A 72089-nucleotide genomic window follows, 5' to 3' on the forward strand; every position below is an offset into this window, starting at 1 on the left:
CATGCTTCGTACTCGGCGGCATTATTAGATGCTGGGAAATAAATCCTGAGGACGTAGCGGAGCTGCTCCTTGGATGATGACACAAAAAGGCCTCCTACTCCCCGCACCGTCAATGTTAAGAGAGCCATCGAAGTACATCTCCAATACTCGTCGAATCCCGGAGAGGCAGGCGTGCTTAAGTCTGTCCACTCGACGATGAAATCGATGAGTGCCTAAGACTTGATTGTAGTACGGCTTGCAATTCCAAGGAGAAGGGGCCTAGCTCCCATTGCCCATTTGATGATGTGCCCGTTCGCATCCTTGTTGCTAATGATGTCTCGTAGCGGGTACTCAGTATGACCACCACACGATATCCGTCGAAGTAATGTTCAACTTTTGGGATGTTATCAGTATGGCGTAGATCAACTTCTGAATCTGTGGATACCTGGTCTTGGACTTATTGAGTACCTCACTGATGAATAGATTGGTCGTTGTACCTTGTAGACATGGCTGGCTCGTCGCGCTCGACCACCATGGCCGTGGAGACTACTCGATTAGTAGCCGCAATGTAAAGCAGGAGTGTTTCGTCTTCTCTTAGAGCAGTGAGGACCGGAGGTGACGTAAGGTATTGTTTTAGCTGTGTAAAGGCAACGTCTTGCTCCTCCGACCACTCAAACTTTTCGGATGCTTTGAGTAGTTTGAAGAACGGTAATCCTTTTTTGCCTAATCTTGATATGAAATGGCTGAGGGCGGCCATGCATCCGGTAAGCTTCTGAACATCCTTCATCTTTTTGGGCGGCTTCATGTCCAAGACAGCTTTGACTTTCTCCGGGTTAGGGCGTATGCCGTCATGACTGACGACGTTGCCAGTAGTATGCCAGAAGGAACACCAAAGATGCACTTCTTTGGGTTTAATTTCCACTGGAATGTGTTAAGGGCTGCAAAGGTGCGTTCCAGGTGTCAACAAGGGTATGTGCTTCCTTGGTTTTGACAACTATATCATCAACATAAGCCTCGACGAGGTCGTCTTTTATCTCGTCTTTGAGGCAAGCTTGTATAGCGCGTTGGTAGGTAGCCTCGGCGTTCTTAAGCCCAAACGACATGGTCGTGTAGCAGTAGGCGCTGAAAGGCATGATAAAAGATGTCTTGATCTGGTCATCCTTTTTGAGAGCGATCTGGTGATAACCAGAGTAGCAATCGAGAAAGGAAAGGAGCTCGCAACCGGCGGTTGAATCTACGACCTCGTCTATGCGAGGTAAGCCGAAGGGGTCCTTAGGGCAGTGTTTGTTGAGATCAGTGTAATCAACGCACATTCTCCATTCATTATTCTTTTTGCGTACAAGAACCAGGGTTGGCTAACCACTCTGGATGATACACTTCTTTGATAAATCTGGCTGCCAAAAGCCGTGTAACTTCTACCCTAATCGCCTCCTTTTTGTCGTGAGCGAACCGTCGTTAGCTTCTGCTTGATAGGTTTGGCCTTGCCGTTGACATTCAAGGAGTGCTCGATCAAGTTTCGAGGTACACCGGGCATGTCAGCAGGTTTTCCATGCGAACACATCCACGTTGCTCCTCAGGAACCTAACGAGCGCGGTCTTCCTATTTGGGATCCTGGTTGGCCCCGATAACGGCCGTTCTGCTGGGATCACCGCCGACCAGCTGGATCACCTTGTGCTCCTTGGACTTGATGTTTTTGCGTGGAGCCTCGAGCTCTGGGATCTCCAGGTGGTGGCCGAGGTCTTCTTGGCATCGAGCATGGTTTCGGCCATGCGAAATAGAGAGGTCGTGAGCCTCTGCTATTTTGAAAACTATCGTCCTCGTAGGTATAAGCTGCGTACACGTTGCCCTCGGAGGGTTAGAAACTCCTTTCTCGGTAGGCATCTTGAGCACCAAATACCTGTAATGAGGTATGGCCATGAACTTGGTGAGCGACGGTCGACCAAGAATAGCATGGTAGGTGCCGTCGAAGTCAGTGACCACAAAGTTGACGTAGTCGGTGCAGAAGTGGTCTGGGGTCCCAAACTGCATAGGTAGCGTGATCTGCCCGAGAGGTGTGTAGAGCTCTGTCCAGGGAGAACACCCTAGAACTGTGCCTCGTACGGCTTGAGATCCGCCTGAGCTATCTTCAGGGCGGGCAGACTGTTCTTGAATAGTATATCGATGGAGCTGCCACCGGTCGATCAGTACTCTGTCGAACTAGACCTTGTTGATACAAGGATCGAGGACCAAGGGAAAACATCCTGGCTCAGGTATTGCGGCCCATTGGTCCTTTCTGCTGAAGGGAGATTTCGCGGTGAGACCACGGAGAGAGCCGCGGATCGGCGAGGAAGTTGTCGGCGTTGGCCATGTTCAAGCAAGCACGGGCGAGCAGCTTGCGTTCTCGCTTGGTCTCGATGGACACTTTGCCTCCGATGATGGTGTGCACGTGATCAGTTGGCTTGATGTACTTGTGACGAGGGTCTACATCGTCGTCGTCGTTATCCTCGTTGCGCTGTTCTCCTACGTCGTTAGGCTTATCGGATGTATCCAGAGCCTATTGACGCGTGTAGATAGACTTGAGAACGCTGCAATTCTCCATGGTATGGTTTGACTTAGGATGGAGCTGGCAGGGCCCCTTTCAATGCTTTGGCGTAGTCGTCTTCGTAATTACGACGTCCGCCACCCTTTTTAATGGTATTGACCTCGCCGTCGTCTTCCCGAGCACACTTGCTCCTGTAATCGTCATGGCGGCTGCGCCGCTGATTACGTTGGTCACGGTGGTCGCGAGAGTCGTTGCGCTGATTGCGGCGGTCAAAATTGTTGTTTTGACCACGGTTGCTGTGGTAGTCGTCGCGGTGTGGGTGGTGGTCGGAGCGTGGAACCCTTGCTGCTTCTTCAATAATTATCTTCTTAGCATCGTCGGCGTCCGCATATTTCTTAGCGGTGGCCAGGAGTGCTGTGACCGATTCAGGTCTCTTGCGGAGGAGCTTGTCCCTTAGGGCGTCGTGGAAGCAGAGGCCAGTGATGAAAGCCTCGATTGCCTCATTGTCGGAGATTGATGGGACCTTGATGCGCATCTCCGAGAAACGCCGGACGTACTCGCGCAGTGGCTCATCTTTCCGATCTCGAATCCATTGTAGATCATACTTGTTGCCCGGTTGTTCACAGGTAGCGATGAAGTTGTCGATGAAGGCTTGCTTGAGCTCCTGCCAAGAATCAAAGTAGTTCACCGGCAAGCTGACCGGCCATTGGTGACCTGTATGGCCAACAGCGACTGGGAAGTAGTTAGACATGACGTGCTCGTCAGCCATGGCTGATCTGCATGTAGTTTCGTAGAGCATGACCCATAATTCGGGGTTTTCCTTGCCGTCATACTTCTGAAGTTTCTCGAGCTTGAAATTCTTGGGCCATATGACTTGGCGAAGGTGTGGAGTAAACTGCTTCAAACCCGGCGGGCCGTGGGCGGTGTCATATTCCATACGACGATAACTTTCATGGGATGCTCGATCGTTGGCTCTCTAGTTGATGCGAGCACGCAGATCGCGTCCACCGAGGTAATGGCGGAGATCGTTATTGCCATCGCGGCGATCTCGATTGCCATCTGGATTAGCCCTGCGACCGTGGTTATCGCGGCGATTGTCGCGGTTGTCCCGGCGGTTATCATCCCGGACATCGCGGCGGTTGTCGTCCCGATGGTGGTTGTCATCCTGGCCACCATCATGGCCACCGTTTCCGCCTTGACGGTTGTCTGATGGGTCATTGTTGCGCGAGCCATGTTGGTTGAGTGGCTGTGAGCGACTTGGGTGCTGGCGGCTATGGCTTGACTCGACTGAGACGGATGGAGCCCGCGCTTGGTTTACAATCTCTACGGTCTGGGCCATGGCAGCCGTCAGATAGGCTTATATTTCATCACGAACCGCTTGGGTTTTCGGGGTGTTGGGTAGCCGTTGCATTGTCGCCATGGCGACGGCTACGTTGGCACTTGGAGTCCTGAAGACCTGTTTGTCCCCCACCCTACCGAAAGCATCGTTGAGGTCACGTGGCTGGACCCTTATGCGTCGTGCCTCCTGGTCTGCTTCGGCTTTGGTTTGTCGGTGATTAAACCGGTCGATATTACGTGCTTCGCGTGTAGTCCTTTCTTGTTCTGTTTCACCAACTGCTGGCGGTTTGTCATTGCTGACAACATGGATCAAATCCCCTCATCTTGGTGGGAAAGACGGGAATTGTGAGAACCCCGGGGCATGGTCTGGGATATCCAGATCATACTTGACACCTTCATCTTCGTGATGCTAAAGCTTGGTGTGGACAGATGCATTAGATGCGATGCCAGACGAGGAGCTAGAGTCGCCCTCTTGGACTGTGTGGATGGATCCTTCTTGATAATCTTCAATCCAGATCATGTTGACGAAGTTGCGTGGCTTTAGCCGAGGTCGGTGCATAAAACACAGATCCAAGCGGTGATGTAGGTTGTACGCGTAGCTGGAGGCAGCGTTTCACAGGCCGTAGGGCTGGACCTAGTGGTTCTCCATCGAGGCTTCATACTCGGAGAGCCGGAGACCCATCGCGAAGGCTGGCCGGCGACGAGCAGAGCGCCCTTCAGGAGTAGATGTGACCACGAGATCTGTACCAAGTCATGCAGGACGACTGGTCCGAGCCGATCGGATAGATCTGTTGTGGGAAGCGGTTACCTGCTCATTAGGTTGACTTTGAATCGTACTTACCAGAGCTAGGGTTTCAGCGAGTTTGGTGCCGACCCGATCGATGTAGTCGAGCAGGTCGGTGTTGTCGATCTACTTCCCTTTGTAGCGGGGAAGCGAATGATGAGTTGTCGGTGTGGCTGAAGGTGATGTAGGCGTGGTCGGAGCTAGATGTACCGTGCTTGGAGCCAGATCCATTGTGGTCGGAGCCATATCCACCGTGGTTGGAGCCGTATCCACCATGGTCGGAGCCGTATCCACCGTGGTCGGAGCCATGGCCGATGCAGGTGAAGCAGTGGTCGGCGCAGACTGAATCCACACCTCCTCCGGGGTCATGGCGATGAAGTCATTGGAGCCGGTGGTCCAGGTGATCTGGCCAACGGTGAACGTGAAGCCGTTCAGCGTAGCCATGGAGCCGGAGATGATGACCATCTTGTTTGCTTGGAGAGCAGTACACACACCCCCTACCTAGCGCGCCACTGTCGACGAAATATGGTCGGCAGTCTACCTAGGGGTATGCCCAAGGTAGTAGATTGTCGGCAGACAGATGCGCAAGCCACAAACAAGACGGTGACGCAAGACAGACACGAGGTTTTATCTAGGTTCGGCCGCCAAGAAGGCGTAATACCTACGTCCTGCGTCAGATTTGTATTGCTATATGTTAATGAGAGATAGATGTTTTTTAGAGGGGTCCCCTGCCCGCTTTATATAGTCCGAAGGGCAGGGTTACAGATCTAGAAACTAATCCTAGCCAGTTACAATTGCCATATGTGGCCGGATAAGGATTCCTATTCTAACCGACCAGGATCTTGCTTGGTCACCAAATCTGTCTTGACTCCTTACGTGGGACTCTGAACGGGTTGGCCAGGCCGCATGTCGTCTTTTGGTGGACCGAACCCCACTGATCCGGGCCGGCCCAAGCCTAGCCGTAAGGGTATATGGGTTAATACCCCCCACAGGGACTGTAAAAGGTCCAGGAATTTAGCTATTTCTTTACTTTAGGGGTATCATTATTATGACCGTCTTAATTCCTCAACGATCACATTCATCTTTTATAGATCACTTTTACCTTCAATGCATAGTATGATTGCATTATCTGAAGTATGGGGGAAGTATCTTTCTTAATTAATCTTAATTTCTCCCCCTCGAAATGTGGTATGAACTTTTCTACCATAATTTTGAAACATTCAGAACTCTTGTGAATGAGGAAACTTTGATTACTTACTTCATCCACATGATTACATCATGCAAACAAAATTCGTATGGGAGTACATTTTCCTCATTACACTTCAAAACTCAACATAGTCTATTATTATCAATACTTCTGCAAGTCACACTTGCATATCATTCTTATCTTTTTGTTCACATGCAACTTTCTTTTGTTCTTAAACTCATTGAGTACTTAATGACCATGACACAATCAGAGTGTACGGTCAATACTAGGATAGTATAAGAGCTATCACAAACTTCTCTCCATGTGCGGGATATTTCTTTAGAGCACATGAGTCATCACATCCTCCTCCCGCCATGCGGGATAAGTACTATGCCAAACTCTCCCGCCATGCAGGATTGGTTAACATATGTACTATGCCAACTTTACCCCGCCATGCGGATATTTTCTCAAACTTTTCCCGCCATGCGAGATAATTCTCTTGAACAGACATAATTGCTAGGATTGGCTCGTGTTCAATCATCAAATTCAGAAATAAATCTGAATATTCTTTAACACACATGTGTAATCCAATGTTAGTCAAATTAAACATGTATATGACTTTTACAACTCTCATAAGTGAAACTGAAAATAAGTTCTTCTTCACAGAGAGTACATAAAAGACATTTCTCAATGAAGACTCTCATTGATCTATCTCTTTTCTTGGATCAATATCCTAGAATTCTTTTCTTTTGAAGCCATTCTTTAAAGAGAACACAGTCCCTTAACCAATGGCATTCTTTCATACATAACTTGTCCTTAGGCATTTCATCATCTGAGTCACAAGTACCCAGCTCATTTCTCTTTCTGCCTTCAAGAATGAAATCATGGAGGTCTTTTGTCTGAAAAATATTCAACAATAATGCTCATTAAACTTTAAAAAACTTTATGTTCTATTCTATATCACCGTTGGACAGAAATAGAATAAAACACCATTCTTCTACATTAATTCCACATCACCGTTGGGCAGAAATGGAATTAATGTTTAGAAATTCAATAATCTTAAAAACATAGTACTGCTCCTCAAAATTAAATTCTCCCGTTGATTCGAATTTAATTAGAAGACAATCAACTTCATTGCAGCGGAAACATGAAAATACATTTCTCTAGTTTAAGAGCATTCCTTGATCTTTATCTTTTCTCTGAAAAATTGGTCACTTTGATGCAAAATTCATCAGAGATTTAAACTTTAAACATAAAACTCATAGAATTATAATATTGTTATCATCAACGTTGGTCAAAAAATAACAATACCATAATTTAACTTTAAACTTAACTCATAAATAAACTTATAATATGGTTATCATCAACGTTGGTCAGAAAATAACAATATTATAATTTATCTTAACTATCAACCAACTATTCCTCCAATTAAATTTTTTCAGTTGGTTCCAATTTTAACTGGAGGATAAACTTTTCATCATTTACCGAATAACTATAACTGCTCTTCAAATTAAATTCTCCCGTTGGTTCGAATTTAATAAGAAGACAACATCTTTAACTTTGCAGTGGAAACTTGACAAAATTTCTTTATATACTTTTCAGAAGCATTTTACTGTACTTTTCTACTCTCTGGAAAATCTAACACGTTGGTGCAATTTACCAGAAATTTAAACCTTCAAATTGATCAAAATTCATTCAAATATGCTTCTGAAAATAAATAAACTTCAAAACATCATTTACTATTCTTCTGGCCCGGCCTGCAACAGCAGTAATCCGGCCGGCCTGAAGCCTGCTCGGCCCGAAGGCCTGCCCGCGCGTGCGGCCCAGCAGCAGCAGCAGCGCGTGGCGTTTGCGGCTCACGCGCTCGGCCCATATGTTACAGCACCGCGCGGCCCGCAAGCAGCAGCAGCGCACGGCCCACCACTACGCGCGCGCCTTCCTCCCCGCGCCCAGGCCGCAACCTGGGCCTGGGCCGGGAAAGCTCAATCCCGCCTGGGCTACGAAACGGCCCATTCGATCTCCTCGCCGTCGGATCTTGATCGGACGGTCGTCCTTGCATTTCGCGCGAACAAAACCGGCACGAGTGGCCTCACCGTGAAAACCCTAACCTCATTTCCTCCCTCCCCTTCTCTCTCATCGCGCAGCGCAGCTCGGAGACGCAGCCGCAGCAGCAGCCACCGAGCGAGTGAGTGGGCGAAACAATGGAGCAGCGAGCCCCGGCGCCGTCGCCGGCCCCCTCGCCGGCGTGCGCGTTCCCCAGCGGGTGAGCGCGCCGCCGTCGAGCGGCCTGGCCGCGACGCCCCTATGGTCGGATCCCGGCGAGCAGTGCCCCCGGTCGGCCCTTTCTTTTCCCCCCGGCGCGCGCTGGCGTGCACGACGGCGAGGTAAGCCCTCTGGGTTTCCCTCTTCCCCTTTTCCCCTTCTGTATTTCTCTTTTCTACTCGGATCTGATCCGATTTGGGGACGGGGATTGGAATTAGGGTTAGGGTTTTGGCAAGTTAGGGTTTGGGCCGATTCGATTCACTGTTCTTCTTTCTTTCCCTAACCCAGTTAGGGTTAGAGTTCAGAAAAGCTTCTTTCTTTGTCTAGATCCGAACGGATCTAAACCGTTCTTATCTTTTCTGTTCTTTTATTCTCTTCCCGCGCGTCAGCAAGCCGGTGGTGGGTGCTCCATCCTGCGTGAGGCGGTAGTGACAGCGGCGGGGAAGCCCTGGTAAGACTTCCCCCGGACCGTCCAATTTCTTTAGGGTTAGGGTTCTTTAGGGTAATCCGAATCAAATCCGAATCCCCTTCTTTCTTTTCCTTTCTATCACCCGATTAGGGTTTAGGGTTTGATGAACCCTCTGTAATTCTTTTCTTTCGATCCGAACTGGATCTAACCTATCTTTTCTTTTCTAATCGTTTTCTCGCCCCTGACAAGATCCACGCCTAGGTAAACCGGCTCCGATACCATTGTTAGCTTCTTTGGATCATCTAGGTGTGGATCCAGTGGGTGATTTCTTTATCAGTTGAATCAAATACACCTAGAGCTTCCTTCGGGAGTAGGAGACAGAGAGAGTAGGAGCATCTGACCGTCGGAGGAGCTCCCTACCTTCGCTGGTTCGTCGATGAAGATCTGCACACGGCAGCGACGGTCGGAGTAGCAGTGAAGACCGTGGTGGCGTAGTGCAGTGGCGGCGGCGGTGCTTTCCGTCACTGGCTACGCCCCTCTGTTAGATCGGAGTAGGGTTTCTAGGTGGGGCGTACGGCTCAGGCGAACCTCGTACTGAGAGTCGCCGACCCCACCTCTATTTAATGCGCAGTGTGACGGGGGCCCGCCAGCCATAGATGGACTGGGCGCCCCCGATCAGGGCGCGAGGTCAAGGCCCAAGTGGCCGTTGGGCCACTGTGGTTGGGAGATCAAACCAACAGTTCCTCCCCCCCCCCCCCCTCCCGTTTTCTTATGTGTGTAGCAGTGTGGGGTGGGGTGGGGCCTGGGGTGACAGAGAGACGCGCGCAAATACTCTGAAAGGCTGAAACCTTAACTTAATAACTTAAGACCATTCAAAAGCTGGCTTGATCTGCATCCTGTTCATTTGGCTGTGGCTTATCGTAAACGATCGTAAATTTCTAGCCACAACAGTATTTTCTCTCCCACAAACCAACCAACAGTACTTCTTCACGAACCAACAACGATACGAACCAGCCAACCGAACAGGCTGCTGATTAACAAATCTCCTGTCTTGCTATAGTTTGGCAGTCACAAATCCCTAGGCCCTAATGTCAGGGGAGTCACAAATCTCCTGACTTGCTATAGTTTGCTTGGAAGGGGCCGGACATGCGTATCAGGTGTAGGTAACTACAGTAGGAGTTATGCAACACAAGTTAATAATTACCAAATCAAACAATGGGACATACATGATATAAAAGCAGGGTATCACCGTATCAAACTAACATCCGGCCATGGCCTGGCTTGTTTTTTGCACATTGTCTCCATCAACTCACTCCGGTTATATGCAGTAACATCCAGATTAATTACTTTGCCTTTGCTGGGGATATATCACACCGATTCTTCTCGCAATACCCAGCTCTCAGCTGCTTTCTGGCGTAACCGTAGTACATGTTCCATTTCCTTGGATGCATGCATGCCTAACCTAGTTCAATTGAAGGACAACGATGGCTTGGAATTACGGGTCGCCTCTGCTACCGTAACTCAAGATTCCCTACCTGCTTGACTGCAGTTTTTCCACTGATACCCAGCCCTCTTTAGGGCCTGTTTGAAATAAAGGAATGTAAAACAAAGGAATGATAAGAAACGCAGGAATAGAGGAAAGTGGGGGTTGAAAACCATATGAATGAAAAATTTGGACCGTTTGGATTGCAGGAAATAAATTTGAATCTTCACAGTTTTCAATGAACAAAGTAGCCGTTGGTATACACTAGTAGTCATTGCTTTCTTTCCTGGTCTGATATTGTTCATGCATTCTAGCCGTTGCTTGGTTCTCGTCGCTATATAAGCATGCTGCTGCATACCTTGGAGAGTTGCACCTCCCATCCAAACTAGCAAGACAAGTAGTACACACAAGCACACGTACGTGTTCATTCTTTGCACTTGCATAGCTGCACATCTCTCATCCCTCGTAGTGATAGGAGGTGCTTTTCTTTCTGTGGATCCAAACTATCGCCGACGATCACAAAATGAAGATGAATTCATTTTCCTCATCCACCCAACACTAGAAGAAGGAGCCTCATCCCAATCATCCGAAAAGAAAGCAATACATGATTATATCCGAAATGGAGCCATGAAACTCTAACAGGGCATGAGGCCCTATGCAGAAGGTGGTTCCATATGGAAAGAGAGATTTTTCAAGCTCTTGTTCAAAGATTGCGTGAAAATAACCTTCTTGTTGATTCAAGGTATGTATATGTGGAAGAGCAGTTAGGCATATTCCTTTATGCCATATCAAAAAAATGTACGCAATCGAACATTGCAAGATCAATTTCAACATAGCGGAGAAACGATTAGCCGCCACTTCAAATCAGTGCTCAACGCACTTACACAACTCACATGCAACTACATACGGCTACCTTCTCTGCACCAGCATCGGATCTTAAGACAACCTAAATTTGCATCATACTTCCAAGTAATGTATTTTTTATTAGTATATCAAGACAAAATTAATTTTATTTATGGTTTTAGTATTAGTCAACATACAAATACATGCAAAATTGTATTGGTGCTATTGATGGCACTCACATTCCTATGACTATTCCTCTCAGACAACAAGAGCCATATAGAACTAGAAAACAAGATCTATCATAAAACATGATGGTCACATGTGACTTTGATCTAAAGTTTGTGCATGTGCATGCTGGTTGGGAGGTGGTCTGCTTCTGATGCAAGAGTTCTCCAAGATGCACTTAACCATGGATTTAGTGTCCCTCCCGGTAAATTCTATCTAGTAGATGCAGACTATGCTAACACACCAGAATTCCTTGCTCCATATCGTGGAACTACATACTATCTACAATAACAGGGAAGGGCCGGACAAAAACCACAAAATCACAAGGAATTATTCAATCTACAACATGCTTAACTCTGAAATCATATAGAGAGAATTATTGGTATATTGAAGATGAAGTACCCCATACTGAAGGCTGCATCATTATATGATATTGACACACAAGTTGATATCTCTGTAGCTTGTTGTGTAACTCATAATTTTATATGGCTATACAATGGAGATATGTCATTGGCGCATGGTGCCACTGAAGATATCAATCAAAGTAACATGCAGGTTGTACCAGAAGGAGACGACCACTACAGTGTCTTGGGGAAGATGATATTAGGAAAGATGAATGCCACGGACTAAAAAAAATGCAAAGGAGGAAAGGCAATGTCTTGTATGATAAACAAACTTCACGAGTTTAACCATGCATTGGAATTACCAAACTAGCGGATGCAATCTTGAATTGGGGGAAAATAAAATAAATCATACATAAATTTTTCGTTTCAAAATAAATTTTCAGTTTCAAAATAATATTGGGAAAGATGAATGCCACGGACTAAAAAAATGCAAAGGAGGAAAGGCAATGTCTTGTATGATAAACAAACTTCATGAGTTTAACCATGCATTGGAATTACCAAACTAGCAGATGCAATCTTGAATTGGGGGAAAATAAAATAAATTAGTATTTTTAGATCTAATCTAGGACTCCACCTATGAACAAGATCCCAACCAAACTATAACAAAGCACGAAAGAAATTCCAGCAAGGGGTTACTGAGTTCTTAAATTGATTACCTTTTTCTTGTGAGATCTCGCCATCCCCTCCAGATTGGGGAACGCCAAGACCTTGTCCTGGTGCTGTAGACAGAAGGGGTGGAGTTAGTTTTTGTCCCCCGGATGCACTTTGAAGTCGCGGATTCGTCATCTGTCCGAGGTGGAGGGCGGCGAGCGCGTCCACATGCTCTCGTGTGGCTAGGGATTAGGCCATGGCGGGAGGGAGAAAGGCAGCGGCGGGAGGAAGAAAGGCTGTGGTGGGAGAGTTGAGAGAGCGAGCGCAGCGTTCCCTCCATTCTCTTGGGTCGGAGTGGATTTTCTGGTTCCTGCGTTTTGTGTGCATATGCAGTTTCCTTTCCTCAGGAACGGTAGGGAACGTTCCTTTGTTCCAAATGTCATGTCTCCTTTCCTTTCCTCTGGAATTGGCTTCCTCCAAAATTCCCTTGACTTTCCTTCGATCCAAACGGCTCCTTAGGTTTAGGAGCGCCTCCTCCCCACTGATACCATGACCATGATACAAGAAGATCAATGAAGATTGGTCATGGGAGGACTTTGCTTATTTGGGGTAGGAGGGATCATAGATTTGGATCCATCTGACTTTTGATCCGATGAAGCTTGGTGATTAGATGATGACTTGATCTCTAATTTGGAAGGGGGTTATAGAATAGATATGAGTTTGGCATCAAACATTGTGTTTGGTGTTTGTTTATGTTTTGCCCTAATAACGACTGATGAATTCTTTCAGGTCGCCGATGGAGCTACAAAGTGGCTGAAAGCCAATGTGTATAGGTTATGAATAGTTATTACAGGATAAATTATCTTCAATTACCATGGTGTTGTAGTTCCGTCTTCAATTGTTTGGTTTGTTAGCATACACATGAGCTCTTCCATTCGTTTTGTTGGAGAGCTTAGCTAAGGAAAGAATTGTCCACTCGATGCATTTATATATTATCATTATTGTAAATCAAAGATTTATATAGTTTATTTTAATTGTCCAATGCATGTATCGGTCTGTTGAAGTTGTGGGTTTCTCTGATCTAAACCCTAGGATTCAACAACGACGTAAATGTATGTTTAGTACATGAACTATAGTATTATAAAAATTCAGAATTTGTACATGAGGTTTTTTTAATTAAATCCAGGATGAAAAGTTCATATGTTCTAATTTTTGAAGCTATAGATCTTGTAACGATGCAAGTGAAAAGTGAGGCACATGTAGGTCTGGTCAAATGTGCAAACTGTAAATTGAGTAAAAAATGACTACACCTTGCAAGTGGGACGCAGAAAGGTACACATGAGGGCATATGCCCCTAGGGCCTTGGGGCAAAAACAACATTACCCTTGCAAGGCTGTTACATGTGTATGTCATGGGCAATTGAAGGCAAATCTTGCCTTGGTTAGCTGATTGGATTAGTTTGGAAGGTCGAGGGAATAAAGAGATGAATTATAGAGGTGATAGCCAGAGAGACTATTTGCATGTAACCCGTACAAGGATTAGAGGCAAGCAAGATTTATAAGGAAAAGCCTTCTCTAAATGTTTTGTCGTAGATCATGAGCATCCAAACTAACCCTTCAAGCAAAACCAGCCAAGCACCGACCTCCCGTGCCATGTACGTACGTGTATATATACTCCTACTTCATCTCTCCATGCACAGACCAATATAATCACCCTCTTGTAAGAGAAAAACACTATACCATAGTTGATAAGTCGTGTTGTGGCTGTTTTATTGTGAGAGAAAAACACTGTATTATGACTGATAAGTCATGCTTCTAAGTTCAAGCGAACGGTTCTCCCAGAATATAAGTCTCTCCTACTTTCAGAAAGCGATCGAGTTGCATGTTGAGTCAAATGAGAACCTTTAGATTCTGGTGTAATCGCAGGGAAACTAGGCTTATCACACTCATTTTCCTCACTACAGGATGACAGGAAATAACTGAAACCGGCCGGGCGGCTGGCCTGGCGTGTACGTAGCTTGGAAGTTCGCAACTTGCAAGTCGGTCGGCCGGCTGGAGGGGCCCACCATTTCTTCCCCTTGCATTGTGAACGAGCGAGCTCCCAACTTGCAGCAAAAGGAGGGGAATCGTTGATGATGTTTATATTGTATTGCTTAAAGGCTAAGAGACTAAAGTGAGGAATATATATACGTATCCGATTCTCTTGGTTCTTCAAAAAGGATATTGACATGGAAATTGCTGACGCCCGTAAGTTCCATGTGATAGGATTTTATCGAACGGTACCGAATGGCCCAGCAGAAACACGGCACACTCTTACTGTATTGCTGTAGTCCTTCCTCGTCTGCCTCATCCCGTCATGCACGGTACCCGCCCTCATTCGTCTCGCCTCGCCCCGCACCCACCGCTCCTTCCCCTGACCCCCTCCTCTCTCTCTCTGCGCAGGTAAGACCCAGGAGCTGGGATGAGCGAGGACGAGCACGCTCCGTCCGTAGGACATCAGGCGCGCCGCACACCCCATCCGCCGGCCCTCGGCTCGCTGCGCCCCTTCCCCTGACGCCCGGGTCGTGCCCCATCACTCTCTAAACGTACTTCCAAAACACGAAACACTTACAACATGAAAAACTTGAATGCAACATATGTCTGAAACAGATGAATCATTTGGAACATACACTTGCAATATGTGTGTGAAACATATGAAACATCTAGATAAAACACTTGCAACTTGCAACATGAAAACACTTATTGCAACATAAGACCGAAACAGCTGAAATATTTGGAACATACTTTTACAACATATGTATGAAATATATGATGCATCTAAGCATACTTACAACATACATCTCAAAAACACAGATAAAATATTTTTTAAGAAACAGCAAATAAAACATTTGAAACGAACGATTACAAGTATACAACATCACAAAGAAGGGACCCTGCGGGGCCCGTTAACCCGTCCGAATGGGCGGTCCGGGAGCCTAGAGAAGAACTCGAACTACTGGATACGCGAACCTGAACTCAACCGAACGCGCACCTTACCGGCGGTGGCGGAGGCGGCTGCGGCCGCGGCCGCGGCCGTTGTCCGATTATCTATCCAATCCCACCGATTACTAGCGATCTCGAGTTCCTCATTCAATTCTGTAACAGCGTCTTGCAGCAATGCAGCCCCAGCGGAGACGCCGGCGGCGGAATTGCTACAGCAGTTGTTCAAGCCCCCGGCTGAGTCGGCGCCCGCGGCGGATCGATTCGAGTCCACGGCGTGGTCCGTGTTGGTTGTCGACTTGTAGGCACCTTCGGATCCATCGGCAGCGAGCTTTGCGGCTCCATGTCCTGGAATCGTCTCGCCACTTGTGGAGCTGGATGCCCTCCTGACGGAGGCCAATGGCCTGGTCACGCCTGCTAAAGGTATGGATTCCAATTCCATTATTTTTACATGCGTTGTTAGCGCCCTAAATAAGTTGTGTTCTCGACGTCGTCAGATCAGGTTGTCCTGGAATACTGGAAAATATTATGAAATGCTCAGTACATACATACTCTGAAATGTTATTGCCAAATGCTTCGTATACAGACTGAAACATTCTCAGTTCGAAATGGTTCCGAATAATTACCGAAACAACATTATTACAGATAAATACATAACATTGTATTGCAACAACGTTGAGTTCTGCTATTTCATCTTATTAACCGGGCCTGATGTTGCTTGGCGCCTGCTGTTCCTCTTTCTTGGTGCCAGTGCCTGTGCTGCTTTCTGCTCAAAGTTTGGATCCTAGGTACCTGGATGACATGCCATGCCCTAACAACGTCAATGCAACAGCTTCTAGTTCTAGTGCTGCATTTCCTCTCCACAGTAATGCCCAAGCTCAATACACCCATCATGAACCGTTCGCCAATGCACCCACCCTACTTCCTGCCAATTGGCGGCGGCCATAAGGTAACCGTAGACCCACCGACAAATCATATATCATCCATGTTACCAATTGTCAATGCTTTGATATGGTGCTGATTTATCATTTTTGCCTAGTGATTAGTGACCAATTTGCTTATACTTTATCAATCATGTTTCCAATCAGCAATGCCAAAAACCATTTTTTTAGTGAATGGTAGTGAATATTCTACTCCTTCTGAGTCGATCTGCAATTATGTGTTAATAATACTGAATTAGAATGATAGTTTGACTTGGATATTGTACTTCAGATGACTATGCATACAAAGCCTTTTTTTTTTCTTTATTACATTGTCTTGCACCTACGGGCATGACTTTTTCATGTCAAGTATTATGCACGTTAGCCACAGGTTGTGATTCCTATTTATGAGGGTTAATTACTCCCATATCACATTTTCAAGGTTTCCAAGATGGCTGGGTTTCACTACGAGACTTTTTAGGAAACGTTTAATAAGATGCAGCCTTCAATCTAGGTGAATGATACCATCCTCCTAAGGGCGAGTACCCTGTAGGCATACAATCATCAAGACGTCAACCAAAGGCAGGCTGAGCATCATTCTTAAAACCTAGAACCCCCCTCTAGTGTATTGTAAGCTGCTATCAAATTAGACAAACTCAAGTAATTAGTTAACACCAGATCCATAGTCTTGTGGTTGCACAGTATATCCTAAGTGGCCACTCCACGAACCGGTCATTACGGCAGGCAGATATAAGCATCTCTAACGAAGACCTAGATGCTAACAAAGCCACATTTTAGTTACCACAGTTGCATACACCATTAGTTACAAATCTGCACATATATCATCCATGTCGCCAAACAAAAAGACTTAAAAGTTATCGATGTTTGTAGTTTTTAAGGTTTGTCCAAATCTTATCGGAAACATATTTTTGTGACTGGAGGGAGTATTTAGTGAGGGGAATCTTCATTAATTGCAACGAGACTTTACACTTGTAGCTCTACACAAGAAAACATCCAAATTAAAAAAAAAACAAGTAAGTGGTGTTAAAAGCCATCTAACGCCAAATAATAAAGCTTACAAACCTTAGAAAAGACATGAAGAAAGTTTAATCTGTAGGTTGAGAAGCTTTCACTTGCCTTATGCCGTTGTCCCGTATGTGTATGGTTGAATGCTGCTTGCAAAATCAGGATGCATATCAACAAAAGTTACTGTATTTAGGGACTCGAGATATCTGACGCCAACTGGAACCTCTCGTAGTTCCGGGAGGCAATGCATTGTTAGACGTTCAAGGCTGGCCAAACCTCCCTTCTGTATGCCTATTTGATTGAGATGGGGCAAATTCTTCAAGTAAAGTTCCTTTAAATTCAGGAACCAGTCTGCTTGGAAGTATAATTCTTGGCCGGTGTATGCCCGTACAAGAGATAACTTAGTCAAGTTTGACAATTTAGAGAGGTGTGGTACTGAACTTTCTGAAAGCTGACTGTAATGTAGCATTAGCCTAAGAAGCCCATTTCCGTGATTTAAGAAAAAGGGCGATGTCAAAGTTCCTTCTGAAAGTCGTCCAACCAATATAAGGTTTTGAAGGGGATTTGGAAATGTCAAATCATCCAGCTGTAGCAGTTCATCTTCGTTGCATGCTTCTATCATTAATGATGACAGCTGGCGCATCTTTGACAAAGAGCCACACAATTGTGCACAGTAATTACTCCTTACATCACAAATTGCAAGGCTTCTCAGCTGGGATAAATTTCCAAGTTTTGCAACAAATACTTCACTTGCTTTAATGGCCCACAGAGTTTGCAGTTCGATCAAACTCCACAAGCCCTTAAATGGTTCGATAGCTTCCCAAAGTTTGAAACTGTTGAAAGTTACATCATGCAACCGTGAAACCAGAAGATGTCGCAATTTCTTCAGTTTTGAAAACCCTTCTGGGAACTTCACTAACTGCGCATTCTCAATACTCAATGTTTGTAAGTTTTGAAGCTTTGTAATAGATTTAGGGAGTTCTTTCACTTTGGTGTCATCGAGGCACAAAAGCCTAAGGTTGAATAGCTCCCCAATTGAACTAGGAATGGTCTCAATAGGCAAGCCTGATAAGTCTAATACTGTGAGGTACTTCGGTTTGGAGGAAATAGAAGAATACCACAAAGATGATGCCCTGCTGGTGTCAAAGGTTATGAAGGTGCGAAGCCTGGATGCATCAATGTTTGATGGAATGCCCTTGCTGCATTGGAGCACAGCCACTCGTCGAGAATCTGATCCCACTAGCATTGCTTCATTATTTCCATCATAAGTTGTACTGAAACCCTCTCTTTTAGATTGGAAAATGGCTAGTTCAGGCACAAGATCATGCATACGAATACATTTAATCCTACCAAAGCTGTTTCTCTGCGCAACGTGAAGCATGCTCCGTCGTACAAGTTCTCTAAGATAACTTTCAGCAATGTCTTCTAAGCTGCATGTCCCTTTTTGTTCAATAAATCCTTCAGCTATCCACAATCTAATCAATCTCTTTCTGTGTATCAGATAATCTTCTGGAAACATAGCACAATACAGGAAGCAGTTCTTCAAATAGTCTGGTAGGTATTTATAGCTTAGATTTATGATTTTCTCCACGTGATTAAGGTTCTCATTGCTGTGTAGCTCCCAAATAAGCTGATCATAAAATAGCTTCCACTCATCAACATTCTTCGGTCTTAGCGACAATATGCTTCCTATTGCCACAAGGGCTAATGGCAAACCATCACATTTCTCCACAATGTTTTTACCACACTGAAGTAACTCTGGAGGGCAGATATAATTTTCAACTTTCGGAAATGCCTTCCTACAAAATACATGCCAGGAATCATGGTCACCAAGAGGTTCTACTTTAATCTTACAACTATCCTCAGCTATTGAAGCTACCTCCTCAATTCTTGTTGTGATTATTACTCTACTTCCAAGGCCATTATCTACAAGAACCTCTTTAATTCTGAAAAGAACATCAGCCGTCCAGACATCATCCAGTATGGTCAAGTACCATTTTTTATCTAGAGTTTTTATCAATTGCACTCTTAGTTCTGCACTATCCATTGTTCCAGGATCAAATGCTTTCTTATCTTTCCCGACGAGATCTGTCAGCATTTTCTTCCATACATCTTCTAGTTTATATGACTGAGAGATAGAAACCCATGCACGGCAATCAAAGTTGGACCCTTCATTTTTGTACACATTGTTGACAAGAGTGCTTTTTCCAATGCCACCCATACCCCAGACAGCAATGATCCGAAGTGATGGATCTTCAATTGATAATGAACTAATCAAGGTTTGCTTATTTTTATCAATTCCCGCAAGCTCCTCGTCACTGATTGAGTAATCATGTCCAGGAAGATATATTTCTTTTTCAGTTTCATAGCTTCCTGCAGGTATATCAGTCCCACCATCTAAGGGTTTAGTCCAGCGGTCCCTACTTTCAGATAGTTGTTTAAGCTCTTGCTTTATTCTCTTAATTTCACTAGCAATTTCATCTAGTGAAAACAGACGTTGAGGTTTCTCGGCTATTTTCTTCATGTAATCCCACCATCATCCTATCTGATTGTGTTTACCAACTACATAAATAAAATGATCCACAGTGTCTTCCATATCATAAGCCAGTCTTCGGACTTGTCCTATCCATGTTTCTATTACTTCACCTTTCCATCCCTTACGGCCAATTTCCTTAAGAAATGCCCGAATAAGCTCAAGCTCATTACTAATCAGTTTCATGTCATCTGGGAGTGCTGCTACCAACTCAGATTTCTTAGCAAGCAAAGGTTTAGCAAAACTTAGGGTCTCTCCTGCCAGAGCTATGGCAATCTTTTTCAGGACAAGAAGAACAGCAATCTCTGCCATCTCTTCTTATGTGATCGACCTGGATATTTTAGCGGAAGTCAAAGTTCACTCTTTAGCACCAATACTATTACTTGCGCATCAAATCTACATGAATAAAACAAATCTCGTACTGAATAACAAATTGTAACTATTTTGCAAGATGTAAAGCAGAAGAGAGCCAGTCCTTTTTATTCGCAGAGAGAGAGAGAGAGAGAGAGAGAGAGAGAGAGAGAGAGAGAGAGAGTCCTTTTGAAGTCTAATCTGCTAAAACCATTTGAAATACTTTGAGGCTTGCTGGAAAAAGTCAATGTTCGGTCATACTCCGTAACTCATAGGTACCAGTTTCTTGTACATTGAATCTATGTTTTTTTAGAGCAGCAAGCCAGCAAGTAGTAACAAATTTGCAAGATGTAATGAAAGTAGAGCTAGTCCTTCGAGGTCAGATCTGCTAATACCTTAAGGCTTGGAGATCTGTGGATACTTTTGGAGTAGTTGCGGTAGTTGAATGCACGCTTGTTGGAGAAAGAAGATGAATAGGAAGAGGCAGAAGGATGAATCAGTGACACTCTCTCTGTCATTCCGATGTCAGGAGGAAGAGAAGAATCATGTAAGTTGCCAAAGATCCATGCTATTTTTCTTAAAATGGAAAAACAGTGTAGGTAAGAATAGTACCAGTTTCTTCCCTTGGAACAGAGCAGCAGATTCAGCTTTTGAGAAATTCTCTGTCTGAGCCTGAATAAGCATCACATGTTTGCTTGCTGCAAAAATGGGTAGCAAGCCATTATTTATCTGTTACGAAAACCAGAAGTGAAGTGGAAGCAGAATGGAGAGGCGATGAGAAACGAACCTTCAATGTCTAGTCAAAATGTTAGCCACCAGCAATAACAAGTAAAAGCAAGCACTGATTACTTGTCCTGATACGGAGGGGCGAGCGGGCTGCCACGTACGCGGTTCGGATAGCGCGGGCCCACGATGTGATGTTGGCGCGAGGCAGCCGGTGGGCAGGAGAAGAAAAGGCCCCCCAACGGCCCACGGACTGCCCCGCAGCCGTTCCTGCTCGCTCTCGCCAAGCACGTTGAACTCGAAATTCAAAATCGACTCTTCACTACAAAATCTTTGTGCAAATATTCGTACTACTACGTTGGTGTTTGGCTCTACACAAAGTACAAATATACGACTTAGTACTGGATTTATAATATTATACACTGGCGGACCCAGGGCCCAGCGACCCCGGGCTTAGATATTCGTTGCATCATGCTCTACTGCAAGCTTAAATAAATTATTACCTGTTCTCATCACCACCTTAAGCTTCGCCCAGGCTCCGTCTAAGCGCTGTGTGTTATTATTATATATAATAACACGTCTTTTCCAAATGACAAATTTGTTTGGAGGTTTTATACATGTATATAATATAATATAGTACTGCACTCGTCCCATCCAGAAAAAAAAAGCACGGATGCTCCAGTAAACCTATGTGTTTTATATGTAGTGTACTTATTTCAACAAAGTTAGTTGATTATCGCCCTGTTTTCGGCCATACTTTTCAGCGAACGAATATTATTTTTCTCTCATAATAAATCAGCATCAGCAGCCGTCAAATTTCAGCGAAACGAGCTGGGCTAGATCGATCCTTAATTAACCAGGACATAAGATTCACTACGAAGCTAGCTGAGATCGGAAAGATATTTCAGCACTCGGCCTACCCATCCAAATTATTTATGAGAGCTCTCGATCGCAAACGCTACGTTGGGCATTAATGATTTCGGCCAACACCTGAGACGATCTAACTTGCTACACAAGCGAAGCTAACTTGCAAATTAATTAAGAACGTATGTTTGGGAGTAGCTAACTAGCTAGCTAGACTACGATTGAAGGGTGAGAATTTTAAACCCTATTTGGTGGGGCTTCGATTGATTCTTGTTTAGTTTTTTATTATACACTATAGTAATAAGGAATTGTTTTTTTATCTCTACTCTTAAAATAAACTAGAAGCTAATGAAGCTATTTTTTTATCAGCTCTGGCTTCTCCGTGCACTGTAGTATGAGCCAGAGCTGTTTGAAGCAGTGTCAAATGAGACCTTAATAAGATGGAATTCTAGGTACGAATATGCACAAACACTTGTCTACATTCGTACGTAGAATTACATTCATTTTGGGAAATATTTATTTTAGCGAGAGGCCAGTCTCCATCTATCAACATTTGGCATAGGACTTGACTAGGATAATCAAATCAACGGAGTGCGTGCTACTTGGGATGATTGATGGACAACATCTTGATGAGTCGATTGAGATGGACGGGTGAAAGCAACATGCCACTGTCTGTTTGTGAGACGACGATGACTCAACTGTGGCCACTACTACTAACCATATGCATGATTATGTGCAAACACATCGCGCTGGAATTTAGATTCTCCATTAATTTCATACAAAATATCTTAAGATTTCTGTCTTAATCAATGTTTTTTAATTCAAATAAATTTATAGAAAAAGACCGCTATTTTTTTATAACATCAAACTAGTATCATTAGAGATGTGCTATGGAATATATTTTTATAGAAATATTGATACTCTCTTCCCTGTGTAAAGTTATAATTAAATTTAGAACATCTCAAGAATTTAATTTATCTGAGATAGAGAGGTACGTAGTAGCACTGACACTTATGTTTGTTTATATTCATATTGACAAAGATAAAGGCTATATTACTTGAGATCCCGATGGCTCCCTTAAAAGTAGTCAAAATTTTCTGAATTAATATGGATGTGGCATTATATTTAGTGTGCCAAAGGTACGACCTTCTTCTTTTAAAATCATTAGCTAGGAGTATTTCTTTTAAAATGGCTATGATGCATGCTTGCCCTTGGTTTACGTTCGAGGCTTATGTCACTAAGATGCCGATTTACATATGTCATGGCCTGCCTAATGTATGCCTCTGTGGCTGCTTGACTTTCTAGAATCCAGGTAAGCATGTATTATTAATGAACATCGAAAGCAGGTTTTTTTTCAATATAGATGTGCATGAGCATGTATTTTTTTTATTATACTAGGTAAATGCCCGTGCGTTGCAACGGAAAAAAATAGCGCCCTAATAATTTGAGAATGAATGTGTTATATTGCTACCAAAAAACGATATTGCGAGTGTGATGTCCGGAATGTCTATATTACAAAATGGCTAAATTCTCATCAGTGACTTCCAATCATCAAGGTGTGCATTTATAGTACTGTACATTTGTGCATACATACATAAAAGTTCATATCACCATCCTTGAACATGGAATCCACAAAATCGCAGAAAAAATGTGTTGCACCTTGTGTGAAGATAACATTGGTTGTGTGGCATCCTCACTAACTTGAATCCAGACTTGAGTCTTGGAGTGGTAAAAACCTTTCACGATTGGTTGCCATGTAAATAATATGAAAGTCGGATCCTTCATACTAATCCAATGAACTTGATGTTCATCGGTCCATGGCCCATGGTAAAAGACGATAAGGCTAAGAAGGGCAAACAAAGAACGATAGAGGAACAAGATAACAAGATAACTAATATTATCAACTAGATCTTTTCTCTATATAAGCTAGGAGTTCGACATTCCTTTGAAATATTTTATTTTTTATGATTTGGCAATGCGGAGATCATTAGTCTTACCAAGTAAAACAGTAAGCAACTGAATGTGTTGCTTGATTGAGCCCTGATATTCCATTTACAAGAGTCTTGGCCCCTAACCTCACATGTTGGTAATGTCATTTTCTCGAGGTGCCCACTGCTTTGGAGCTCACCAACCTAGGACAATGCAGTCCAAGACAAGAAATATATTTAAGCCCATAGTGTTGCAACATGCACACTTGGAGGGAAACCCCCATTTGCTTAGGACTACATACATACAACATTACAATAAACTTGGAAACATGTAACAACAGACTGGAGCTACATGTATCAGCAATTCATCACAAAAAATATTGTAATAGAGACAATTTGGCTTCAAGCTCACCACAGGTTTGATAGGACTGGCAGGAAGCGACATAATGCATGTTTGGATCTCCTGATCACCAGGCTTTGAGCACGATTCTAGGAACTTCTGTGTCAGATTCAAAGTGATCAAGCATTGTTTCTGTCTCATCGAGAAGCTACAAATGCGAAACGACAAAGTGAAAATAAGACGATTATGAAAACAACGAAGCTGTTACAAAAATGGTTAAATAAGTAGCACCATCTTGACAAATATTAGAAAAGTACGTGCAGGCAGCAGCTTGACAAACTTAAGAAAAATACATGCACAACTATGTGCATTCACTGCCAAAACAAGTTCATTTTAGTTACTTATCAGTCCTAGCAGTGTTGGAATTAAAGATGCAAGAAAAGTGGCTTACCCTTTAGCTGCTCTATTTGCCATCACACCGCCACAAATGAAAATTTACACAAAATTAACCCTACTCCTATGCAAGAAAACTGTGCAAGAAAATTTACATGGACAACAATGAAAATGAGATCCTGACACTTCCACAGGTCTTCAGAACATTGTGCAGTGATCGAGTTCACCAGTTGATTAGCAAGGTCTACATATTTATAGTTTCCTGAGCATTGAAAAATAAAACTAACAATATATTTCATAAAAACATGTCAAAGAATCGACCTTAACACATGAGAACCGTCCAAGCAGTAAGAATGGCTCGGAGAAACAAAAACCACCCTTCAATAACATTGCCTTGTGAACAGAAAGTCTACGGTTAAAAGTTCAAGAAAAATAATCGGCAATTATTTCTTTACAAAGAGGGTATTTAAACTGACCACGTAAAAGCCGTTTACTCTACCAAATTGTATGGCTCACATACTGAGTTGTTCATCAGTTAATCATTAGTTACCACAAAGCTACCCAATGAACGCAATGACATGCTCACATCCTAAGCTGAACCCTGATCTTATCTAGTGTTTCGTGCACCAGATGTGAAAAGCCAAGCTTGTGCTTTCTGCTATTCATCAGTGAGTCATCTAAACCAGAAGGTACTACTTCCTTTGTTTAAAAAGTGGATAACTGCTGTCACTATGCTGCATGTAATTGACAGTATCCCAAAAAAATATCACTACTAACTGCCACTGTGCCGCATGTAATTGACAGTATACCAAAAAATATCACTACTAACTGCCACTGTGCTGCATGTAATTGACAGTATAAAAAAAATATCACTACTAACTTGCTTTTTAGGTGGCCCCACATAATTTCAATAGTATTGATGATGATTTTCTACGGAGTAAGAGTATATATAGGCCACAACTCTAAATCAAGTGCCTAAACAACTTTGAAACCATTTGAATAATTTGTTCAAGTACGTACCACATAATTCACGTAATTGAATGCAAAATTAAATTGCTTATTACTCAGTTAAATGCTCCAACTCAAATGTATTGAGAAAAAAACATTTTGCTACAGTTGAAGCAACCCAAATACTGTACTGGATTAGACGTACCAATGAGCACATGATCCTTCGAAGAAGGCAAAATTCATAACTAACAGCAAACCTGCAGTTAGTGTCAATCAGCATTGTAGACAGATACCATGAAACATCAACCTTAGATGAGGTGAAGGCGACGAAGTTACCCTCAAGTGAGCATGGCGGCAGCCTCAGTAACCTTAGCACAGATGTAAGCCTATGAGCACATAAATATACAAGATCTCTAGATAAGCACCTGTAACTTTGTCGGTCTTTCAGTAAGCGTCCCAGACAATTCAAAGGATGGTTTTGCTGCAAAATAAGGAGGAGAATATTTCAATAAGCCATTGACAGGACTCGTTTACTGGTTTGGCTAACTTCAGAATAATCAAAGGAAATCACAATTACAAAAAAACAAAACAAAACAAAACAAAGGAAAGCATGAAATGCAGTTCAGCACTGACTTGCTACCACTGTTTTTTTAAATGACTCTTTGCTCCATCGGAACATGAAACACAAGCTAGGGGATTCTAGTATTCAGAAGTTCATATATGCATCTACAACAATTGCTATCCAAATCTTAAGCTTAATAGTAAGACAAATATTTAGTTTGTACCCTTACTCTGCTATGCCAAAGAAGTAGATAAATTCAGTATTGCTGTTGTAGGAACCCCAGTCGAGCAAAGTTCAGTAGAACTAACAAATAGCAAAACAGAGCAAGGAAGTGAACAGAGATAATAAGCCGCTAACGAATCATAATCAATAACTCTGTACTGACCAACATACTTTGCCTGCTTCCGTACACAAAATTTAATAGAGCAAAGCCTATGCTTCCATACACTTTGAGTTTGAAAGCATTTAGAATGATTGTCAGGATACATGCTCATCAGTATCGTTCTATAGATTCCAAAAAACCATTAAGTTGATGACGCATAGTAATATGGTTGAGCAGCTAATGGGTGATTTTTTTAATATAGATCGGGTTCCACAGACTCCAAAAATTGCAAAAATAAAAAAGATCTGAGAATACGGCAACAAGCTGCTCCTCCCCAGGGAGGAAGCCACCAAGACTCATCGAGTCCTCGTTGGTGATGGGGAGCACCTTGGAGGCGTCGCGAGGAGCTGCAGCGGCCGGGATGTACGAGCGGGTGGAGGCGACGTGGCCAGAGGAGCAGCGCCTAGAGGCGATGTGTGATCTCGAGATCTGCGAAGCTCCGGCGCTGCCATACGCTTAGATATTCGTTGCATCATGCTCTACTTCAAGCTTAAATAAATTACATGTTCTCATCACCACCTTAAGCTTCTCCCAGGCTCCGTCTAAGCGCTGTGTGTGTCCGCTACTGTTATTATTATATATAATAACACGTCTTTTCCAAATGACAAATTTGTTTGGAGGTTTTATACATGTATATAATATAATATAATATAGTACTGCACTCGTCCCATGCAGGAAAAAAAGCACGGATGCTCCAGTAAACCTATGTGTTTTATATGTAGTGTACTTATTTCAACAAAGTTAGTTGATTATCGCCCTGTTTTCAGCGATACTTTTCAGCGAACGACTAGTGTTTTTCTCTCACAATAAATCAGTGTCAGCAGTAGCCAAATTTCAGCGAAACGAGCTGGGCAGTATATCCAGATCGATCCTTAATTAACCTGGACATAAGATTCACTACGAAGCTAGCTGAGATCAGAAAGATATTTAAGCACTCGGCCTACCCATCCAAATTATTTATGAGAGCTCTCGATCGCAAACGCTACGTTGGGCATTAATGATTTCGGCCAACAGCTGAGACGATCTAACTTGCTACACAAGCCAAGCTAACTTGCAAATTAATTAAGAACGTATGTTTGGGAGTATCTAGCTAGCTATCTAGACTACGATTGAAGGGTGAGAATTTTAAACCCTATTTGGTGGGGCTTCGATTGATTCTTGTTTAGTTTTTTATTATACACTATAGTAATAAGAAATTGTTTTTTATCTCTACTCTTAAAATAAACTAGAAGCTAATGAAGCTATTTTTTTTTCATCAGCTCTGGCTTCTCTGTGCACTGAAGTATGAGCCAGAGCTGTTTGAAGCCGTGTCTAATGAGACCTTAATAAGATGGAATTCTAGGTACGAATATGCACAAATGCTTGTCTACATTCGTACGTAGAATTACATTCATTTTGGGATTTTTTTTAGCGAGAGGCCTGTCAACATCTATCAACATTTGGCGTAGGACTTGACTAGGATAATTAAATCAACGGAGTGCGTGCTACTTGGGATGATTGATGGACAACATCTTGATGAGTCGATTGAGATGGACGGGTGAAAGCAATATGCCACTGTCTGTTTGTGAGACGACGACGACTCAAGTGTGGCCACTACTACGCATGATTCTGTGCAAACACATCGCGCTGGAATTTAGATCCTCCATTAATTTCATACAAAATATCTTAAGATTTCTGTCTTAATCAATGTTTTTTAATTCAAATAAATTTATAGAAAAAGACCGCTATTTTTTATAACATCAAACTAGTATCATTAGAGATGTGCTATGGAATATATTTTTATAGAAATATTGATACTCTCTTCCCTGTGTAAAGTTATAATTAAATTTAGAACATCTCAAGAATTTAATTTATCTGAGATAGAGAGGTACGTAGTAGCACTGACACTTATGTTTGTTTATATTCATATTGACAAAGATAAAGGCTATATAACTTGAGATCCCGATGGCTCCCTTAAAAGTAGTCAAAATTTTCTGAATTAATATGGATGTGGCATTATATTTAGTGTGCCAAAGGTACGACCTTCTTCTTTTAAAATCATTAGCTAGGAGTATTTCTTTTAAAATGGCTATGATGCATGCTTGCCCTTGGTTTACGTTCGAGGCTTACGTCACTAAGATGACGATTTACATATGTCATGGCCTGCCTAATGTATGCCTCTGTGGCTGCTTGACTTTCTAGAATCCAGGTAAGCATGTATTATTAATGAACATCGAAAGCAGTTTTTTTTTTCAATATAGATGTGCATGAGCACGTATTTTTTAGCTTAGTCCCAAAGTTTTGCGGTTGACGTCCTTGGTTTCCTTCCAGCTCCATCGTCTCCTCCTTTTCTTTTCTGACTAACGAACGTTTGGTTGGGAGCATGCTTGACCTTTTTAAACCCATCTTTAGCTAGGACAATGCTATTGATATGAAAATCATTTTTATAGGCAGATGGTAACGCATTTCCACGTTCACTTACCCAACCGTATGTAAAAATATCTATCCCACAACATTCAATTCATTAAGTGAACCACCATAGAGCTGGGAGAGTAGCTTTTTTTTTAGTTTTTATTATGATTGATCGTGTGCCACAATTAGAGATGAAAACTGACGGCAAATTTAATCCACATAACCATTTTCGTTTCTATTACATATTTGATCACAAAGAACCGAACGGGAACGAGAACGAAAATGGAATACAAATAATACAAGAATATGAAAATGAACAAATACAGACGAGAACTGGAAATTTAAGGTAAGATAGATCATGACATGGCTTCGTGTTCCTATTTGACAGGTTAGGAGCTAGCCTCGTTGAAGTGCGTCACAGGTTTCTTGATGCCTCTCAGAACTTTTTTAAGTTCTTAAACTAAGACTAGCCACAGTGTGTCAATGCTCCATCAGTCAACACCGGTGCTCCATTTTCATAAAGAGCTGCAGCCCGTGGCGAGGCTAGAGCAAATTAGAGGATGGTGCACTTACCTTGTGGATGCATAGACTTGCTATAGGTTGTGCATATATGGTAAAATTTTAGAAAAAAAATCATTATTTTCACAAGTTTTGGGTGGTGCAACACCGGCTTGCTGTGTGTTGACACATTTTCGTGTCGACAATTCTCAAGAGCACGCAGCCGATGGCTACTCAAGTCCTCTAAGTCGTCTATCATAAGATTTTTGTAGACTTCGGCTAACAAATCATTTTACAATGTGACACGCCTCGATCCAGTTTGAATTTTCTAAGGAAGGACTGCATTATGACCATACACAAGTTCATAAGGTGATGTTTTAATCGATCCATAATAGGCCATCCTATATGCCCATAATGTCTCATTAAGCGTTGAATGCCACTTCCTTGACTGCTCCTCAATCTTTTTCTTGATCAGCTTAATCATAATTTGATTGGACGCCTTTGCCTGGCCATTAGCCTGAGCATAGTAAGGAAAAGAATTTAGCAGCTTAATTTCCATACTGGCAGCAAAATCTCCAAACTCTTCCGATGTGAACATTGTCCCTTGATCAGTGGTGATAGTTTGAGGAATCCCAAAACGATACACAATATGCTCCTTGACAAAATCAACCATATTCTTTGAGGTTACCATCTTCAAAGGAATTGCCTCAACCCACTTAGTGAAGTAATCCATTGCTACCAATATGAACTTATGTCTTTTACTTGAAGGCGAAAAAATCTGGCCAATTAGATCAATTCCCCAACCTCGAAACGTCCATGGTTTGATTATTGGATTCATAGACGATGCGGGTGATTTCTAAATATTACCAAAACGTTGACAATCTTGGCACCCCTTATAATATTCAAAACAGCCTTCCAGTATTGTTGGCCAGAAATATCCAGTCCTGCGAATAATCCATTTTATCTTATAAGCCGATTGATGAGCTCCACATATCTCTTCATGTACTTCATCCATCAACACCTTAGCTTCTTCTTGATTTAAGCAATACTCCATCGACTGTTTTGTAATATAGTTGATCATCTAATAAAACATACTTAGTTGATTTATACCTTAGCTTCCTAGTAACTTTCTGTGATGGATTTCTAAGGTAGTCGGCTATTTCAACTCTCCAATCATTATTCGAGGTTTCACTACTTAAGACCTCTTGAAACACTCGATAACCTAACGCACTTTGAGCTAAATGATTAGCTTCTTGATTTTGTGCTCTTGGAATATGTTGAATAGAGACATAAGGAAATTCCTTGACAACCCTTGCCACTCATCATAATATCCCCTCAGAGTATCTTCTTTGCATTCATATAGGCTGATCAACTGATTAATAATTAACTATGAATCTCCAAATACTTCAATTGCCTCGGCTTTTACTTCACGAAGAAGTTGAAGCCTCTTAAAAATACCTTCATATTCTACTTGGTTGTTGGTAATCATTGGTTCAGCTGAAAAAGTAAATTCAAAACTTGCCCCTCGAGGTGAAATAATAACAACACCAATGCCACCACCTTGCTTGCATGATAACCCATCAAAGAACAACGTCTAGGGTACCGGCTCCACATAGCCAACACTTGGCTTATGATGTTGGGTGACAAAATCAGCTATTACTTGCCCTTTGACTACTTTAGCCGATTCGTACCTCAAGTCAAATTCTGACAATGCAAGAATCCACTTTCCCATTCTTCCATTTAACATTGGCATTGATAGCATGTACTTGATCACATCAGTCTTGGAGACAATTGTACACTCAACCGATAACAAGTAATGTCGTACCTTAGTGCAAGAGAAATATAAGCATAAGCATAACTTTTCAACGGGAGAATATCTTGTCTCTAGATCCAGAAGCCTCCTACTGAGATAGAAAATAACTCGCTCTTTCCCTTCGAACTTTTGCATCAGGGCTGATCCAATTGTCTGGTTATCGACTGATATGTACAACTTAAAAGGCTTACCTTGCTGAGGAGGGACCAACACAGGTGGATATTTCATATATTCTTTTATTTCCTCGAACGTCTTTTGTTGTACGTCACTCCACTTAAACTCTTGATCATTTTCAACTTCAACAAGGGAGAAAACAGTAGAACTTTTTCTGATAAATTTGAAATAAACCTCCTGATAAAATTAATCTTACCAAGCAAAGATTGTAACTCTGTTTTAGTAGCCAGGGGTACTGCCTCATCAATCGCTTTCATACTCTTTTGACCAATTTCGATTCCTCTCTCATGGACCATGAAACCCAAGAATTATCCAGCTGATACTCCAAAAGCACACTTATTAGGATTCATCTTTAGACTATGTTTTCTTGTGCACTCCAAAGTCTCCCACAAATCAGCTAGATGTTCCTTGTACCCTTTGGATTTTACCATCACATCGTCAATGTAAATTTCAACAATCCTACCGATCAACTTATAAAAAATATAATTCATTGCCATCTGATAAGTTCCACTGGCATTTTTCGAACCAAAGGTCATCACAACCCATTCAAATAAACCGATTGCGCCAGGGCATCTGAAAGTTGTTTTTGCTATGTCTTCCTCAGCCATAAAAATTTGGTTATATCCTACATTGCCATCCATGAAACTAATAACCTTGTGCCCGCCGCTGCATCTACCAACATATCAGCTATCGATATCGGATAACCATCCATGGGTGTAGCTTTGTTCAGATCTCTAAAATTGATGCAAACTCTTAACTTCCCATTTTTCTTATATATAGGAACAACATTCGATATCCATTCTGCATATCGGCACAGTCGAATAAATTTTGCTTCTAGCAACCTCTCAGTCTCCTTTTTGATATCATCAAGAATGTTTGGGTTGAATCTCCTTGGAGCTTGTTTAAACGGCCGATATCCAAGTTTGATTGGCAACCGATGTTCAACAATTGATCAGTCTAGATCAGGCATCTCATAGTATTCCCAAGCAAAACAATCTTTAAATTCCTTTAATAACTCAACTAACTCTTGCTTATACTCAGGATCCAACTTGGCACTTACATATGTCAGCCTAGGCCTATCTCTAGAACCAATATCTACCTCTTCTAATTCATCGACCGACGTAAAGCCATGTCCTAGTTTGCCATCTGTACCATCTATTGGATTATCCATTAAAACAAATTTTCAAAGCCGACTGCTTGGATCGGCTGTTGGCTTTCATTATTGACTCTAATGAAGCCTCCTTCCCATAGCTTGCCAGAAAAACACTCGAAGTCTTCTAGCTCCCAATATATTGGATCGGCTGTTGCGATACTCATAGATTCATCAGCGTGAACCAGCTCGACATTATCTCCATGCCATTGAATCAAACACTGATGCATGGTCGATAGCAAACAATAGTTTACATGAATCCAGTCATGACCGAGGAGTAGACTTTAGGAACCTTTTTCATCGATGATGAAGAATGTGGTGAGCAGAGTCTTACTCTCGATTGTTAGTTCGACGTTCATTGCCCCTAGGGTCTTAGACGCATTACCCCCAAAATCCTTAAGCATCACGTCGGTCTCAATCAAATCTTCTGGTCCCTTGCCAAGTTTACGAAAAGTGGTGTAAGGCATAAGATTGACAGAAACACCTCCGTCCACCAATATCTTGTTCATCGGCTTCCCATCAACAAAACATTTTACATATAAAGCCTTTAAGTGCCGATGCTTGACTGGCTTATTGAATATAGCCTGTTGTATAACTGTCAACTTGGTAACTATTTCCTCATACTCTGATTCATCAAAATCTGAATAAACTTCTTGATCTGCTGGAGCCCTGAATTCTGATGACAATAGAAAAGCCATTTGAATATTAGCCGATGGTTACTCTCTATCGGTTGTTCGTTTAGCACACCACACTTGAGGTCTACCAGATGCTTGAGCATGTTCCAGTTCTCTATTCCTTAGGTGTTGCACCCTTCTTTTCTAGCTTCTTATTAAACCTCCTGGACACCATTGGCCTTCCTGTCAAATATATTTTTCTTCATTATTTTCTTCTTCATAATCAGCCCAGTTTTGATCTAGAACTCGCTTCTCTAGCCGATTATGAATACTTCTATTTTTTAAGCACCGATCCATATTATTATGATGATACTCATCTCGAGCATGGATAGACCGGCGGTTGGCTTGAGATTGCCTGAACTCTCAATATTGCTCGCTGCATTCTGAAGGGTGTTGTAATCCGTGCCATAATGATATCCTTGTGGAATCTCTATCTACTGGGTTCTTTGCTGGTTTGCTGCTTGAAGTCTCTGGTTATAGACGTTAGGATCTATATCTCTACGAATCCTTTGAACTGATGGCGCTATCTTTTGAGCTGATGATGATATTTGGCCTGATGTGCCAAAATTAAATATCTAGTTCTAACCTTATCCCGTCGGCTGTTGCACATGCTGCACTGACGATCTAGGATTATACTGTATCTAATTATTAGTAGCACCTTGAACTTGCTCAGATGGGCTCTAAACTACCTGGACATCATTATTACCAGCTGGTGCCGCTTCTTGATGGCTAGTACCGGCTAGATTAGTCTCCTGAGTCGATAGATGTAGAATGTTGTAATAAGTCGGCCCAACCTGATCAATTGGATATCCATGAAACACCTCTTTTATGGTGTTGTGGAATGTGTTCAAGAAAACTTCATTATGGCTCGATATGGCATCATGAACATATTTGTTTATAGCTTCCACGAAGAAATGCATGTCTTTAGCTTCATCTGCATCTGTCCGCCCATGTAATAGAACTCTTGGTAGTAGATATTTCTGAACAATTGTATTGTCACGTGTCTTGGTGTAGGACAACAAATACTTATTCTGAAATTCTTCTATATCTTTACTGATGATATCTTTATCTCCATCAGGTAGATCTTCGTAAGGCACCATAAGGATGTCGCTGTTGTTGTAAGCCACCATGACGATTGTGGGGTCCCACTGAGCATGCCAAAATGTGTGTCGGTGCAAAGATGTGTTGACACATGGCAAGCCAAAAGGATCTGCTTAGGATGAGCCTAGAGATCCGCTTAGCTTCAATGCAGGGTTAGTCGATCCTGCGTATTCCTCCCAAGACGTGCCAGTCAATTTGACCATGCAATTAACAAGGAGATAAAGTTTATCAGTAATTTAAGGTGGAACATATCGATCTTTGCCCAGATAGTTTCAAGGGTGCCGCTTCGGGAGCAGACAGATGGGAAAATCGACTAAATAGCCGATATGCATAGAAATCGACTATGACGGACTGTAAAGCTCATGGGTAGCGATTGATTTCATATTGATAGGTAGATGTGAGTGAGATCATCAACTAGATAGATATTACTAGTATAAAGCATTAAGCCGATGAATCTAATCGAGAAAAGATATAGCATGCGAACAGATCGACTGTCTAATACAAATGGACCTACAAACACTCTGGATCTAATCTGTTACCATCATCAGTGAGGTTCGATCGAATCGATGGCAGCTATGATGATAATAACAAACTAAAACCTTAGAATCTATAAAAACATCTATACATCGACAGGCTTTCCGAAAGACATGCTATACGTGAAGGCTCAGGCAGGTGAAAAGGGTCTACAACGTGTTAACAATCGACTACTTCACATGGACAGACCTATCAACTCATCAGACCTAACCTGCTATCTTTAACAGTGGGGTTCGACTGGATCGATGCAGACGTGATAAAGATAACAAATCAAACCTTTAAAGTAAACAGATCTATTTACATTTAACAGAATCATATAAATACACTATAGGCGTTAACGCATAAGCGATCGCCTATTTAGCCGATGTAGGCATAGCAAACAGTTAAAGTCATGCCTAATCAAGAACAGATCTACTAACTAGCATCCTCCAATCTACAGTGCTATCAGTGGGGATCGACCGGATCGTTACAGTCATAATAGTGGACCATAGACCAGATTTAACTAGCCAGCAAACCTCTTTAAGATCATATATGCCTTAACCGCGTACTATGTAGATCAAGATCAAAGTAAAAACAGCCGATGAAACATAAACCATCGCTCAAGGTAAACAATATTGTGTTGTAGCAAGGCAAACAATAGACTAAAGGATATGATGCTGATCTAAATCGATCTCGACCGGGCAGGTTGATATTGCTGAAAACTAATGACAATAAGAATATCAGCAAGATCGGTAACTTAATGAATCTACCCGAAGGACGCCACCCTTAGGTAGAGCCGATAACTTGATCTTAATCTAATTCGAGCAGTGTAGGTCAACTAGATCGATGCAGCCATACTTGAACTAGATAAGAGTCGATAACTAGCTTATACTAGAGTTCACAGTGGAGGTCGACCAGATCGATTTAGCCGTACAAACAGAAGTATAAGCCATGACGGTACTTACAGACAAGCCGGAGGTCGGCTGAACCGATGCAGCCCTGCTTGTTGAAGAACTCGTCGAAATCTACTCTACTCCTACTCCTAAGGGTTGGCACAGAGCCAAAAAGAAAGTTACTTGTATTTGATTGATTGGATGTCTTTTTACAATAGCCGGGGTCCAATATTTATACCCATAATCTAAGCATGAATCCTACTTAAGCACGACTCGTTATAATTTTTGGTATAGAATAAAACATTTCTAATTTAAGATAACTTGGATCCTAATCTTTCCCTTTTTGTAGAGTCCGACATGTTCTCCTCGACGCCAATTGTAGCTCATTGTCGTTATCTGCTGATGTCATTCGAAGAGAGCCGATTCTGGTGTATCTAAATCAGCTGATATCGATCCTTACGCAATTGATTCCTCGATTGACATGATCTTGGAAGCTTCGAGTTCCCATATTCCTCTTCCCAAATTTTGATGTAAACAGTGTCATTTGCTTGGTAGATCACTAGTGTCTTGGTCCTCTAAGAAGCAAAATAGTGTGGCTTTGTTCACCGCTGAAGCGGAATACATTGCCGCAGGTGCTTGTTGTGCACAAATACTTTACATGAAGCAAACTTTGCAAGACTATGGTGTAGTTCTAGAAAAGGTACCTCTTTTGTGTGATAATGAGAGTGCGGTAAAGCTTGCTAATAATTTGGTTCAACACTCTCGCACCAATCACATAGATATCTGCCATCACTTTCTTAGAGATCATGTTGCTAAAAATGATATATCACTAGAAGGTGTAAGGACCGAGGATCAATTGACAGATATCTTCACTAAACCGCTAGATGAGGCTATTTTTGTCAGTTAAGGAATGAGCTCAATGTGCTTGATTTTAGTAACTTCATTAGAAAATGAGCTTGTGTTGTCCCTTGCATTGCATTGTAATATACAACATGTTTAATTTTTAATAATGCATATAGGGCTTGTCTAACATGGTTAAGATAACCGTCGAAAAGCGTGTGAAGAAGCTTAACCTTGGATCAAACTTGACAAGCAACTAGAATCACTTTCAAGTATTACATTTCATATGCATGTGTGTTGTTTTGTCGTTTCCTTTCAATTACCCTTTTATTGCCTATTTTCTTAAAAAGAATTATAGCCTAAGGCAAAATATTTTAAAAAATTTGAGGGTTTGAGAGAGGTCACTCACATCAGTTCTAATTGGTGTTTATTTGGGTCTTACTGAAGTTGGGACTTGATTGGAAACAGGCAGCGCGAAGGAACATTGAAGATTCGTTGAAAAAGGGCGACCGGACGCTGCACCGGACTCTGGATTCCAGCGTCTGGTCAGTTCACAGGAGGTGAACAGAATCGCACAGGAGTGATCGGACGCTAAAATAGAACTTATACTGCATCCGGTCAGATGATGTCCCTACGTCCGATCAGGCGAAGAAGACGAACATAGGACCAACTGGACTTTGGCTGTGTCCGGTCAAGGGTAACCAGACGCGTTTGGTCATGACTTGAGGGGTTTTGGACCTCTCTGTTGTCGACCGGACTCTAGGTGGTAGCGTCCGGTTGTTGCCACCTGAGTGTCCGATCAATGGAAATCGAGTGGATGTAATTCTCCTTATCCGTCAAGGGGGGCCACCATATATACCTTTTCCTCGGTATGTCACGGCACTTATGCAAACCTAATCTCGCCGTCGTGCTGCTCCACCCACATTGCATCGTCGTGCCCTAACTCCACCACCGTGTCCGCTGCAACCACGCTGCCTGCCCGTGCCGCCTGCCCATAGCCACACCACTGCGCACTACTCACGACGTGCCCATACTCATGCCAATCTCACCGCAACAAGCTCGCCGCGCTTGTGCCTCCTCAGTCGTGCTTGCGCCGCGCCCATGTGCTGACCTCTGCTACGCCAATTTGACCCATCCGCCATGCCTACATTGCATTGCTCGGCCGTAGCATCACTCCACATCACAAACCCTAACCCTAGGCGTATTCTAGTGGTGCCCTGTGGTTCGTTCCTCTGCTGATCGGTCACCGGTTCATCAGGTAGCAAACCATCGTTTTCAATTTCATATCTACTGCTTGCTTCTTAGAGTTTCGCATCTCTAGATGTATATTGTGATTATTTATATATCATATCTATTCTATCATGTAGCGAGTCGGTGCTTTTGTGGTTGTCTTTGTAGTTGTTAGTAAACTCGGGGACAAGCATGTGAGTACGAATCGAGGCCAAGCCTCACGAGTGTCAGTTGGCAGTTAATTCTTGTTTGTGGTAGTAATTCTCTTCAGATTCAGCAATGGCACAAGTCAAGAATGCTGGAGGTGGTCCCGGTGATGAGGATCCTAGACCTCCACCTTGCCTGACTAATCAAGAGAAGGGGAAGGCGAAAAAGACCACAACAAAGAAGCAGAAACTTGTTGATGTGGAGGCTAAGAGAGCTACAGCAGTAGCAGCCGCCGCTGAGCGAGTAGAGAGAGGTGGAGCTAGGAGTGGTGTTCGTATTACAGATCAGCTATCACCAGCTCAGAGGGCCACCGTTGAGAGGGTTGAGAGTCTTCATGGTGGTTCAGCTAGGACTGTCATGCTTGGAGGACGGTGTGTCGCTTTAGAGGAGAGTCAGCCTCAAGGGGAGCCAGAGCAGCAGACACAGCCAGTAGAGCAGTCAGAGGATACTTAGCAGGAAGAGCAGACCGAGGAGATAGAGCAGACACCTCAGCCACAGCTTCGATGCTCTGGTCATACACGTATGCAAGTGTCACCGAGGCCTGAGACACAAAGGAGGGGTTCTCGTTTGCCTCCTAGACCACAGGGTCCACCTTCGGTGACTCACCTTGACCTAAGGGTAGCCACAGCCAAGCAGGTGCAGTAGCTCCATTTCATGTAGTTTGATGACTGGTTTCCACCGAGGCAGGATGAGTGTGTTTTAGAGCACTTCTATACACCACTGCAGGAGGATTTCTATAATGCTTATTTGAACAGTGGAGTTGCATTCAGATCTCAAAGAGTTTGCTCCATTAAGTCACTTGTTGCAGCTGTAGGTGAGTAGATTCGTCCCCATCTATCATATCTGCCAGGTTTGACAGACCTTCTTGGATGGACTGGCCGCTATGTTCCATCATGGGTCCATGAGTTCTACTCTTCACTTTGGATTGACCTGAGGCATAGATTCATATACTTTGCATTTAGAGGTTGTGACTACAGGCTCCAAAGCTCGAGGGTCAGAGAGATTCTTAGGATTCTAGAGTCACTCATTTGCCTTCACGAGGTTTGCTATGGTCAGACAGAGCCTCCTAGACGCCCACACGGTGGGGCTTATGCCACCCACAGATCTTGTCTGACCATGTTTCTCAGATCCATTCAGCGAGGGGGCGAGCAGGACACCATGTGACCTTACTCCTATAGATCGACTTCTTAATGCTATCATGAGGACTCTGCTCCCGAGGATGGGTTACCACGAGGGATTGACTCGCATCTAGTTGTGGTTAGTGAATTCTCTGGTGCAGCAGACCGTATTTGATATTTGGGATGTCATTCTTTTAGAGATGGAGGACACACTTGCTGAGGGTTTCAGAGGTCACCGACAGCTGCCTTATGCAAACTAGATTACCTTCTTGATTAGAAAGGCAGTTACACAGAAGTCCCCAGAGACGATGGTTGAGTACACAGGTGCTACTACAGAGTTCTCTCCTTATAACATGACTTAGATGCTTCGCCATAGTAGTGTGAGGACACCTTGCCAGTCGAGTCATTGCCCAGAGGTCCCGAAGACAGCAGCCCAGCAGGATGAGATCATTAGGGGCATTGCAGTGATAGAGAAGGAGCAGCTAGATGCTCAGCAGGAGGGTGTGGTTGAGAGCGGCCCTAGTGACAGTTCTGATGATGATTACTAGGCTATTCCTTAGATGCCTCCTCGACCACACGACAGAGAGACCAGTGGCTCCAGCTCCGCTCCATAGCCACCGCAAATAGATCCAACTCTTCTAGTAGTACTTGAGCGGATAAGGCAGGACCAGGCATGCTGAGTGAAAAGTGACTAGACGATGGGTGCCTGCGTCCGGTCAACTCTAGAGAGATTCTAGAGAGGGAGATTCTTGATTGGACACGTCCGGTCAGTGCTGACCGAACGCTGGTCAGGATCCAGTAACTGATCGGACGCTGAACAGCGAAGTGACCGGACTCTGGGTGCCAGCATCCGGTCAACATCAGTAAGGTTCCAGAGAGCGTTTTTCATGACCGAACGCGCCCGGTCAGTGCTGACCGGACGCAGGACAGAGTCCGGTCAGAACTTAATGGCTCTTTCTAACACAATAGCGGGGATAACTGATCGGAGCGTCCGATCACCCTGACCGGAGCGTCCGGTCACCCCATAGAGTGATGACTCAGCCTCCAAATGTTATGTTTTGAATGAGAGGGTATAAATACTTACTCTACTCGACCAAAGGAGGTCTCTTGCCTATTTATTCAGCTGAGAAACACCCTTGAGAGTGAAAAAGGAGAGCAAGAGCCTAGTGAGGTGATTGGGATTTGAGAATCCAAGATTAAGGCCTCATTAGTGCAAGGAGAGTAGCAAGTATGCACCCACCCTTCTCATTAGGCTTGTTGTGGTCAAGTGAGAGTTTGTGCTTTGTTACTCTTGGTGATCGCCATCACCTAGACGGCTTGGTGGTGATCAGGAGTTTGGTGATCATCCGACAGAGCTTGTGGATGCCCCAACTCAAGTTATGAGCGGTTGTGGGCGATTCACCGCGATGGAGTATCGAAGAATCAACCCGTAGAGAGCACTTGATCCTTGCGCGGATCAAGGGGGAGCTACACCCTTGCGCGGGTGCTCTAACGAGGACTAGTGGGGAGTGGCGACTCTCCAATACCTCGGCAAAACATCTCCGTGTTTCTTCTCCTCTCTTTACTTTAAGCATTTATATTCGAGCAATTCATTTCTTGTCTTTACATTCTTAGAATTACCATGCTAGAGTAGGATTGGAATCTAGGGTGCAAAACTTTTATACGGTAGAACAATAGGAACACATTCTAGGCACAAGGGGTGAAGTAGGCTAAATATAGGGTTTAATTATTGCAAAGAATTTTAGAATTAGTCCAATTCTCTCTCCCTCTTGGGCATCTTGATCCTTTCAGTATTGCTTAAAGGCTAAGAGACTAAAGTTAGGAATATATATGTATCCGATTCTCTTAGTTCTTCAAAAAGATATTGACACGGAAATTTCTAACGCCCATACGTTCAATGGGATATGATTTCATCGAACGGTACCGAACGGCTCAGCAGAAACACGCCACACTTCCACTGTATTGCTGCAGTTCTTCCTCGTCTGCCTCATCCCGCCACGCATGGTACCCCGCTCCCATTCGTCTCACCTCGCCCCGCGCCTGCCGCTCCTCCCCCTGACACCCTCCTCTCTCTCTGCGCGGGTAAGACCCAGGAGCTGGGATGAGTGAGGATGAGCACGCTCCGTCCGCAGGACATCAAACGCGCCACACGCCCCATCCGTCGGCCCCCGGCTCGCGTGCCCCATCATTCTCTGAACATACCTCCAAAACACGAAACACTTACGACATGAAAAACATGAATGCAACATATGTCTAAAACGAATGAAACATTTGCAACATACACTTACAACGTATGTGTGAAATATATGAAACATCTAGATAAAATACTTACAACATGCAACATGAAAACACTTATTGCAACATAAGACCGAAACAACTAAAATATTTGGAACATACTTTTGCGACATATGTGTAAAACATATGCTACATCTAAATAAACATACTTACAACGTACGTCTGAAAAAGCAGATAAAACATTTTTTTTTGAGAAACAACAAATGAAACATTTGGAATGAACGATCGCAACATCTGCAACATTCGAGAGTGGATCAAGTAATTAGAAGGGACCTGTGGGGCCGTTAACCTGTCCGAATGGGCGGTCCGGGAGCTGAGAGAAGAACTCGAACTACTGGATACGCGAACCTGACGATTTACAAAAATGAGACTCGAAATATCAGTCATCTGCAGATTTGACATGAGACCCACGTTCGTAGAAGCCATGTCATCCACCGAGTGTCGTAGTGAGCGTCATTTTTACAATTTTTTCGAACTCAACCGACCGCGCACCTTACCGGCGGTGGCGGAGGCGGCTGCGGCCGCGGCCGTTGTCCGATTATCTATCCAATCCCACCGATTACTAGTGATCTCGAGTTCCTCATTCAGTTCTGTAACAGCGTCTTGCAGCAATGCAGCCCCAGCGGAGACGCCGACGGCGGAATTGCTACAGCAGTTGTTCAAGCCCCCGGCTGAGTCGACGCCCGCGGCGGATCGATTCGAGTCCACGGCGTGGTCCGTGTTGGTTGTCGACTTGTAGGCACCTTCGGATCCATCGGCAGCGAGCTTTGCGGCTCCATGTCCTGGAATCGTCTCGCCACTTGTGGAGCTGGATGCCCTCCTGACGGAGGCCAATGGCCTGGTCACGCCTGCTAAAGGTATGGATTCCAATTCCATTATTTTTACATGCGTTGTTAGCGCCCTAAATAAGTTGTGTTCTCGATGTCGTCAGATCAGGTTGTCCTGGAATACTGGAAAATATTATGAAATGCTCAGTACATACATACTCTGAAATGTTATTGCCAAATGCTTCGTATACAGACTGAAACATTCTCAGTTCGAAATGGTTCCGAATAATTACCGAAACAACATTATTACAGATAAATACATAACATTGTATTGCAACAACGTTGAGTTCTGCTATTTCATCTTATTAACCGGGCCTGATGTTGCTTGGCGCCTGCTGTTCCTCTTTCTTGGTGCCAGTGCCTGTGCTGCTTTCTGCTCAAAGTTTGGATCCTAGGTACCTGGATGACATGCCATGCCCTAACAACGTCAATGCAACAGCTTCTAGTTCTAGTGCTGCATTTCCTCTCCACAGTAATGCCCAAGCTCAATACACCCATCATGAACCGTTCGCCAATGCACCCATCCTACTTCCTGCCAATTGGCGGCGGCCATAAGGTAACCGTAGACCCACAGACAAATCATATATCATCCATGTTACCAATTGTCAATGCTTTGATATGGTGCTGATTTATCATTTTTGCCTAGTGATTAGTGACCAATTTGCTTATACTTTATCAATCATGTTTCCAATCAGCAATGCCAAAAACCATTTTTTTAGTGAATGGTAGTGAATATTCTACTCCTTCTGAGTCGATCTGCAATTATGTGTTAATAATACTGAATTAGAATGATAGTTTGACTTGGATATTGTACTTCAGATGACTATGCATACAAAGCCTTTTTTTTTTCTTTATTACATTGTCTTGCACCTACGGGCATGACTTTTTCATGTCAAGTATTATGCACGTTACCCACAGGTTGTGATTCCTATTTATGAGGGTTAATTACTCCCATATCACATTTTCAAGGTTTCCAAGATGGCTGGGTTTCACTACGAGACTTTTTAGGAAACGTTTAATAAGATACTGCCTTCAATCTAGGTGAATGATACCATCCTCCTAAGGGCGAGTACCCTGTAGGCATACAATCATCAAGACGTCAACCAAAGGCAGGCTGAGCATCATTCTTAAAACCTAGAACCCCCCTCTATTGTATTGTAAGCTGCTATCAAATTAGACAAACTCAAGTAATTAGTTAAGACCAGATCCATAGTCTTGTGGTTGCACAGTATATCCTAAGTGGCCACTCCACGAACCGGTCATTACGGCAGGCAGATATAAGCATCTCTAACGAAGACCTAGATGCTAACAAAGCCACATTTTAGTTACCACAGTTGCATACACCATTAGTTACAAACCTGCACATATATCATCCATGTTGCCAAACAAAAAGACTTAAAAGTTATCGATGTTTGTAGTTTTTAAGGTTTGGCCAAATCTTATCGAAACATATTTTTGTGACTGGAGGGAGTATTTAGTGAGGGGAATCTTCATTAATTGCAACGAGACTTTACACTTGTAGCTCTACACAAGAAAACATCCAAATTAAAAAAAAAACAAGTAAGTGGTGTTAAAAGCCATCTAACGCCAAATAATAAAGCTTACGAACCTTAGAAAAGACATGAAGAAAGTTTAATCTGTAGGTTGAGAAGCTTTCACTTGCCTTATGCCGTTGTCCCGTATGTGTATGGTTGAATGCTGCTTGCAAAATCAGGATGCATATCAACAAAAGTTACTGTATTTAGGGACTCGAGATATCTGACACCAACTGGAACCTCTCGTAGCTCCGGGAGGCAATGCATTTTTAGACGTTCAAGGCTGGCCAAAGCTCCCTTCTGTATGCGTATTTGATTGAGATGGGGCAAATTCTTCAAGTAAAGTTCCTTTAAATTCACTGCTTGGAAGTATAATTCTTGGCCGGTGTATGCCCGTACAAGAGATAACTCAGTCAAGTTTGACAATTTAGAGAGGTGTGGTACTGAACTTTCTGAAAGCTGACTGTAATATAGCATTAGCCTAAGAAGCCCATTTCCGTGATTTAAGAAAAAGGGCGATGTCAAAGTTCCTTCTGACAATCGTCCAACCAAAGTAAGGATTTGAAGGGGATTTGGAAATGTCAAATCATCCAGCTGTAGCAGTTCATCTTCGTTGCGTGCTTCTATTATTAATGCTGACAGCTGGCACATCTTTGACAAAGAACCACACAATTGTGCACAGCAATTACTCCTTACATCACAAATTATAAGGCTTCTCAGCTGGGATAAATTTCCAAGTTTTGCAACAAATACTTCACTTGCTTTAATGGTCCACAGAGTTTGCAGTTCGATCAAACTCCACAAGCCCTTAAATGGTTTCATAGCTTCACAAAATTTGAAACTGTTGTAAGTTGCATCATGCAACCGTGAAACCAGAAGCTGTCGCAATTTCTTCAGTTTTGAAAACCCTTCTGGGAACTTCACTAACTGCGCATTCTCAATACTCAATGTTTGTAAGTTTTGAAGCTTTGTAATAGATTTAGGGAGTTCTTTCACTTTGGTGTCATCGAGGCACAAAAGCCTAAGGTTGAATAGCTCCCCAATTGAACTAGGAATGGTCTCAATAGGCAAGCCTGATAAGTCTAATACTGTGAGGTACTTCGGTTTGGAGGAAATAGAAGAATACCACAAAGATGATGCCCTGCTGGTGTCAAACGTTATGAAGGTGCGAAGCCTGGATGCATCAATGTTTGATGGAATGCCCTTGCTGCATTGGAGCACAGCCACTCGTCGAGAATCTGATCCCACTTGCATTGCTTCATTATTTCCATCATAAGTTGTACTGAAACCCTCTCTTTTAGATTGGAAAATGGCTAGTTCACGCACAAGATCATGCATACGAATACATTTAATCCTACCAAAGCTGTTTCTGTGTGTGCAACGTGAAGCATGCTCCGTCGTACAAGTTCTCTAAGATAACTTTCAGCGATGTCTTCTAAGCTGCATGTCCCTTTTTGTTCAATAAATCCTTCAGCTATCCACAATCTAATCAATCTCTTTCTGTGTATCAGATAATCTTCTGGAAACATAGCACAATACAGGAAGCAGTTCTTCAAATAGTCTGGTAGGTATTTATAGCTTAGATTTGTGATTTTCTCCACGTGATTAAGGTTCTCATTGCTGTGTAGCTCCCAAATAAGCTGATCATAAAATAGCTTCCACTCATCAACTTTCTTCGGTCTTAGCGACAATATGCTTCCTATTGCCACAAGGGCTAATGGCAAACCATCACATTTCTCCACAATGTTTTTACCACACTGAAGTAACTCTGGAGGGCAGATATGATTTTCAACTTTCGGAAATGCCTTCCTACAAAATACATGCCAGGAATCATGGTCACCAAGAGGTTCTACTTTAATCTTACAACTATCCTCAGCTATTGAAGCTACCTCCTCAGTTCTTGTTGTGATTATTACTCTACTTCCAAGGCCATTATCTACAAGAACCTCTTTAATTCTGAAAAGAACATCAGCCGTCCAGACATCATCCAGTATGATCAAGTACCGTTTTTTATCTAGAGCTTTTATCAATTGCACTCTTAGTTCTGCACTATCCATTGTTCCAGGATCAAATGCTTTCTTATCTTTCCGGACAAGATCTGTCAGCATTTTCTTCCATACATCTCTAGTTTATATGACTGAGAGATAGAAACCCATGCACGGCAATCAAAGTTGGACCCTTCATTTTTGTACACATTGTTGACAAGAGTGCTTCTTCCAATGCCACCCATACCCCAGACAGCAATGATCCGAAGTGATGGATCTTCAAATGATAATGAACTAATCAAGGTTTGCTTATTTTTATCAATTCCCGCAAGCTCCTCGTCACTGATTGAGTAATCATGTCCAGGAAGATATATTTCTTTTTCAGTTTCATAGCTTCCTGCAGGTATATCAGTCCCACCATCTAAGGGATTAGTCCAGCGGTCTCTACATTCAGATGGTTGTTTAAGCTCTTGCTTTATTCTCTTAATTTCACTAGCAATTTCATCTAGTGAAAACAGACGTTGAGGTTTCTTGGCTATTTTCTTCATGTAATCCCACCATGATCCTATCTGATTGTGTTTACCAACTACATAAATAAAATGATCTACAGTGTCTTCCATATCATAAGCCAGTCTTCGGACTTGTCCTATCCATGTTTCTATTACTTCACCTTTCCATCCCTTACGGCCAATTTCCTTAAGAAATGCCCGAATAAGCTCAAGCTCATTACTAATCAGTTTCATGTCAACTGGGAGTGCTGCTACCAACTCAGATTTCTTAGCAAGCAAAGGTTTAGCAAAACTTAGGGTCTCTCCTGCCAGAGCTATGGCAATCTTTTTCAGGACAAGAAGAACAGCAATCTCTGCCATCTCTTCTTATGTGATCGACCTGGATATTTTAGCGGAAGTCAAAGTTCACTCTTTAGCACCAATACTATTCCTTGCGCATCAAATCTACATGAATAAAACAAATCTCGTACTGAATAACAAATGGTAACTATTTTGCAAGATGTAATGCAGAAGAGAGAGAGAGAGAGTCCTTTTGAAGTCTAATCTGCTAAAACCATTTGAAATACTTTGAGGCTTGCTGGAAAAAGTCAAGAGAGAGAGAGAGAGAGAGAGTCCTTTTGAAGTCTAATCTGCTAAAACCATTTGAAATACTTTGAGGCTTGCTGGAAAAAGTCAACGTTCGGTCATAACTCATAGGTACCAGTTTCTTGTACATTGAATCTATGTTTTTTTAGAGCAGCAAGCCAGCAAGTAGTAACAAATTTGCAAGATGTAATGAAAGTAGAGCTAGTCCTTCGAGGTCAGATCAGCTAATACCTTAAGGCTTGGAGATCTGTGGATACTTTTGGAGTAGTTGCGGTAGTTGAATAGGTGCGCTTGTTGGAGAAAGAAGATGAATAGGAAGAGGCAGAAGGATGAATCAGTGAACACTCATTCCCGATGTCAGGAGGTAGAGAAGAATCATGTAAGTTGCCAAAGATCCATGCTATTTTTCTTAAAATGGAAAAACAGTGTAGGTAAGAATAGTACCAGTTTCTTCCCTTGAAACAGAGCAGCAGATTCAGCTTTTGAGAAATTCTCTGTCTGAACCTGAATAAGCATCACATGTTTGCTTGCTGCAAAAATGGGTAGCAAGCCATTATTTATCTGTTACGAAAACCAGAAGTGAAGTGGAAGCAGGATGGAGAGGCGATGAGAAACGAACCTTCAATGTCTAGTCAAAATGTTAGCCACCAGCAATAACAAGCAAAAGCAAGCACTGATTACTTGTCCTGATACATCCTGAGAGGAAAAGAGTTCAAGATTGGCAGCAAGCAAGGGGCATCGATCATAGGAGGAAGATACTAGAAGGTCCTAGAAGACACTAGAACCAATGGATCTGGGTACAATGCAAGAGAGTAGTAGTAGATGAGGAAGAACGGCAGAGAGGAATACCGTTTCAGAGTAATTTGTACATCTTTGCTATGATATGTGACTCTGCTTTGTTCTGGCGACAGCCAGGGCCCACCTGGCAGCCACCATATGCATATAGGTTCGGGTACAAGCGAAGACTTGACTCAAGTGGCCACTGGGCACTGGGTTGGTGGTCAGTCTACACTTGCTTTTATTCCAACAGTACGATCATCGTGCAACCAACCCAGGCACGCTGGGACCCATTTGATCAATGATTATTAGGATAGGGGAAATTTATCAATATAGCTCCATTCGCTGGTCTGAAACTGGCTAAAAAATACTGTTCCGGCTGAATTGTTGTGAGAGAAAAATACTGTTACGGCTAAAAAAAGAAGCTGAACAAGCCGAATATAGGGTAAGCCGAACAGGGCTATATCCTTCCTAAAACTTCCTTCCCTTCTCTGTTATAAAAAAAACTCAAATCCTGTAAATATTATTGTCCAAAGATTTTAATCTCTTTCACGCCATTATTCGGATAGTCTTGGCTAATACTCCGTCGGACAAAGAAAAATATCGTCATAGGATTTGTGCCGGTCAAAACCTAAATAAATTTATAAATAATATTAGTAACATTTGTATCTGTAAATAAGTTTATTATAAAAATATATTTAATAAGACATCTAATGGTAATACATCATAAATATTAATAGTTTCTTACATACATTTAGTTGAAATATTTGATTTCTCGAGAAGACAGGAAGTAAGAATGACACTCTTTCTAGGACGCATGGAGTAGATATCAAAAGACCAATTTGTTTGCCCTCTCTGTTCGACACAAATTTAGTTGCTCCCTTTTATGCCTACCAACCAAGCACATGATTAAGTTATACCATGTTCGCTTGATTGTATCAGCTAGGCTTATCAGTCATGGTATAATATTTTTCTCTCACAACAAAACAGTATCAGTCGGTTTATAAACCACAAAAACGATCAAACCAACAGGGCCTTACATTATTGTACTAGTACGCAACCTTGGAACTATGCTCGTAACCGAATAGTAGCATAGGCACAGACAACCAAAGCATTGAGACCGTCTCCAACGATACCACCCAAACGCAAAATAGGTGTTGCACAACGTTTTGGGTAGCAAGAAACGAGCTCTAACGGAACACCTAAATAAAGGACGCATTTTGCGTACCAGCCCAATTGAAAGGCAAATAAGCGTCTCGCGAAGGAGATGATGCAGATGTCTGGCGCCGTTGTGGTGGGCCCGCGGCGAGGCGCGGCTCGCGACGGGGCATGGCTGGCTCGGCGAGGCGAGCCCGAGGCGGGGAGCCACCGGCGCTTCCCGGCGGGTCCGCGGCGGACGCGGCCGGCGCGGCCAGGGCTGCTGCGGGGAGCCGCTGGCGCGGCGAGGAGCAACCGGATGCGTGGCGCTGGAGGGCGAGAAAGGCCGTGTCGTGGACCTGACGCCGCTGGCGGTCGAGGTCATCGCTGAGAGCTTCGAGGAGTGGCTGCGCGAGGAGATCCGGCTTCGGGGCGAGTTGCAGGAGCCCCAGCAGCTGCGGGTGTCCGTCGGCCGCGACCCTCGGTTGTCGGGCCCGTGGCTCGGCGCGGCGCTCTTCGCGGGGCTCGCTAGGGCCGGCTGCTCCGTCTTCGACATGGGGCTCGCCACCACGCAGGCGCCGGAGGTGTGAGGCGCCACGAACTTGGAGATGGGTGGGCGGCGGACAGACCGAGGAAGAAGAGGGCTAATTTGCGTGGCCTGTTGGAGAATCTAGATTTTAGGTACCGGAGTCTTTCTACTGTATATGACCTAAATTAGAGAATGGGCGTTGGATTTAGGTCTCATTGTTGGAGACGGTCTGAGCAGTAGCAACCAGCAACCACACAGCCTGTTCGCTTGCTCGTAAACGATCGTAAATTTCCAGCCGGGAACAGTGTTTTTCTCTCACACCAAACCAGCCAGCAGTAAATAATCCACGATACGATACGGCCTCCCGAACAAGCCGCAGCCTGTTCGCTTGCTCGTAAACGATCGTAAATTTCCAGCCGGGAACAGTGTTTTCTCTCACACCAAACCAGCCAGCAGTAAATAATCCACGATACGATACGGCCTCCCGAACAGGCTGACGGCCCACGGCGCTCACACAGTGAGCAACCCACCCTACTCGTCCCATCTCTATCATCTTCTTTCTCACTCAGTTGTCCATTAATGTTGGTCACCTCTGCAGATTTGGGGATGAATAGCAGGAGGAATACTGACATGCTGATGTCCATTTGCTTACTTAGGCAATTGCCTTGCATGAAAGGGATTGGAATTTAACACGAGATATATGAGAATTTTTTTAGGTGACAGATAAGTGGATTTAAATTTATATGACAGTGACATGTAAGGAATTTCTTCTTGGGATGAGTAGGAGGATTATGCAGGTAGCACTGCCGCTGGACGACTTTACAGATGACCTACAAAAATGATGTTACGCCACTTGCCATGATGCCTTAGGTCCAACAAAGTTACCTCCGCCTTATTTCTTCCTCTCACAGGTCACGTGTAAACTACAGTACTACACTGTAGAGTGTAGATGTCCTCCTCTCCTTCCCTTTTGACGCGAAGTGGCAGGAGCAATGACCTTCAGGACTGGTTTAGTTTCAAGTTCAATAACCATCATATCGAATCTTACGATATGTGTATGAAGCATTAAATGTAGACAAAAAAAACTAATTATATAATTTGGTTGAAAATCGCGAGACGAACATTTTGAGCCTAATTAATCTATGATTGAATATTAATTGCCAAATAAAAACAAAAATATTACAGTAGTCAAATTTCTAAATTTCGTCCAACTAAACGAGGCATCAACTAGCTCGAGGAAAGAAAACCGGTAAATTACAAAAAGAGCATGGCTGGGGTAGCCACTGCAAGAGTATCAGACACGATCTATCTATCTATAGTTCGATTTCTCTTGAGCTTGGAAGTTTGCGACTTGCGAGAGCCGGCCGGCCAAAGATTTTTTCTTCTTCTTGCTAGCTTGTGAACGAACGAGCTCCCAAAGGCGAATTTATGGTAGAACCGTCTAATCTAATATTTTATAGGAGTGCTTATCCTCTATTAGACACAAAGCACTCAAGGAAGAACATTAAATTACTCGGTTCCGTCGGGCACACTCCAGGGGAGAACTCAAAAATCCACATTTTTGCCATTAGGATCACAAATGAGAGAATAAAGGTTACATCATTCTTGACCATTTCTTACATCACTTTTAATACAACATCAGAGTATAATATTTATTATTATAATAGAGGAATGTAATCATATTATCAGAGTTATGAACAATTTAATTTAACAGCGGAATATAAATATGTGATCAGAATTACAACGAAAATAATTATCTAATCTTGACATGATGAATCATTGATATGTAAACTATGATAATAGATTATAAACTTTCATTTATAAAAATATTTAATGAGAATTATAAATAAAGACTAAGATCGCAGCGCAAAGAAAATCCTCTCTGAGCCCAATAGGAGGAATCCACACACAAAGGTCAGCTCAAGCCTCCACCTGTCACCTGCAACAGGAGGAATAAAACCCTGAGTACTCAATTGTACTCAAGAAGACTTACCCGATAGAAGGAAAGAAAAGACTCTAATGATATACAAGGCTATCTGGCTTGTAGGTTTATTGCATTTGCGGGAAGCATTACTAAGCGTGCGTTCTTATATTCGGTTTTTATTAATAGCCGCATTGGTTCATTAATTAACCATTCTATGTAAGCACATGTGCTACTTTCAAGTAGGTGGTAAGCAATCAGATTTTATTTTTTCATTCCATCTTTCATCTTTGAGTTCTTACTACGGTGCTAGGCATAAGACAAGTCGTACCGACTCGGCGGCGATTCACGAACCAATGTGCCCAGCTGGGTGCCACGAAAACACACATCCTGCTTATACCCAAGGCACAAGCAGGACCAACCCATCACCCTCCTGTCCTGGGATCCTAGGTCCCCATCCAAACTGGGACTCTAAGCCCCCGCCCCTAAGTCTCGGACTTAGTGCGGTGCAAGGACCTCCCCCACCAAAAAAATAACCCTGACAGTCGGTCTGGAAAGAGTCAAAACCCACGATAAGAGAGCAACAAGTCTTCTAAGCGCCCATACCTAAGTATGTGCTCGGGATAATAGATCTGTGACTTGCCTCGATGGCTTATGCAACGACCGGTCCTAAACCGACACAGACAGAGAAAGCAGTGTGACCAAGTCATGTCCTGCGTCCACGGCGACACAACCTCTCACACCCACCAATACCCAAACCATATCCCTGCCCGGTCACCATTTTTTCTTTCCACCATTTATATTTTCCAGTGATAATAATATAGTAAGATATCTTCTATCTCTCGTGAGTGACAGGCAATCACTCGACTTCTACCAGAGTTCTATAGCATAGCATTCTACACGATCCTGTCATACTAGTAAGACTCATAGGATAAAGATATATATATATATATATATATATATATATATATATATATATATATATATATATATATATATATATATATATATATATATGCAGGTGGGTTTCATTCAACTCCTTAAAACTTAATGCACAAATATAATTTAAACTACAGAAAAGTAGGGGTTATACACTGTGGCTTACCTGGGTAAGATATATATTAAAAAATTAGTGTATGCATCATCAGATCATCCACCATCATCTGAATAGAAAGCCCATTGCATCATCTCCTGGAGAGAATACCATCTGCAGATTCCCAATCATCCTTCAATTGATCCGTTGATCCATCATCGTACCTATATGATATGCATTGATGCAAATGCATAGACGTAATTAATCAACGATAGCCGAATGCTTAGAAACTCGATCACGCCTCACAAGCTAACGAGATAGCTCTAACGCTGGTCTAAGTATCCATGTTGTCGAATAAGGCGTTATTTCCCAATAATTATTTTAGTTATATAAACCCAAGTTGTTTCTTTATTTCACTCTATTAATTTAATCTTTATTCAAAATACGGCATCATTAATTATCGAGCAACTAATTATTCTGAAGCTACAAAAATTACAGTGAGTACCTAATATTGCTAGGAGCCTACTGTACAAATTTCAGATTCAACTATATTATCAATTTATCATGGAAATTCCTATAAGTTTATATTTTACAATATTAAGTGCCTTAAATTAATTATATAGCTTCCAAGAATATTATCCAAATATGTGAACAAAATATACAAATTAGGTAGATCATTATTTTAGGAGACTAACAAAATTGGTTTCACAATTTTTGGATTCCTATACCATCTTATATTGATTTTACAAGTTTCAGCCATTTTAAACAAAAACCAGAAAAGAGATAGGCACTTGGGCCAGCCTCGGCCAGTGCGGCCCACGCGGGCGGCCAAGAGGCCCAGACACCCACAGCCCAGCAGGCCAGGCAAGCGGCCCACCGACGCTCACGCGGGCAGCGGCCCCGCAACGGCGAGTGCGGCCCAACATGGGGACGGGGGCGCGAGTGGCCCAGTCAGGCGCGGCCATAGCGCGGGCAGCCCAGACACGGCAGCTAGCGACAGGCCGGCCCAACAAACCAGCCCAAGGGGACGAATCCAGCGATGGTGACACAAAATTGCGAAGACGCCCCTATACTTTCTCTAAATCCACTAAGACCCTAATGGTAAACCTATGAGTCTAGCGCTTTTGCAAAAAGAACACTGTAAAAGATGCTATTTATGCTTAAGTCCATTTCTACCTTTCCATCATCCTCAAAGCAGAGCATGGAGCAGAGGAGCTCTGGTTGGCGACCAATCTCGACCGAGAAGGCACGGCGGTGGCGGGAGTTGCACGGGAACCCATCGGCGAGCTGCACGGGGACCCACGCGGCGTCGGGCTGGCCATGGTGAGACCTGAGCCGACCCCCTAGTAGCCCGCCCGCATGAGCCATGGCGGCGGCACGACACTGCGGCGGCGCCAACCGGGCGGGCGGCTACGGCTCTAGTGACGCAGCGGGGCTACGCGGTGGAAACGGCGCGGGCATGGTGGAGATGTCCATGGGGTGGTGCGGCACACTCGCGCGCGCCCGAGGTGCGCCATGGATGGCGACGAGGATGCCGGCATGCAAGCACAGGAGGAGCGGCGTTGCGAGGTGGAGCAACGCGAGTCCACGCAGCGGTGGCGCACGCACGAGGAGGGTGGCATGGGTCGAGGCGGAGTCGCTCTATGACATTTGGCTGGCCATGGTGGGCGCTTTGGTTACTACGGCACAGCACGGCTATGGCCTGGCAGGCGAAGTTGCGTGCGGCTCCGGTGAACGGAAGGCGAGCGACAATGGTGGTGGCTTGGACTCACGTAGTATCGTGCTATAGGGCGCAACAGTGGAGACAAACGACGCCTGGAGGGGAGCAGCCATGGCGTGTGCTGTGGGGAAGCAGTGGCTCCCCGCGTGGATGGTGGTGGAAGGGGAAAAGGCGCAGCGTAAGGCCACGATGGTGTGGCATGCCAGGGCAAGGAGCGGACGCCTGGCTCGGGCGACTACAGCGATGGCCGAGCTCGGTGTGAGGTAAAGCAGAGGAGGGGACGCCGGTGCTCCACGGGCCCAGGCATGCACGTGCACGTGAGAGGGGAAAGGAATTGGCATAGTGGCGCGACCATGGGCACCCTATGCTTGCGACGGCCGGCGCTGCGGACGAGTTTGAGCAGCGCGCGATGTGGGGAAGAAGAGGAAGGGCATCAGCACTAGCAATGGCCGGCCATGCGCACGGCGTGCAGAGACCACGACCGTGGTGGCGGGGAAGACACTCAGGAGGCAGCACCGTGGAGCAGCCAGTGCCACACGGAACCGCTGGGCTCACACGCGTGAGGGATCGGGGTGATGGCGTGGTTTAGGAAAGCATCGTGAGGCCACGGGCATGCGCGCACTCATGAGGGAGGATGAAGGAGGGCAGTGCTGCGGACACAGGCGCGCGATGTGGAGAGGAAAAGGGAGAGGGCAGCGCTGCAGAGCAGGAGCAATAGCGGCATCACGATAAGGCCATTACTGACGGGACAATGGAGGCAGGGAAGAGTAGTACACGATAGCAGTAGCTCGGAGGTGACCGACCGGCTTGTCCGATAGAGAAAACAGTGGATCAAGGACAAGCAGCGGCAGAAGACAAGCAAGGTCAGGGACAAGCAAGGTAGGCCGAGGCAGGGACATGGGAACTCGTGAATTGAAGCTTTGCTCGTCGGCCACAGAGACAGCGGAGGCAGCAAGGACTAACGGAAGCAGACAAAAGCAATCAAGAGAGAAGTAAAAGCAAAATTCGAGGAGCATGGAGGGGGATGGATAAGGAGACTTCGCAATACAGAGAAATACAGAGCCACGATGAGAACGAGACAGGGATCAATAGCAATGCCAGGCAAGTACACATCATGCCGCGCCAGGAAAAATAAATGAAACTGCTGCGCTCTCCTCGTCAGTTGGTGCTTATCAAAATAAACCCGTGAGTTCATATATATATATATCGTTCTATTTATTAATGGCTTTTATTTTATTTATAAAAGTTACTTTTCATGCTTAATCTAACAGAACAAACCATTCGCTAGAATCGTCGTTCGACAGTCCTAATTATTTCTACACACGGCGTGATTTAACTTGAGCGTTTATTTGAGTCCACAAAACTAAGTCACACAGGATTCGCTTATCGCCTCAAGTACTTTTTAAATTAAAAAAAACCGAGAACTTGTTTCAAAAAATTTTCTTAGACCTAAATCACGATGCTAAATAGGATCGTAACACTAGGGTGTTACAACCAACCCCCCTTAAAAATAATCTCATCCTAAGATTCGAAGCAAGAACCAGAAGGGGAAACATGATTACATTTCGTAGATTAGGGATTACACGAAAGATTACACAGCTTTGAATACTAAACCACACGGGGATCTAGGGATACATGGTTCAGAGCAACCTAATACCACCAAGACTTAATCTAGAAGTCGAGATAGACGAGGGCAATAGAGAAACAAGATAATGATTATCCAAAATATGGTGTAGTTCCAACAGATCCAGAAATCGTCGACTGAGAAGTAAAACATCGTGAATCCTAAGGCCAAACCACCCAAGGGAACTTGAACTCCTTCGATGAACCAGATCCTTTCTTCTCCTCAGGTTACACCATCACCTCAGACTAACGGGCCTAGCTTCACAATAGCGACTGAATCTTGTAGCTCTACATCGGAATGCGAGGGGAATAGGGATGAAGAAGAAGAGCAAGGACCAAGGGCATCTTATATAGGTGAACGAAGGTGGAGCGCAACACACTAGAAGTGGAGACAACATGGATAGGGTACACAGATGGTTCATGCTATGGAGATAAGGGCGGACATGGTGCGCTTCCTACGCGAGCGGCAGAAGGGAAATAAAGGAGAAGAGAGGGGGGTCCACTCGACGAGGTAGGCGTGAGAGTCGAGAGCCGACTGGATGCTAGGAAAAGGAGAAACGCACAGTGCACAAAAGACGGTGAGCACGACACGATGCCGTGGCCACATGAAAATGGGGCGATAATGGACCCGACACCGACAACGTTCGTAAGGCACGCAGCGAATAACCCTGCATGCGTAGCACGGTCAGCTAAACACAGGGCTTGGGACATGACATCCACTCATACCTTTCAATTACTCCCGGACTATCCGAGGCTAACTTTCCTCACTACTCTTCTTTTTCTTTCCTTTACTTGACCACATCCGTCTTTCATGCAGACTGAGACCGTGTCATACTTTCTTCAAAACCACCTCCTCTTGCTTACTTTGAGAGAACACAAGTTTATCGACCCGTTGTGGATTTCCCGTTTAAACACCTAAATATTTTCAAGGAAATTATTTGTAACAAAAGTGGTATGGCGGTGTAACTTGGTAAAGGTACTTGGTCAACAACCTCGATACCAGCGCGTGCCGAGCAGCGTCACCATGTGGCAGCTATTCCACAGGGAGCCCTCGGTTTTGTCACAGCACCATAAGCTTTTAACCAAGCAACTACTACCAACTTACACGCCATGAAGATGGTGGGGTCATAGACCACAGAATAAGAGGGGTATTGTAAGGAAAGATTCAAACAACAAGGGTTCCCTTTTACAACAAGGGACAAGGAATTCAAATCAAACGACGAATTTAATTTAAAGAGATTCAGGTGTTTTATTGGGACATCCACAATTAGTCGATACAGTGTCCAACATTATCCAATCGCGGCTGATCTGCTGGTATCTGAATGGCAACTTCTCTTGTAACCCGCTTAATATCGCCCTTGAAAACTTGGAGCACGTCTAACGAGACTTAAGCTAGATGAACGCAATAACCATGACAAAATAAATAAAATGCACGTTCCAACGATCTTACACGAGTACATCATACAGGCATCTAGTCTCCCATTCACAACACAGCATTCACCTACAGTTGGACGATCCCAACAACTACAGACGAAAAACAACGGCAAGAGTATAATACCAGAGGACAGCGACAACAAGCACTACTACTACGGGTACAGCATTACAAATCAACTAATCTACATCTTCTCATGGCAATGGTTGAGTGAGAGGAATCAAGGGTTCTGCTTCTAACACTTTCGACGGTGGAGGTGCTGGCGGTTCTGCATCACTGGTTCTCCTTTCAGGCGGGTGAATAGGGATCCCCTTCAAGATTGGGGCATCCTACCTTTCATCAACCAGCGTCCTCTGTTTGGCCCTAGTGAATAGATAGGCCTCACCCAGCTAATGGACATGCTGATCTTCAGCCTCCTTCTAAGCTTCCAACATGATGGTCTCCCGACTCTCAGCAGCTACAACACTAGCATGCGCTTCGGCGAGCTGCACCTGGAGCATCCAGTTGAAGACCTTAGCTTCCTCGATGCACCAAAAGCACACCCTCAGCTCCAAGGCTTGCCAGTCATACTGCTCATCCAAAGCAAGCAGGTAAGTGGTCAAGTGCACCACAGTTGGACTATCCTCTTATGCATCTCGCCCTTGCAAGGCCTCCATGCGAGCCTTCCATGCCCGCCAATTCTTATCCAAGGGTGGAAAGAACCTCATGGGGGTATGAGGAATGGGCTCTTCATAGATCTGGCAGAGGTACCGCAAGGCATTGCGGGCCACAACCTAGTAGGTGATGAAGCGAAACCCAGTCGCAGTCACACTCTAGGCTTTAGTGAGGTCAGGGAACTCTTCACTCTTCCTGATGTAGACAGTAACCTCACACCGCTCGGTGCCATGCTCCTCATACTCATGACTAAAAGGTCCTAATGGCTAGAGGGGGGGTGAATAGCCTATTAAAATTTTTTACAACAACACTTAACAAACCGGTTAGACAATTATGAGGCGAAGCAAGTGTTGCGCTATCCTACTAAAAATGCAAGCCACCTACCATAATTCTAGTTTATGTAGTTTCTATCCACACAATAGCTATGACACTACACTAAGTGTGCTCTCAAAAGCTAACTAAAGAGCCACACTAATCAAACTAACAAGCTCTCACAACTAGCTAAACTAAAGAGCTTGACAACTAGTTTGCGGTAATATAAAGAGAGTAAGCAATTTGTTTATACCGCCGTGTAGATGAATAAGCCAATCAATCACAAGGATGAATAACAATGAAGACCAATCACCTCGGAATCAATGATGAACACAATGATTTTTTACCGAGGTTCACTTGCTTGCCGGCAAGCTAGTCCTCGTTGTGGCTATTCACTCACTTGGAGGTTCACGTGCTAATTGGCTTCACATGCCAAACCCTCAATAGGGTGTGTACAACCAACATAAGATGAGGATCACACAAGCTATGAGCAATCCACTAGAGTACCTTTTGGCTCTCTACCGGGAAAAGGTCAAGAACCCCTCACAATCACCATGATCGGAGCTAGAGACAATCACCACCCTTTGCTCAACGATCCTCGCTGCTCCAATCCATCTAGGTGACGGCAACCACCAAGAGTAACAAGCAAATCCCATAGCAAAACACAAACACCAAGTGCCTCTAGATGCAAACACAAGCAATGCACTTGGATTCTCTCCCAATCTCACAAAGACGATGAATCAATGATGGAGATGAGTGTGAGGGCTTTGGCTAAGCTCACAAGGTTGCTATATTAATGCAAGTGGCAAAGAGCATGAGCTTGAGCCGGCTATAGGGCTTAAATAGAAGCCTCCATGAAATAGAGCCGTTATACCCCTTCACTGGGCACAACTCGGGATGACCAGACGCTCCGATCGGATCGACTGGACGCTGTCCCTCAGTGTCCGGTCATGTGATACATGCCATGTGTCCCCTCTCTTTGAATACTGTTCACCCGATCTCAACGGTCAATAGTTGACCAAACGCAGCAGCTAATAGTGACCGAACGCTGAACCCCCAGCGTCTGGTCGTTTCCAGTAAGCTTCTAGAAATAATTTTTCCTGACCGGACACGTCCGGTCATGCTTGACCGGATACAGCTAGCGTCCGATCACATGGTGTGTTCCTCCGTGCTGCCACATCAGCATGATCGGACATAGCCTTCCAGCGTCCGGTTGCTGAGCGACCCAGTGTCCGGTCATGAGACCGAAACACATGCCCTCTGCTGCCACTAACCAGACACACCGGTCCAACCGAGACTAGCGTCTGGTCACTTATAGTGACCTCCATCTTTTCTGTCTAGGGCACCGGTGGCACCGTCGGACTGTCCGCACTCTACGGGTAGACACTTCGCCGGTGAAGTCCCTAACCCTTGCTCAAATGTGCCAACCACCAAGTGTATCACCTTGTACACATGTGTTAGCATATTTTCACAAATATTTTCAAGGGTGTTAGCACTCCACTAGATCCTAAATGCATATGCAATGAGTTAGAGCATCTAGTGGCACTTTGATAACCGCATTTCGATACGAGTTTCACCCCTCTTAATAGTACGGCTATCAAACCTAAATATGATCACACTCTCTAAGTGTCTTGATCACCAAAACAAAATAGCTCCTACAATTTATACCTTTACCTTGAGCCTTTTGTTTTTCTCTTTCTTCTTTTCAAGTCCAAGCACTTGATCATCACCATGGCATCATCATCATCATGTCATGATCTTTATTTGCTTCACCACTTGGAATGTGCTACCTATGTCATGATCACTTGATAAACTAGGTTAGCACTTAGGGTTTCATCAATTCACCAAAACCAAACTACAACTTTCAATCTTCCCCTTTTTGGTAATTGATGACAACCCTTACACAAAGATATGAATTAAAATTCAGTTGAATCCATGTTGCTTGCCCAAGCATTTTTACCATTTGTAAAAGGATATGGACAAGTTTCTTGAACCCCAAATGGTAGCAATTGCTTCCCCTACATATGTGCTAATAGTTTGGATTGTAGCTTGCATATATGCTTAGATAGAAAATATAGGAGACAATGTCTACCAAATGATGCTAAGGTATAAAAGATGGACCTTTGAAGCATGATAGCAATTGGAGTGCACCATTATACCATCCTTAGCACCATGGTTAACTTGATACCACTTGGAAATACTTGGAAATGAAATCATTAGATATCCTATGCATGCTAGTTTTTTATTTTATCATTCAATCCTACAACTAGCATACACCATACAAGCATGGATATTGAAATTTAAAACTTGTGCTATGCAAGCAAACATATGAAATGCACATTCAAATGCACCATACAACCTCATGAGCTTGCTCCCCCTACTTGTGTGCTCAAAGTTTTAATTGATCCCTTTCCTTTGTCATATTTCTCCCCCTATGTCAAGTTCTCCCCTATCACTTGTATCTTTATTTCTCTTCCCCTTTGTGTTATCTTTTCACTATCTTTATGCACTATTTCTCCCCCTTTGTCATCAATGACCACAAAGGCTTAAATTATAGATAGGTTGAGATTATTAATGTCAATCAATGGTGTGAGGATCATATTTCCAAATTTGGTCCAATCTAGATCATTTATCAAAGATATTTAACTCGGTTTGATCCAAGGACAAGCTTCTTCGCACCTCCAAATAAGGGTTATCTTGTACCATATTGAGTTAAGCACTTAGAGCTCATTTTCTAGATTAAACACAGGTTTACAAACCCACAAACATGTCATATGCTACCACTAGATCAAAATAAGCATAGAAGCAATAGTGGTACCATATAATCATTAAATTCATTTGATTTTCATGAATGAGCCTATTAAATGTGAAAGATGTCTAGATGCACTAAACAAGTCCTTAGCAAGGATGTATGCCATGCCAATCAACTTTTACCTTGGATTGCTCGAAGGAGAGGCATGTCACATGAGTGGGGGTGCATCAACACATATTTGAGAAATCCAATATGTTTAACTCATTCCTTAACTTACAAAACCTTTTCTCATCTAATAGCTTGGTGAATATATTAGCAAGTTGATCTTCGGTGCCTACACTCTCAATACAAATGTCTTCTTTTTGTTGGTGATCTCTTATGAAATGGTGGCGGACATCAATGTGCTTTGTTCTTGCATGTTGAACCGGATTATTGGTCAACTTGATTGCACTCTCATTGTCACATAGCAATGGCACTTTCTTGAACTTGATTCTAAAGTCACTCAAAGTGGCCTTCATCTAAAGTATTTGTGCACAACAACTACCGGCGGATATGTATTCGGCTTCGACAGTTGATAATGCAACACTATTTTGCTTCTTTGATGACCATGAGACAAGTGATCTTCCCAACTATTAACATGTGCATGATGTACTCTTTCTTTCAACCTTGCATCCCGCATAATCTGAGTTGGAGTAACCAACTAGCTCAAACTTTGCTTCTTTGGGATACCACAAACTAACATTTTATGTATGCTTCAAGTATCTCAATATTCTCTTAGTAGCCTTCAAATGGCTTTCTCTTGGTGAGGCTTGAAATCTTGCACACATGCATACACTAAACATGACATCTGGCCTTGATGCGGTCACATAGAGTAGGCTTCCAATCATAGACCAATATAATTTTTGATCCACCATATTTTCACTTGCATCACTATCCAAGTTGCCATTGATTCCCATTGGTGTACTAATGACTTTACTATCACTCATGTCAAACTTCTTGATCATATCCTTAATATACTTGCCTTGACTTACAAAAGTACCATTCTTCAATTGCTTGATTTGAAGACCAAGGAAGTAACTTAACTCTCCAATCATGGACATCTCAAACTTATTAGCCATCATCTTTCCAAACTCATTACAAAAGTCTTGATTTGTTGATCTAAATATGATGTCATCAATATAGATTTGCAACACAAATAAATCTTTTCCAATCTTCTTGATGAAAAGAGTGGTGTCAATCTTGCCCATCATAAACCCTTTAGAGAGTAGGAAGTCCCTCAATCTCTCATACCATGCTCTAGGTGCTTTCTTCAAGCCATACAATGCCTTCTTCAACTTGTGCACATGGTCAGGCTTCTTGCCATCTTTAAAACCAGGAGGTTGCTTAACATATACTTCTTCATGATGTAACCATTGAGAAATGCACTCTTAACATCCATTTGATAGAGCTTGATGTTGTGGGCACAAGCATAGGCTAGCAAGATTCTTATTACTTCCAATCTAGCAACCGGGGCATATGTTTCTCCAAAGTCCAGACCTTCAACTTGTGTATAGCCTTGTGCTACTAATCTTGCTTTGTTTCTTACTACTATCCCATCTTGATCTTGCTTGTTTCTAAAGACCCATTTGGTTCCAATCACATTGTGTCCCTTTGGTCTCTCTACTAATTCCCATACTTGATTTCTTGTGAAGTTATTCAATTCTTCATGCATAGCATTCACCCAATCAACATCCTTCAATGCTTCACCTATCTTCTTTGGTTCAATGGATGACACAAATGAGAAATGCCCACAAAATGAAGCCAATCTTGATCTAGTTTGCACACCTCTTAAAATATCACCAATAATAATGTCCAATGGAGGATCCCTTGCAATATTGGTTGGTTGAAGGATTAGAACTTGATTGCTTACACTTGCTTGATCATTGGGTTGAGATGGTGTGCTAGCCACTTGATCTTGTTCATTATCATGAGAACCACTTATACTAGCTTGAGTTATATCATCTTCTACATTTGAGTTAGAGAGCACTTGCACTTGATCATCTTCATCATCATTCACTTGCCTAGGCCTCAATTTATCAACATCCATATTCTTCATGACATTTGAAAGTTGAATGCCTCTAACATCTTCCAAGTTCTCATTCTCTACTTGTGAACCCTTGGTTTCATCAAATTCAACATCATAAACTTCTTCAAGAGTACTACTATCTAAATTCCAAACTCTATATGCTTTGCTTGTAGTGGAATAACCAAGTAGAAATCCTTCATCACATTTCTTATCAAACTTGCCCAATTTAGTGCCTTTCTTCAAGATATAGCATTTGCAACCAAAGACCCAAAAATATACAATGTTGGGCTTTCTACCATTTAAGAGTTCATATGGTGTCTTCTCTTTCAATGGGTGACAACAGAGGCGGTTGCTACAATAACAAGCAGTGTTGATAGCTTTGGCCCAAAAAGATTGACTCACATTGTACTCACTAAGCATAGACCTTGCCATATCAATGAGTGTTCTATTCTTTCTCTCAACAAGGCCATTTGATTGTGGAGTGTACTTGGCCGAGAATTGATGTCTAATTCCAAATTCATCACATAACTCATCAATTCTAGTGTTCTTGAACTCACTACCATTGTCACTTCTAACTCTCTTGATGGTTGTCTCAAACTCATTGTGAATGCCCTTGACAAATGATTTGAATATTGCAAACACATCACTTTTATCCACTAGAAAGAATACCCATGTGTATCTAGTGTAATCATCCACTATCACAAAGCTATATTTGTTATCACCGATGCTAGTGTATTGTGTTGGCCCAAACAAATCTATGTGCAATAACTCAAATGCTTTACTAGTGCTCATTATGCTTTTCTTAGGATGGGTGTTTCCAACTTGTTTTCCAGCTTGACAAGAGCTACAAAGCTTATCTTTTTCAAACACAACATCTTTCAAGCCTCTAACCAAGTCATGCTTAACCAATCTATTCAATTATTTCATTTCAACATGACCAAGCCTTCTATGCCATAACCAACCCATGCTAGACTTAGTGAACAAGCATATAGATAATCTAGCTTCACTAGCATTAAAATCAACCAAGCATAGATTCTCATATCTAAAGCCTTTGAAGACCAAGTTAGAGCCATCTACACTTATGATATCTACATCATCTACCCCAAATATGTATTTAAATCTAAGATCACACAATTGAGCCACAGATAGCAAATTAAAGTTCAAGCTCTCTACTAGCAACACATTGGATATGCTCATGTCATTGGATATTACAATCCTACCAAGCCCTTTGACCTTGCCTTTGCCATTATCATCAAATGTAATACTATCATAAGCATCATTGCCATTGGTGTTGATTGAGTTGAACATTCTTGCATCACCGATCATGTGTTGAGTGCACCCACTATCAAGAACCTAATGCCTTCCTCCGGCTTTGTAATTGACCTACAAAAGAAGATCAATTCTTTTTAGGTACCCAAACTTTCTTGGGTCCTTGAAGGTTAGTTACTAAGCTCTTTGGTACCCAAATGGTTTTCTTCTTTGAGCCCATCCATGGTTTACCAATGAACTTAGCCTTTACACCATTTATACCCTTAGTAAGTACATAGAAAGAATTAATCTTAATTGAGGATACATTAGCATTTTTGCTCTTGTTCTTACACTCATGCTCTTTATGACCAACTTGCTTGCAACTAGTGTAAAACTGACCATTGTTCTTCACAAAACTAGTTTTGTGAGGAGCAAAGGCCGCATTGCCTTTCTTGGGGGTATAGCCCAATCCCTCTTTGTAGAGAGAAGCTCTTTGGCTACCCAAGCATATAAGCAAGTGGTCCTCACCACCATAGGCCTTAGCCAAAGCATGAGTGAGCTTGTTAACCTCCTTCTTGAAATTCTCATTCTCAACCACTTGTGAGGCATCAGAAGTGAGACCATCACTACTAGATGAGGTGGAAGTTGAAATACTACAAGAAGGGTTAGTGGGAGGAACAATGATAGGGAAAGATAGTGATCCATCAATTATATCACAAGTTAAACCTACATCACAAGTATCAATATGTTTCTTTTTAATTTGCTTATTAAGCAAAGAGAAATGAGCCTTCTCAAGCTTTTTGTGAGCCTTCCCAAGCTTCTCATGGGCTTCCTCTAGCCTCTCATGAGTTGCTTTAAGCTCATCAAGGGCTTGCTTAAGGACTTTTACCTCCTTATTCAAGCTCTTGCATTCCCTTCTCTTAATGTCAAAGTGTTCTTTGGCATCTTCTAGCACGTTAAATAATTCATCTTTAGTAGGTTCATCATTATCACTATCACTACCATTTTTATTATCATGTTCCTCATCACTTCCATCATCACAATTTTGTACCTTAGTGGCCTTAGCCATGAAGCATGATGGAGTGTCGAAGAGAGAAGGCTTCTCATTGATTGCAATGCTTGCAAGTGCCTTCTTCTTGGTGGTCTTATCATCATCACTATCATCATCATCACTTGAGGAAGCATCACTATCCCAAGTGACCACATATGAACCACCCTTCTTCTTCTTGAAGGTCATTTTGTCCTTCTCTTTCTTTTCCTTCTTGCCCTTCTTCTTATTTTTCTTGTTATCATCATCATTGTCGCTATTGTATAGACATTGAGCAACAAGATGATCTTTGCTTCCACACTTGAAGCACCTTCTTGACTCTTCTTTGTTCTTGGATGAAGACTTTTTTCTTCTAGCATGGTAGCCCTTCTTCACCCATAAACTTGCCAAATCTCTTGACAAAGAGAGCCATCTTCTCATCATCATCATCATCCCATAAATCATCATCTTCACTTGTTGTTTCTTGCTTAGCTTTGCCCTTGGATGATGTGGCCTTGAATGCCACGCTCTTCTTCTTGTCATCCCTCTTCTCATCCTTCTTCTCCCTCTTTTCTTCCTTCTCATCATCATCTCTATAAGCATCATCGGTCATAATATCTCCCAAGATTTGGTTTGGTGTCATTATGTCTAAACCGGTCCTCACTAGCAAGGTGACCAACATTCTAAATCTTATGGGTAAACATCTCAAGAACTTGTTAGAGAAGTCCTTGTCCTCTATCTTCTCACCAAGTGCTTTGAGATCATTGACAAGCACTTCCATCCGATGGAACATGTCCAGAACACTCTCATCCACCTTCATCTTGAAGCTTGAAAACTTTTCTTTGAGAATGTATCCCTTTGCACCCTTCACGGCTTGAGTGCCCTCAAATGATTCCTCCAATTTCTTCCATGCCTCATGAGCTCACTCAATATTCTTGATTTGCTCAAATGTTCTTTCATCCAAAGCATCATGGATGACACTAAGAGCAATGTCATTATTTTAGAGTAGTATTTCTTCGGCGGCGGTGGGAGCCTCTTTATCTTCAATCTCAATCTTTGTCTCTACCACCTTCCAAACCTTCCTATTGATTGACTTAATATAAGTTGTCATCTTAGCCTTCCAATAGGGATAATTGGAGCCATCAAATTGGGGTGGCTTCTTTGTGTTGTTGATTTGAGCCATTTTTACACCGAAGGTTGTTAAGCCTCAAATCATGGTGACCTCGGCTTTGATACCACTTGAAAGGTCCTAATGGCTAGAGAGGGGGTGAATAGCCTATTAAAATTTTCTACAACAACACTTAACAAACTGGTTAGACAATTATAAGGCAAAGCAAGTGTTGCGCTAGCCTACTAAAAATACAAACCACCTACCACAATTCTAGTTTATGTAGTTTCTATCCACACAATAGTTATGACACTATACTAAGTTAGTGTGCTCTCAAAAGCTAACTAAAGAGCCACACTAACCAAACTAACAAGCCCTCACAACTAGCTACACTAAAGAGCTGGACAACTAGTTTGCGATAATGTAAAGAGAGTGAGCAATTTGTTTATACTGCCGTGTAGATGAATAAGCCAATCAATCACAAGGATGAATAATAATGAAGACCAATCACCTTAGAATCAATGATGAATACAATGATTTTTTACCGAGGTTCACTTGCTTGCCGGCAAGCTAGTCCTCGTTGTGGCGATTCACTCACTTGGAGGTTCACACGCTAATTGGCTTCACACGCCAAACCCTCAATAGGGTGCCGCACAACCAACACAAGATGAGGATCACACAAGCTATGAGCAATCCACTAAAGTACCTTTTTGCTCTCCACCGAGGAAAGGTCAAGAACCCCTCACAATCACTATGATCGAAGCTAGAGACAATCACCACCCTCCGCTTAATGATCCTCGTTGCCCCAAGCCATCTAGGTGGTGGCAACCACCAAGAGTAACAAGCGAATCCCACAGTAAAACACGAACACCAAGTGCCTCTAGATGCAAACACTCAAGCAATGCACTTGGATTCTCTCCCAATCTCACAAAGATGATGAATCAATGATAGAGATGAGTGGGAGGGCTTTGGCTGAGCTCACAAGGTTGCTATGTCAATGCAAATTGCCAAGAGTATGAGCTTGAGCTAGCTATAGGGCTTAAATAGAAGCCCCATGAAATAGAGCCATTATACTCCTTCACTGGGCACAACTCGGGGTGACAGGAAGCTCCGGTCGGATCGACTGGACGCTGGCCCTCAGCGTCCGGTCATGTGATACACGCCACGTGTCCCCTCTCTTTGAATACTGTTCGCCCGATCTCAATGGTCAACAGTCGACTAGACGCAGCAGCTAACAGTGACCGGACGCTGAACCCCCAGCATCCGGTCATTTCCAGTAAGCTTCCAGAAATAATTTTTCCCAATCGGACACGTCTGGTCATGCTTGATCGGACACAGCCAGCGTCTGGTCAAATGGTGTCTTCCTCTGTGCTACCACATCAGCATAACCGGACGTAGCCTTCTAGTGTCCGGTCGCTGAGCGACCCAGCATCTGGTCATGAGACCGAAATGCACTCCCTCTGCTGCCACTGACCGGATGTGCCTATCCAACCGAGACCAGCGTCCGGTCACTTACAGTGACCTCCATCTTTTCTGTCTAGGGCGCCGATGGCACCGTTGGACTATCCGCACTCTATGGGCAGACACTCCGCCTGTGAAGTTCCTAACCCTTGCTCAAATATACCAACCACCAAGTGTATCACCTTGTGCACATGTGTTAGCATATTTTCACAAAACATTTTCAAGGGTGTTAGCACTCCACTAGATCCTAAATGCATATGCAATGAGTTAGAGCATCTAGTGGCACTTTAATAACTGCATTTCGATACGAGTTTCACCCCTCTTAATAGTATGGCTATAAAACCTAAATGTGATCACACTCTCTAAGTGTCTTGATCACCAAAACAAAATAGCTCATACCATTTATACCTTTGTCTTGAGCCTTTTATTTTTCTCTTTCTTCTTTTCAAGTCCAAGCACTTGATCATCACCATGGCATCACCATCATCATGTCATGATCTTTATTTGCTTCACCACTTGGAATGTGCTACCTATGTCATGATCACTTGATAAACTAGGTTAGCACTTAGGGTTTCATCAATTCACCAAAACCAAACTAGAGCTTTCAATGACCCTCATACTTAGGGCGATCTTTGACTCTGAGCTTTTGTAGGATGGCATGCAGGATTCTAGGAAAACCCTCAACGTTCAGGCAGTAGGTACTAACCTAGGCTCCTACCATCTCTAGCGATAGTGGTGAGGAAGGCTGAGCGAAAAGCTTGCTCAAAGGAAAAGTTGGACTAGCTAAAGTACATCGAGTGGTGGTACCAAGGGCTAAGTCAGGCTCTACTTATAAAGGCTGAGCATTCAGTGGTCCTAGCGTGGTCCACCAGGGTTCCCACGTAGAATCACTATGAGCGAACCGACCAAATTTTGCGTATTTAAGGCGAGCGATGTGCGATGCCATTACTGACTAGTACGACTGCAGGGCAAGGGTCCGACAAGAGCATAGAAAAGGGGTACGGGGAGACATAGGTCACGACCAGCGTGAACCATGGCAAACGCAGAGCACAAAGCCACAGTGCTGACCTAACTCAGGAACAAGAACGAGTCAGTCGTGCACAATACAACATGCGTGACACCTATGGATGGCATATCTGCAAATAATATGAACGCTACAATGCACAAACAGAATATGCATGAATGCACGTTCTATATGTCCTTCCACTATTGTCAGCATATAGGGCAACCGTTCTCAAATTTTTGGCACATCGTTCTCTCCCTGTAACTAGTCGATGCTATCAGACTATGCTCGAGTCAGTGTACTGCAGAAAAATTGATTAAGTCAACCTAAGTCAGCAAAGTGCCATCTATCCTGGATACATTACAATAGTAATAGGGCTACTTATATAACTTTGCATGCAAACGTCCTAACTTTTTGCAAAAAATAGGTAGTCCAATTTTAATTTAGAAAAGGATTTGGAAACTTTATTTCCTCATTTATGCTTTGATACCACCTGTGGCAGAACTGCCTAATTAAATGCCTTATAGGAGTGCTTGTCCTCCATTAGACACAAAGCACTCAAGGGAGAACACTAAATTACTCGGTTTCGTCGGGCACACCCTAGGGGAGAACCTGAAAATCCACATTTTTGCCATCAGGATCACAAATAAAAAAATAAAGCTTACATCATTCTTGACCATTTCTTACATCACTTTTAATACAACATCAGAGTATAATATTTATTATTATAATAGCGGAATGTAATCATATTATTAGAGTTATGAATAATTTAATTTAACAATGAAATATAAACATGTGATCAGAATTACAGCGGAAATAATTATCTAATCTTGACATGATGAATCATTGATATGTAAACTATCATAACAGATTATAAAACTTTCATTTATAAAAACATTTAATGAGAGTTATAAATAAAGACTACGATCGCAGCGTAAAGGAAATCCTCTCTGAGCCCAATAGGAGAAATCCACACACAAAGGTCAGCTCAAGCCTCCACCTGTCACCTGCAACAGGAGAAATAAAACCCTAAGTACTCAATTGTACTCAGGAAGACTTACCTGATAGAAGGAAAGAAAAGACTTCATAGATATGCAAGGCTATCTGGCTTATAGGTTTATTGCATTTGCGGGAAGCATTACTAAGCGTGCGTCCTTATGTTCGGTTTTTATTAATAGCCGCATTGGTTCATTAACTAACCATTCTATGTAAGCACCTATGCTACTTTCAAGTAGGTGATAAGCAATCAGATTTCCTTTTCCATTTCATCTTTCATCTTTCAGTTCTTACTACGGTGCTAGGCATAAGACAAGCCGTACCAACTCGGCAGCGATTCGTGAACTAATGTGCCCAGCTGGGTGCCCCGAAAACACACACCCCGCTTGTACCCAAGGCACAAGCAGGACCAACCCATCACCCTCCTGTCCTAGGATCCTAGGTCCCTGTCCAAACTAGGACTCCAAGCCCCCGCCCCTGAGTCTTGGACTCAGTGCGGTGCAAGGACCTCCTCCACCAAAAAATAACCCTTATAGTCAGTCCGGAAAGAGCTGAAGCCCACGACAGGAGAGCAACAAGTCTTCTAAGCGCCCATACCCAAGTATGTGCTCGGGACAATAGATTTGTGACTTGCCTCGATGGCTTATGCAATGACCGATCCTTAACCAACACAGACAGGGAAAGCGGTGTAACCAAGCCATGTCCTGCGTCCACGGTGACACAACCTCTCACACCCACCAATACCTAAACCATATCCCTGCCTGGTCACTATTTTTTCTTTCCACCATTTATATTTTCAAGTGATAATAATATAGTAAGATATCTCCTATCTCTCGCGAGTGACAAGCAATCACTCGACTTCTACCGGAGTCCTATAGCATAGCATTCTACACGATCATGTCATACTAGGTAGACTCATAGGATAAAGATATATATATATATGCAAGTGGGTTTCATTCAACTCCTTAAAACTTAATGCACAAATATAATTTAAACTGCAAAAAAGTAGCGGTTATGCACCAGGGCTTGCCTGGGTAAGATATACATTAAAAAGTTAGTGTCTGCATCGTCAAATCATCCACCATCATCTGAATAGAAAACCCATTGCATCATCTCCTAGTGAGAATACCATCTGCAGATTCCTAATCATCCTTTAATTGATCCGTTGATCCATCATCGTACCTATATGATATGTATTATTGCAAATGCATAGACGTAATTAATCAACGATAGTCGAATGCTTAGAAACTCGATCACGCCTCACAAGCTAACGAGATAGCTCTTACACTGGTCTACGTATCCATGTTGTCGAATAAGGCGTTATTTCCTAATAATTATTTTAGTTATATAAATCCAAGGTGTTTCTTTATTTCACTCTATCAATTTAATCTTTATTCAAAATAGGGCATCATTATTTATCTAGCAACTAATTATTCTAAAGCTACAAAAATTACAGTGAGTACCTAATATTGCTAGGAGCCTACTGTATAAATTTCAGATACAATAATATTACCAATTTATCATGGAAATTCCTACAAGTTTATATTTTATAATATTAAGTACCTTAAATTAATTATATAGCTTCCAAGAATATTATCCAACGCGGGGACGAGGGCGCGAGTGGCCCAGTTAGGCACGGCCACAGCGCGAGCGGCCCAGACACGGCAGCCAGCGGCAGGCCAGCCCGACAAACCGGCCCAAGGGGACGAATTCAGCGATGGTGGCACAAAATTGCAAAGAGGCCCCTGTACTTACTCTAAATCAACTAAGACCCTAATGGTAAATCTATGAGTCTATCATTTTTGCAAAAAGAACACTATAAAAGATACTATTTATGCTTAAGTCCATTTCTACCTTTCCATCATCCTCAAAGCAGAGCACGGAGCAGAGGAGCTTCGGCCGGTGACCAATCTCGGCTGAGAAGGCACGGCGGCAGCGGGAGTTGCACGGGAACCCATCGGCGAGCTGTACGGGGACCCACACGGCTCGGGTTGGCCATGGCGAGACCCGAGCCACCCCCCGGTAGCCCGCCCGCGCGAGCCGTGGCGGCGGCACGACGCTGCGGCGGTGCCAACTAGGCGGGCGGCTACGGCTCCGGCGACGCAGCAGGGCTACACGGTGGAAACGACGCGGGCATGTTGGGGATGTCCATGGGGTGGTGCAGCACGCTCACGCGCACCCGAGGTGCGCCATGGGTGGAGGTGGGGACGCCGATGCGCGAGCATAGGAGGAGCGGCGTTGCGAGGTGGAGCGGCGCGAGTCCACGCAGCGATGGCACGTGCGCACGAGGAGGGAGGCGCGGGCCAAGGCGGAGTCGCTCTGTGATGTTTGGCTGGCCATGGCAGGCACTTCGGTTACTGCGGCACAGCACGACTGTGGCCTGGCAGGCGGAGCTACGCGTGGCTCCGGTGAACGGAAGGCGAGCGACAGTGGTGGTGGCTCGGACTCGCGTAGTACCACGCTATAGGGCGCAGTAGTGGAGACAAACGGCACCGGGAGGGGAGCGGCCACGTCGCGTGCTGCGGGGCAGCAGTGGCTCCCCGTGTGGACGGTGGTGGAAGGGGAAAAGGCGCAGCGCAAGGCCATGATGGTGCGGCGCGCCTAGGCAAGGAGCGGACGCTTGGCTCGGGTGACTGCGGCGATGGCCGAGCTCGGCGCGAGGCAAAGCAGAGGAGGGGACGCCGGTGCTTCACGGGCCCAGGCGCGCGACTGAGGGCACACACGTGCATGCAATCGAGGAAAGGAACCGGCACAGCGGCGCGACCATGGGCACCCTACGCTTGCGACGGCCGGCGCTGTGGACGAGCTGGAGCGGCGCGCGACGCGGGGAAGAAGAGGAAGGGCGTCAGCGCTAGCAACGGCCGGCCACGCGCACGGCGTGCAGAGACTGCGACCGTGGCGGCGGGGAAGACGCTCGGGAGGCAGCACCGTGGAGCAGCAGGTGCCACGTGGACGGGGTGATGGCACGGTTCTAGAAAGC

General features: G+C 43.5%; 1 protein-coding gene, 2 long non-coding RNA genes and 1 pseudogene across 4 annotated transcripts; 1 reads left to right on the forward strand and 3 right to left on the reverse strand.

Annotated features, from left to right (window-relative positions):
- Positions 1-14803: 14803 nt before the first annotated feature.
- On the forward strand, positions 14804-18650 carry LOC136500720 (uncharacterized). The gene is made up of 2 exons (XR_010770095.1): positions 14804-15426; positions 18451-18650. It is a non-coding gene; the product is annotated as an uncharacterized lncRNA (long non-coding RNA).
- LOC136500718 (disease resistance protein RPM1-like) lies at positions 16871-20640 on the reverse strand. The gene is made up of 4 exons (XM_066496134.1): positions 20621-20640; positions 20446-20531; positions 20229-20344; positions 16871-19813 (listed from the first exon to the last, which is right to left on the reverse strand). The coding sequence occupies exon 4, from the start codon at positions 19471-19473 to the stop codon at positions 17062-17064; it is 2412 nt and encodes an 803-aa protein (XP_066352231.1). The 5' UTR covers positions 19474-19813; positions 20229-20344; positions 20446-20531; positions 20621-20640; the 3' UTR covers positions 16871-17061.
- A 2807-nt stretch (positions 20641-23447) lies between these two features.
- Positions 23448-26529, reverse strand: LOC136500719 (uncharacterized). 2 transcript variants are annotated; one of them, XR_010770094.1, is made up of 5 exons: positions 26301-26529; positions 25366-25510; positions 25235-25286; positions 23761-23896; positions 23448-23552 (listed from the first exon to the last, which is right to left on the reverse strand). It is a non-coding gene; the product is annotated as an uncharacterized lncRNA (long non-coding RNA). The 2 variants fall into 2 exon arrangements; XR_010770093.1 differs by having other exon boundaries at positions 23761-25510.
- A 15289-nt stretch (positions 26530-41818) lies between these two features.
- LOC136501138 (disease resistance protein RPM1-like) lies at positions 41819-47152 on the reverse strand (annotated as a pseudogene).
- Between the last annotated feature and the right edge of the window lie 24937 nt (positions 47153-72089).

The sequence above is a fragment of the Miscanthus floridulus genome, chromosome 13 (assembly GCF_019320115.1).
Source record: "Miscanthus floridulus cultivar M001 chromosome 13, ASM1932011v1, whole genome shotgun sequence".
In the NCBI taxonomy this organism is placed as follows: Eukaryota; Viridiplantae; Streptophyta; class Magnoliopsida; order Poales; family Poaceae; genus Miscanthus; species Miscanthus floridulus.

Coding starts and splice junctions, on each gene's coding strand:
- LOC136500718 (XM_066496134.1), bottom strand. CDS start 19,473: ATGAAGAAAATAGCCGAGAAACCTCAACGTCTGTTTTCACTAGATGAA.